Below are 51,252 nucleotides of genomic sequence, written 5' to 3' on the forward strand. Positions count from 1 at the left end.
TCTATGTTGTACCACGCTCCCTGGGAGCAACCCAGAGGAACAATCTGCCCATGATGCAATCCTTCAAGATGGGCACCTAAGGTACTTGCTAATGACACTGGAACATGGGTTGGGGCTCTTGTCTTCTGTCCCAGACCCTGCTCCAAGTGAGTCCTGCTATAGATGGGTCACCCTCTACTCTTGCTTCCCCCCCAACGTGGTTCAGATGTTTTGAACTGCAACGTCCAACAGGCCCAGCCATTATGGTCAGTAGGCAGGGGTGATGGGAATTGTAGTCCAAATTATATGGAGGTTGGGAAAAGCTGCCCTGCCCAGTCTAATGATGGACTTCTTGCTACTTATCACTGTAAATGCTTTACAAAATGTAACATTTTATCAGCCATCAATATTTTAATATTACTGATCCATGTTTAAGGGATTCTTCTTGTCTTAATATTAACCTAATGCGTAATTTCTTAAGAAACATCTGTCGATTGATTTACATAGGTATCCATGCCTCCCATTTCAAGGCAAAAAAAGTGTTCACAGAGTGGCTATAAAGTAAGCAGGGGTAAAAATTCTGTGACCCAACCATCTACAAGTCACCTACAGTAGCTGTGAAACTTCAATGTAACGCTGTTGTTTTAAGTGTGAACAGACTGTTTTAAATGCTTTTCGGATTGCGCTTCTGGTACTAGCTGATAAACCTGTGTGTAGGAATCTCATGTCAAAATGCTTTATGCAACACCTCGGAATTTTGTTGAGTGCTGGTTAAGATGTGTTAGCCCACACATTTAAAGTGCACACCCTTATTCTGTGTGTGAACTGGCTCTCAGATGAATGTATGGAGTCCTCAGCACCACTTAAGCATCCATTAAAGGTCTCCAAGGTATCTTCTGACCTTGCTTGACACGACCGGTGTGATACTTTGTGATTACATTTTAGATTTCATCTTCCTATGGAGAGAGAAAAACAGAACCTAATGGGACTTACATGCTTCTTAAGGTCATTTTTATAAAAGTTAACTTCTAAAGGAGAGTGTGTTGTTACGTGCATTAATCCCATAATACTTTTCTACACACAGAAGAATCTTGGCTGTGTTTTGTAACCTTGAAAATGCCAACTTTTGTTCCTTCCTCATGTCTTGTTTTTATGATACTGTTCCACTGTTTTTATGTTTGTGTTTTTTGTAGACTGCTTAAGAGATTTTAGAGGTTTAGAAGTTCATTTATTTCATAAAATTTGTAAAGCACTTGATTGCTTTTTTTAAAAAAACTTGAAGCGGTTTTCAAAAAGAAAAAACAAGAAAACCAAGAAAAATTCACACTAGTACTTTCAAACATGCAAAAGTTACAATACTGAAAACAGATTATAATTACCTGAACTTTCAAAGCATCTGGGCATGCTTGTCTAAACAAAGTTTTTAGCAAATAGCAGGTGTGGAAAGAGTACAGTGAAGGTGCCTGCTTGATCTCAAACAGCAGGGACTTCCAAAGTGTAGGTGCTGCCACACTAAGCAATCAGATTCTTACAATGACTAATACTGGAGCAGGTATTATGTGGCACCTGTGGTAGTGCCGATTCTGTCAATTGAAGCGGTCAAGTGAGCGCATGTGCGGTAAGGCAATCTCGCAGGTCTCATAGAAATGCTTTAAAATAAATAAATAATACTGACTTAGGCTGTGTGTACACACTTCTGAATACTTTGGATGCAGTGCACTCCCACGCCTGGTTTGGGAAGCAGTGTACAGTGGTACCTCGGGATGCGAACGGGATCCGTTCCAGAGCCCCGTTCGCATCCTGAAGCGAACGTAACCCATGTCTGCGCGTCTGCATGTGCGCGGGTTACGTTTCGGCGCTTCTGCGCATGCGTGTGACGTCATTTTGACGGTCTGCGCATGCACGCGCAGTGAAACCCGAATTTGCCTAACTTGAAGCATATTCATCCTGAGGTATGACTGTACACTGCACATTAGTCACAATCTGTATCTATTCTGTATCTATCCTGACATTTCTTATGAAATACAGTGGTACCTCGGGTTACAGACGTTTCAGGTTACAGACGCTTCAGGTTACAGACTCCACTAACCCAGAAATAGTACCTCAGGTTAAGAACTTTGCTTCAGGATGAGAACAGAAATTGCATGGCTGCAGAGTGGTGGCAGCGGGAGGCCCCATTAGCTAAAGTGATACCTCAGGTTAAGAACAGTTTCAGGTTAAGAACGGACCTCCAGAACAAATTAAGTTCTTAACCTGAGGTACCACTGTATTGCATTTTGATGCATTTCCCCCCAATCCAGTTTTGGTTTGAATCAGGAAGAAGAATGACCTACCCACCCACCCAGACAGACAGAGGACAGACATACACACCCCCTAGTAAAACAAGACAAACAGTTGCAATAAAAACCGCACCAGCCCTTTCATTCAAAGCAGTCAGTTCCCCAAAGCTTGTTGGAACAAGAAATTCTTCACCTGCTGGAGGAAGGACAAAAATGAGGGGGGAGTTCCAAAATCTAGCATTTGTTGTTTTAAGTAATTTGGGGTTGAACTGGCAAAAAAAGACTAATAAGCGTAAAAAATAATAATAATCTGTTTTCTTTGGTAATAGGTACAGTCCTGCAAAACAGCTGACCTCCTAGGTTCAGACTTTTATCCCTGTCGTCATAGCTGGATAAAACTTCCTAATTAAGTAACTGCCTCTCATTCTTTGTGTTCCATAATTTCAGCTGCTGCCGCTTTCTATTAATCCTGTCAAAGGCAGCAAGAAGGTCACCAAAAGCCACATACAGAGGTTGTCGATTTTGGAACACTGCATTTTAACGAGGCCAGATGACTCCACGCCACCCTCAACACACAAAGAGAAATTGCATTCCGGTAAAAGAAACTCGGTCACCCCCACTGACCAGGCTTGCTTTGCCTTTCTGAAATTTATTATCTGGCACAGCCATTAGAAGCTTTCCATGTTCTTCTCCCTATGTCAGAAATTGTTTCTGCATCTCTCCCTTTTGCTCCTGTTCTCAGCAGGGAAATTGTACGGCAAATTGTGTCCAATTGATCAAAATGCCAAGTATGAGGTAGGGCTTCAGCAGTGCTTGGGTTTAAAAACAGAATGAAAAAAAGAGGGTGTAAGAGAACTTAAGCTGCACTTATGTCAGAGGTGGGGAAGCTTTTTCAGCTGCGGACCACATATACTCTTGGCATTCACCCCGAGGTGTGGCAAAAAAAGTGTGTGTGTGTGTGTGTGTGTGTGTGTGGCCATGCCATACTCTCACATACCACACACTACACTCCCTCTTCAGCTGGGAGAAATCACCAGGAGTAGATTTTGCTGCTGGTGGTTGTCAAGCACTCAGGAAAGGTCAGAGTCCTCAACTGCATATTATGGTATGGTAATTATAATGATCTTTGCAGGCCAGTGTCAGCAACCTCTAAGCTTCTTTGCAACCAATAAAAGCCCATACATTTTGTCAATTTGTGTACTTTTCCCCTGACACATCCCTGTTTCACAATCTTTCAAGCATTACAGCAACACATTGATTTTAAACTGTGTAGGCAGCATTTGACTAAGAGCTGCAGTTTTCAATTGATGCCCTAAGACTGCAAAAGCTGCAGGTGAGGTGCGAAAAACAGTATCTATATTTGAACCACCATATTTGCATATTTGCTGTGGGACATCTTGCACACTCTACATCACTGATAAAGAAGTGACAAATGTGAATATATTTTTGTACTTCGAGTGGGTTTGTTAATTTACACCTACTAGAAAAAGAAAACATTTTGCATATGAGTGATAGTAATATGAAGAAGCCCACAGATGAAGAGTGGGGAAAAACAGTGAGTTTTCTGTTTTCTCACAAATCTGTGAGTTGTATAAAATCTCACTACAAGTTAAGCACCCAAAACATTAAAGTGGCTGAAGAATGATTTGTTAAATGACCGACCCCAGCTGTAAAGTTTAACAAAAATAATGACCAGACTAGCCAAGTTAGAATGATGAGGTCTGACCAATCTATGACAAGTTACAGTGGTGCCTCACAAGACGAAATTAATTCGTTCCGCGAGTCTTTTCGTCTTGCGCAGTTTATCGTCTTGCGAAGCTTGGTCCGTCGCAACTGCACCTCTTCAAGCGGCTTTAAGAAAAAAGGAAACAAACTCGCAAGACGTTTTCGTCTTGCGAAGCAAGCCCATAGGGAAAATCGTCTTGCGAAGCAACTCAAAAAACGAAAAACTCTTTCGTCTTGCGAGTTTTTCGTCTTCCGAGGCATTCGTCTTGCGAGGTACCACTGTATTGCAAAGCTGCGTACGTATTCAGTGGCTTGCAGGCCTATGCTCAGTGGAGCTTGCTTGCAAGTAAACATTCATTGTATCAGACCATATTTGAACCAAGAAGCAAATTAAGCAAATTAGCTTTGTAATGAATATATGCCAGCTATTTATTATATTGATGAAACTGTAATGTGTAAGAGTCCATGCTTAAAAGAATGAGTATAATGTGGTTCAGAGTTGATGTTATTTTTTGTATCTTTATTTATTTTAGACCTTATTATGATTTATGTGGCAATAGTTAAATTTGGTTGTGTACTTTTTGATGGTTTGCTTGTTCTTTATGACTACTTGAACTTTGGAAAAGCCAGACCTCCCAAATGTCCCTATTTTCCAGGGGCAGTTTCGGATTTATAGAGGCCATCCTGGTTCCCGATTTGATCCCGGAATGTCCCGATTTCTATAGAACATCCCTATTTTCATAAGAGAAATACTGGAGGGTATGAAGTCATCCAACCCCTGAGCCATCTGAAGGCAATCCTGTGTAGGAAGTTGTTTTTAATGTTAAACGTTTTGCATCATGTTGTAATCTACCCAGAATAGCGGGGGGGAACCCAGTCAGATAGATGGGGTATTACCATATTATTATTATTATAATATATATAATAATATATATATAATATATAATATATATAATATATATATAATATATAATATATATAATAATAATAATAAATACGGCGTCCCTATTTTCTTTGGAGAAATGTCGAAGGGTATGAAAGGCGGCATGCAAATAAAACGATTGACAAATAAATAAAAAATAAATAACGGAGGGGTAATAGAACGAAACAGCCCCGTCCACCAGGAATTTGCCCTCCTCACTAACTACATTGCCCAGCATGCGCGAGGTTATATTTGGGAAAACTGGGCCACGCTCCTGGCGGCCGCGTTGCATGCCGGGCGATGTAGTCGAGAGGAGGCGCCTTCGCTTCCTCGGAGGGAGGGAGGGAAGAGAGAGCGGGAGTGCGCATGCGAGGAGGAGGAGGCGGGGCCTGGAGGCTGGGAAGGCGCGCGGGGCTTGAAAATCGTCTTTACTGTTTCCCGCGCTGCGCAGCCGGCGCTCTTCTTGCTTAGTGGACGGAGCCGGTCCGGTCCGGTCCGCCGTCGCTGTCAACGGGCGCTTCCTCCTCGGTGCTGAAGGTACCGGGGCCGGAATAGGTAGGAGCTTAGCGGCGGCCGCAGAGGGGGTCGGCTGTACGTTTCTGAACTCCCACGAGGGTCGAGTGGGCGAGCCTAATTTGTACCGTTTTCAGAAGGATACCCTGCCAATGGGTCGTGGAGTGGGTGCGTGGGCGGAATCCAATATACTTTCCTTTTCTGAGAAAAGCAAATGCACGATCTTGGCTCTCCCACTCCGCACACAAGGGTAGTGTGTTTGTTGTTTGTTTAGGCCCCGAACAAGGATGCACAGACTTCAAACTTGCCGAATCTACTTCGATGATGATGATGATTATTACTATTATTATTAGAACCCGGAGAGCTGCCAACCGAAGCCTGGTGCAAAACACAAACACATATATACATGCAACTCTGAATCCATTGTTTTGTTCTGAGCACCGGAACTGAACGGAGCTCACAGTCCTTCAGTATAAAAATCCACTCATGATTACCCCAAGCATAATTCATTTCAGCAGTATATTTTTGGGGCGATGTAATCACTTCGTGTCTGCGTGGGAAATCCTTGCTGCTCAGTTGCAAATCACCCAAATCAGTCAATAGTTCCCACCAGCTCACTCCTGGATTACAATGTATAAATAAGATTATAATCTCCTCTGCCCTTGCAGCTAGAAGGGATTGCTGCCTGATTCAGCTTGTTTACTTGGAAGCAAGCCCCACTGAACTTAATAGTGTGATTTGGACTGTGGGGGGAAAATCCCACTATCCTGATCCGGTTAAATGGGTTTCTTTATATTCATTGATTTCAATTAGCACATGACTTGCAGTATTGTACTTAAAAGGTGCAATATTTTATGTGAAATTACATGGGGGGAGGGGGGAGTGGAAGAGCTCTGCCATCCAACCTTTATGTAAGTCCTTCCCGCCAAAACAATTGTGTTGTGAAAATGAACATGAGTTACTAGTCCTCTGCATTTTTGTGGATCAAGTTCGACATTGGATATTAACATCCTAGGATTTAGGGGCAAGGGGTTTGAACTGCCAGATTTTCAGTTACTAAGTCTTTGGTAGAAGGGGTTCTGGGTATGCCAACTCAGCAGCTACTAGAATCTCTTGATCCTTTCCCTGAGTTTGTTTTAATAAAAATTTCCCCATTCAGGTCAGATGGGATCTTACACATTGTGTAGAACAGGGAGAGATGGAAAGATGTGGATTGGTGAACATCAGATTTTGTTTCACTTGTGGCTCATAACATTCATTCCGAAGACTGTTTCAAACATCACAAAATCATTAAATGAACAGGTGTTCTATACGGCACTGAGTATAGAAAATCACATGTATTTTGCAGTGTGTATGCATGTTAGGAAGCCACTGTAGATAGCAGCTTCCAATGTGTGTTTATGTTGCCCATATATACACATTGGAGGGGGGAGCAGTCATCATAAGCTCAACCTAACCTCTCTGTACCAATGATGAAGCTTGCACACAAATTTATTTATGCAGGTATTTTGTATCATTTGAACTGTCCCTTGAATGAAAAACATAGGGTAACTATACAAAATTCCTGGCAGGTACCTGTAACTCTAGGATCTCTTACATTGGGGTCAGAATTGAGTATTTTAGCCATGCTCAACCATTTCATCTCTTGGTGGTTTCATGCTGATGTTTGGTTTAGTTGCAAAGTGTTGTTTTGCTTTTGTTTCTCAAGGATTGAGGTTGTATTGACTTTGTTTCCTTCCTAGTTTCCTAGATTTGACTTCGGAACAATGGGGATCCAAGGTTTGCTCCAATTTATCAAAGAAGCTGCCGAATCTGCTCATGTAAAGAAGTACAAAGGACAAGTAGTTGCTGTGGATACTTACTGCTGGCTCCACAAAGGAGCCTATGCATGTGCTGAAAAGCTAGCCAAAGGAGAACCCACAGATCAGTAAGTTTAAAGCAATTTGACGGACAGAATGGGTGTTAATGGGTTGTTGTTGTTGTTGTTGTTGTTATTGTTAATATATATACGTATTGTGGTTATTATATTATATATACGTATTATGTTGATCTTTCCTGACACCTCCGGGTATAGGGCAGTATATACTGTATTGGCCTGAATATAAGCCTCACTTTCCCCCATATTCTGGCTGAGAAAAGTTAACGTGTGGCTTAATTTCGCAACCTTACAAAAAATGGCTTTTTTACGATATCGCTGCTGAAACAGACATACGGTAAAATGGAACGGGTGTGAGTGCCTGCGGAATTTTAAGGGAGTGGCTTATATTTGGGCCAATGCGGTAATTCAATAAATAATAATAAATAATAAAATAGGGGAAGTATTTCCTGTAAAAGAGTGGTGCCAAACTTTTTTGGGGTTGAGAACTATATTCACCCTTGACCGATCCTTTCGTGGTTACATGTGGGTGAGGCCCCCACGCCCAGGAATGTATGGGACACATAGCACCCCACTCCAACTGAACCATGCAAATGTTATTGCTCCTTCCCCCACTTGATATGATGAGATCACTATGACCTTAGGGAGCAATTGGTACCCCCATGCGGGTTGCTGGGCTAGGCAGAGTGACTTGTTATTTATTTAAAGCAATTGTTATTCCACTGCTTAGCACAAAAAAAGGCTCCCACAGTGCAGCTCATAAATGTCAGTGATAAGACAGACCAATCTACAGGACACTACAGAAAAGGGAAAGGGAAGGCTAGGGTTTTCTTGTGGCAAGCACAAAAATTGCATTGGGAACTGGATCAGGCCCCCAGGCCAGGGGCTAACCTCCTGCCCTCTTTGTTATTTTATTTTTTAAAATATCTCTTAACCACACTTTCGTATAAAATGGCACAAGGCAGTATACAGCCTATAAACACAGTACTACAATAAAAACAACTTTAAATGTCAAACAGATGAGTTAAAGCTGTTTGGCAAAGAATCTCTAATTGAAGAGTTATGTCTGAATATAGTAATAGAGTTTTTAGAAGACAGTTTTGACTTGCAGTCTTTTATTTGATGTGTAATGCTCAGTGGAAAAATATATGTGGAAAATACTGTCACTAACAGATCTCGTAATCAATTAGCAACAGTCGACAAGAAAAATAGGAAAAGTACATAATGTGCTATCCAATGCATAAATTAAATTAAAAGGAATAATATTAATTTGTGGTTGTGTTTTAAGTTGCTTATGACTGCTGCAGGCTACTTAAACCCCATTTAATCAATAGAATGTAAACAGCTGGCACTCAGGATTGCAGCTAAAATGAAAGCAGCCTGAAAAATGGAAATCTCTATGATCATCTTTGGCCACTGATACCCATAAGTTTATACGTAAGATGAAATGATGACTGTTCCTGTTCTATATATGTTTAATATAATTACCATTACTGTTTTTGCAACTAAGTTCACATCATTAATTTCTGTTGGCTAAGTACTGGATTAGGCATGGAATTGTTACCTTTTTATCCCAGCTTTCCTCTAAAGAGCTCAAGGCAGTGAACTTGGTTCTTCCTCACCCCATCGTATCCTCACAACAACGCTGAAAGAGGCTCTGTGTCACTCAATGAGCTTCATGGCTGACTGGGGATTTGAACCTTGGTCTTGCAGTTCCTAGTCCACCGCTCTAGCCATTATGCCACGTTAACTCTCCTTGGATGCTGTGGTATCAAGGTATCTTAATCTTGTGGACATTTTGGTATTGCAAAGCTAAGTGTGCCTTGACTCTTTATAATTAAATCTCCCCTAGCAGTTTACATTTTAGGATTAAGGTGAACATTTCCTGATATATGGCAACTGTGTTTCTTTCTACAGATACGTAGCTTATTGCATGAAGCTTGCTGATATGCTTCTGTCATTTGGGGTCAAACCCATTCTAGTATTTGATGGCTGTACCCTGCCTTCCAAAAAGCAAGTTGAAAAGTCACGACGAGAGTAAGTCTTATGCCACCACCCCCCATTAGAAATTCAAATTGGTGATTTGCAGGATATGTGTGCTTTAAAGACAGTAGCTTCCACATGAAAACAATTCAGATGTTATCATAATGAGAGCAGAATTTATAAAGCAATGCAGTGTTGAAATCTAAACAGACTTCCGTAATGCTGCAATGTGGCATATGATCCTGTCAACAATAACATTAGCTAAATTTGCAAAACCTCTCAGTACTGAACACATCCTACAACCATCTCAATAGCGAACACATTCAGCTTTAACAGAAGTCAACAAATAGAACTTCTACTCCTGTATCACAGACTTTCCTTCTCCCTGAAAAGCTGCTCCAGAAAGTTCCTGAACCTGCTGGAACAGGTAAATAGCATGAGGCACTGCTTTTGGAAGTGGAAATTGAACTTAACAAAGTACAGCCATACCTTGGTTTTCAAATTTAATCCATTCCGGGAGTCCGTTCAACTCCTGGAACAGTTCGAAAACCAAGGCGTGGATTCCAATTGGAAAATCATTTGAAAACCGGAACAATCACGTTTGGTTTTCAATTGTTTGGGAGCCAAAACGTTCGAGTTCAAAGGCTTCCGAGGTTCCACTGTACTTAGGCACAGTCATAGAAATCTTGCACCCTAGTTAAAACCGTGGGATTGTATTCTAGTAACAGTTTCAGTGCAGTGAAATGCTTATGTTCAATAGGGACTTCCTTCCTAAGGTTTACACAATATATTTTACATATTTATGCTTCTTCTTTTTACATCTGGCTTTCAAGCTCTGACATAGTAGACTCAGACACCATAGTTCAGGCATTAACAACCCTGAGGGCATAAAGTGTAAAGGGAAATGCTCCCACGGTCCCCACTCAGTCCATCCTGACCTTCCCATGCCTGGGGGGTGGGGGAGACTTCTAAGCAAGCCTTAGATCAGGAACCCTAAGAACACAGGGTGCCTGATCATCTAATCGCCCCACATAGGAAGTTGAAACACACAGCGACATCGAGTATCTAGGTTGTGTGTGCTTCCTCCAAGGCACTGCCCTCATGCTTTCTTTGAAATGCTCAAATAGGGTTTTTGCACATGTCTCCTATGTGTATTGCAATGCTGGTGCTGTAACTACCTGTTCAGTTATGGTTGTGTGACACTGAGACGACGGGTTTGTTTTTGTTATCTTGAAGAAAACGGCAAGCAAACCTCCTGAAAGGGAAACAGCTGCTTCGTGAAGGGAAATTATCAGAAGCCAGAGAATGTTTTGCACGTAGCATTAATGTTACGCATGCTATGGCCTGCGAAGTGATTAAAGTAAGTCGCCTTTTAGCTGGTAGGTTGTTGCTGCTTTCCCATTTTATATTTATTGGCAGAATAACTGCATTTCTTATAACCCTGATGTTTGCATAATACAGGCTTTGCAGAAGGGATAGTGACTCAAAGTTTGCAGTGTTTGTTTATTCAACCATTTGCTGTAGTTAGTATTTGAGTAATGGAAGATATGTAATTATATATTTTATATATAAAATAGGAGAGAGAGAGATTTCTCCTATTTCTCACTGAAGGAGAAAACCCATGTCAGGGCTGCACCATTTCAGACTGCAGATGAGGGCTCATAATAACTGCATTGTTCCCTGTACTCTTTCCTCGCCAACACCACCAAAAAATAAATTGTTTCGATTAAAGTAGCCTGGAGTCCTTCACTGTGATGCATCTCTTTTCCTTTAAAGCAGGAATTATATTTGTATTGAGAAGCATTCATATTATATAACCCCACAGCTGCAATCTAAAGTGTTACTGTCTGGAAACTGTTTACCAACTCAGCGATCAATGAGCCTAAATGCAGTTCTTTGTATGGAAACTTATTCCATGCAAAAATCCTAAATTATGCACCTAGGAGAACTTCAGGTAGTCAGGAGAGGCAAGTAGGACCATGCGGGCAAGAACTAGGGGCTAGACCAATTGGGGAGGGAGTGTCACTTATAAAGCACTATAATGGTTTTTTGCTTTTGCAGGCTGCCCGAGCCCGGGGAATAGATTGCATTGTTGCTCCATATGAAGCGGATGCTCAGCTCGCCCATCTTAACAAGACTGGCTTAGTTGAAGCTATAATTACAGAGGATTCTGATCTTCTTGCTTTTGGATGTAAAAAGGTAGGAAAGATCTAGTAATTCGTTTCTAAAAAGGACAGCACTAGGGCTCAGCTATACATGGAAACCCAGCCCTCTAATCCTATATTTGATTTATTTATTTTTCTTATTATAAAGTCTTTTATTGCAGCCCTTGAGAAACGGGGGCCAGACTCTGGTGCTTAAGACCTCCCCATTAAAGGCGGCAAAAGGGGGCCTTATCAGAGAGGCTTCACTTGACAAGGTCCTTCATGTACTTCCATCCAATCTGCGTATATTCACAGGCCCTGGTGGGGGTTACGGAGAGAGCGCCGATTGTCATCCGAACCCCTGAGTTCCAGTAGCTGCAGAGAGAGAATTCAGTCTTTCAGTCTTTGGAACAGCCAGAAGCTTCCAGCCAAAATATTTCGCCCGTTCTTCTACAGCTGGGGGGAGCGCTTCTTGGGCTTTTCGGAGGGCTCGGGCCCCCTTGTCGCCCCCACTCAGCAAACCTTGGCTGTAAACCATGTAGATGGCCCTCCCTGCCAGGCCACCTTTGACCAGGAACTTGACAATGGGGAAGATGCAGGGAGCCATGACTGAGCGACGTCTCCGCGCATGGTGCAAGGCCCCCCTCTAATGCTATATGACCTAGGGCAGCTATTGTTCTGTGAGTGTGCAGTGAGGCATGAAGCTCCTGCTTAAAAACCCTCCCCCGCCATGAATTTGCATGGGGACCTTAGGCAGCATCTCTCAGTGTTGACCTCTCCTTCCTCCGTCTGGAATATATGGAGAATAATATTGGTCTCCTGAGAGGCCCTGATTGCTGAGAATAACGTAAGTGAAGGTCTTTGTACATTCAAAAAAATGCCATATAAATGCTAAGTATTACTGACGTTAGGCAGACTGTGACCGCTGGACAGAATTTGACAATGTCTGTATGGGGGAATGGGATTGCTGGGTTTGCAAACGTCACAGAGACTCAACAGGTATGCATAGCTGTCAACTTTTCCCTTTTCTTGCAAGGAATCCTATTCAGAATAAGGGAATTTCCCTTTTAAAAAGGGAAACGTTGACAGCTATGCAGGTATGTAATAGAAAATGCAAGTTGTATTGCTTATTGATGAAAAATTGTAATGTAAAATATACAAGAAGTTTATATGCTGATGATTGGGAAAGAATTCCGTGTTTGGCCACCATTTGTAGAAATAGTACAATAATACAAGGACTTGTCCGTTATTCTGTTTTAAGGTATTTCTGAAAATTGACAAGTGTGGAAACGGCTTAGAAATTGACCAGAGTCGGCTTGGAATGTGCAAACAACTTGGTGATGTGTTTACAGAAGAGAAATTCCGTTACATGTGTATTCTGTCTGGTTGTGACTACCTTCCGTCTCTTCACGGTATTGGATTAGGCAAGGCTTGCAGGCTGATAAAAATAGCCAATAACCCTGATATTATAAAGGTAAAGTTTATTGGCTCTTGAGTTAACTTTATGCTTTCCAAAACTCCACAGGTAGTGAGGCCAACTCTGGAGAGGAGGAATTCTGGGGAAAATACTCGATTGAGTTATTATGTAGATACCTGTCAAAAGAAATTTGTTCTGCTGTTCACGTAAATTGGGAAAAAATATGTTTTGTGGACTCTTGTATGTTGCGTGTAAAGCTTAACTCTTCCTTGTTACATTTACGTATAGGATATTTCCAAATGAGTCCATTTGGCTGAGATACAAATACATTTTTTGGTTTTAATAATTGTAAATGAGCCAAGATTCGAAGCAGCCCTAGATTTTAACTATATACAAGCTTTATCATTATTAAATGATTTATCATTATTTTCATACTGGCAAATATAAAAGGCCACAGTCCAAACTCTTGTTTCAGAAATCATGCCTACTCCTCAGCTTTCCGGGATGATTTTGTTTGTTTTGCTTTGTTTGCGGTACTATTTGAAGAGAGGGAGAATAAAGGCAGAAAATAACATTTGGTCCAAATTTCCAGTGTACGTCACTCACTCTGAAAAGATAACATCACACATACCATCTCGGGACTATTTAATTGCTCATCGTCTAACACTGTATATGCCATCAAATGCCAACAGTGTCCTTCAGCTCTCTATATTGGACAAACAGGCCAAACCTTACGCCAAAGAATAAACGGACATAAATCGGACATCAAGAATCACAAGACAGAGAAACCAGTAGGAGAACACTTCAATCTCCCAGGACATTCTATACAAGATCTCAAAGTAGCTGTTTTACTACAAAGGAATTTCAGAAATAGACTGGAAAGAGAAGCTGCTGAATTGCAACTCATTACCAAACTTAAAACCATGGAGAGACCTGGTCTGAACAAAGACATTGGATTCTTATCTCATTATACATGACAAAGCCATTTTTCACCTTCTCACCCCTTGCTTTTTCCTGTAAGACCTATTGCAGTCGTTAAGAGTCGTCAACAGGCTCATCACAGCTATCTGCCAATCACCCATTCCCACCACCCTTCTAAGTAATACCCCTCCCCACCTTCTCACTATATAGAAGGATCTGGCAACTTCTGTTTCAGTGTATCTGAAGAAGTGTGCATGCACACGAAAGCTCATACCAAGAACTAACTTAGTTGGTCTTTAAGGTGCTACTGGAAAGAAAAAAATTTTTTTGTTCTGAAAAGATACTTGGGACTTTGGGGAAATATCAGATCTGGGTTGTGTTTTTAAAAAGGAAGTTTGTCAAAGGTCTTAAAACATTACTCGTCTGCCCCATGCCTCTTTTCAAGAACCATTTCAGCTTTGGAGTACATACTAGACAATGCTTTTAGAGTGACAAAACAATGAGCATAGATCCTAATTCCGTGAATGGAACAGGGTTTTTGATCCTTCCTTTTCCTGGTGCAACCGCTGAAAATCTGCTCTCGGAGTTTGAGGGAACCTTGGGAAGTGTGTGAGGGTTGGCATAGGGAAGGAAGTGTTGGCGGACATTGTCCTCTCTGTTACATGAATGGGTCCAAGCAATAAATGGTCCAAGCCGTTGTGCCTGCTGTCTCGCAAGTATGCTGTGCATTGCATAACATGCCATTTTCTCTTCCAGGTCATTCGGAAAATGGGGCAGTATTTGAAGATGAATATTTTGGTACCAGAAGAATACATACAAGGATTTACTCGTGCTAATAATACTTTCCTCTATCAGTTGGTTTTTGACCCAGTCAGGAGAGAGCTTGTTCCTTTGAATGCTTACGAAGATGGTGTTAATCCAGAAACACTGCTTTATGCAGGAAAGTATCCTTTATCAAATAAAAATAATAATGTCTTTATAGTCTCTTCCTTTTCATGGGGTCTCTGGGATGCCAGGCAAAGTTAAGCACTTCTGAGGCTGTGGTCCTGTGCATACTTACTTGGAAGTAAGCCCTACAAAGCTTGAGACCTTTCGCTGCAGGGTTAAACATGCCTAAGATATGGGTATAAGTACAAACAATATCAGAGTTAAGATCATGCGTAGAAATCTTTGGAACTTATAAACTCCTTAAATTTGACTTACTGGTGCTAGCCATTGCTCCATTTGAAAAAAATGGGTGCCTTTAAGTATGTTTAAAATATTGAGGAATGTAATGTAGACCTTCCTTCGCATTGTTCAAGTCAATTTTGCAAGGAAAACTAGCTGTTTAATGGCTTTCTAACATTGAATAAAGTTTGATATAAGTGAGCTATTGAGTGGGCCATCTGATGTCTTGCCTAAATGTAGAAATTCTTACAAGTGGTTTTTCATTCATCCAATAGTTCTTAAAATCTCAGTTAAAAGGTCCTAAACTACCATAATTTTAAGAAGGCTTTCTAAGCTGTTTAGCGCCTCCACCATCCATTATATAAATGGTGGCTATCTTGAAATCTTCAATTATCATGGACTCTTTTACTATAAAACAGAACATAACTGTTGTTTCTAAACCAGTTCATTTCATAGATTCCGTTTAGCACCTCTTCTTTCCTTTGGGAGAATGCTAAACTTGTATAAACAGTAATGCTGCTTCAAATACCTCGGGCAACTACAAAACTATTGCCTACAAGAATGACGGCTCCTACTCTTAGCACAGAGTCTTCCAGGGATAAAGTTAAGAAGAGCTAATTCTGATGTAAAGCTTTAATATCTTGGCTAAGCTGTTGTGCAAAGTGGTTAGGAGGCATTCATCCATTCAAAGAAGAAGATGTAGAATTTAGTTTTGATTATATAGAGGCTAAATCTCTTTATAAAACGCCGCTTTCAAGAAAAAAACATCAATAGAAGAACTGCATTTCCCCCTTAATTTGATTAACTTAGGCACATCAGTGATAGCGCTGCTTTTCAAATAGCACTTGGAAATAAAGACATCAATACCATGGAGCAAATTGATGACTACGACCCTGATGCTCAACAGGTAGTGTTTTACTTCTAAATGCCACATCACCTTTAGAGACTTTGTGAGGAATGTGAAGTTGCACATTGGCCTGTGGTTGCACGCTCAAAGGCAGGCATCCCCAAACTCTGCCCTCCAGCTGTTTTGGGACTACAATTCCCATCATCCCTGACCACTGGTCCTGTTAGCTAGGGATGATGGGAGCTGCAGTCCTCAAAACAGCTGGAGGGCCGAGTTGGGGGGTGCCTGCTCAAAGGACTGCTGCCTGGATGACCCAAAGCAGACCTAATACATCAACACTTCCTCCTCTTCCCATGGGGATAAGAGGTGTATGAGGTAACAGGAAGAGCAGTGTTGCTTTCTAACCACTTGTTGGCTTGATTATGTCCCTGGATTGTTCCTCCCACACTGGCCAATGGCCAGCAGTAGATCGATGGAACAGAATTGAAGAACGATCAGATTATTTGCATCGTTTTTTTACAGTCTCAAGAGAAACAGGCTCCAGTCATTCTTTCCTCTATTGTACATCTTCTTGTTTCCCTTTCCTATAGTCTATACAGCCCAGAAGTCGTTGCTGGGACGACAAATATGCCAAAGAGCAGCCACCCAATTTAAAGAGCATTTGGAGCAGAGACTACAAACCTGGTTCCACTGCCAAGATTACAACAAATTCAGCCTCAATGTTGGAGAAACCCACAACCAGAGGCCTGGAGCGACTAGTTAACATGAAAGGGCTGAAGCTTCCCAGCAAAGCGCTATTGGCAAAAAGACCAAGGCATGGTATGATAGCTAAATCTCTAAAGAGATTGTATGTGAAAAAGAAAATGTTCCTCTTATTCTAAAATGTTCTCGAAGGCTTAAGATTTGAAAGTTTTCCCCTCATAACATATTTATTTTGTTTATCCCTTTCTGTAAACACTTTGAAGGAATAGGATTCTTTAGCATAGAGAAACCAATCAGTTTAACAATACTTGGTATATATTTATAATATCCCATTTTTGCATAGCAATCCAATTTTCTGCTGCTGCAAACTCATGTATTAATGTAATATTTGGTGACTTAACGTTTGTTTCTTCTACACTGAAAGGGAATCAAATTAAGGTCTACATTTCTTAATGGTTTTCTTCAGTTCTGAAAACTTTTTTTAAAAAAATATTCCTTAGTCTTTTTCTGTTGTGACCTAATTACAATGTGTATTTTTCATATATATATATATTTAGAAGAGCTGTCAGAAGGTGACCTGCTAAGCCAGTATTTTTCAAACACCAAAAAACCTAAGATGGAAAGCAGTGAAGATGGTGAGCATCCTGCGTTTGTTGGTGCAGTGTCTGTGATTGCTGCTTCAGAGGACTCTTGCAGAGACAAAGAAAGTTCAAGCTCCCATCCTAGGCTTAGAAATAAATTTGCCTTCATCTTACGGAAGAAGAATGAAGAGAGTGATGCAGTTGTTGTTGTTCCGGGGACCAGAAGCAGGTATGCTTCCTTCAAGTTCAGTATGTAAAAAGTTACATTCTTGGGGAATTTGACTCTGCAGTTTCCCTTCATTACAAAAAGTAGAATTGGCATACTCAAAAGCAAAATATAATATATCATATCATATAATATATTCAGCACACTAGGCTACCTTCCAAAAGACCCTAGGGGACACGTCAGAGAAAGTGACACAATAAATCTATTTGGCAAAGTCTTTGGTTCCTTTGAAAAACTATTCACATGTAAATAAGCAGTTACCTTTACATGCTCATAAATTAGAACGTGTACAGTACTAGAATTTGGATTGATTTGCTTCTTCATATATTTCTCCCCCCCCCCAAAAGGGAAGCTGAACAAGGGCAGGATGAATCATAATCTGGTCAGAGCAACCTCCGGACCAGCTTTACATATAAAATCCTCTTTTTAAAAATTGACTTAGGAGTTAACAACACACAAACAAATGTGACGTAAATTGCCTGAGGAGCAATAGTAAACTGGCATCTGAAAGTAAAAGTCAAAATTAACAGTGTGCAGAAGCTTTAATCTGATGGCCTCTTGAGACCCTTCCCAACTCAAATTAGTCAAAACGCACTGTAATATCAACTGGGGAGGAGGGTGTGTCAGTAAGAGGTTGGCAGGTCAGGTGAAGGGTGGATTTCTACATCTTTGCATCACCAAAGTCCCCAGTGATTTTATATTCTCGTTCTGTGAGTCCCACTCCCCCCATACAAAGCAAAATTGAACATGAAAGTTTGCTCTTGGGAAGTACTGTACATGGAAAATAATTCCTTGGTATGCATGCCTACATACAAAAATTAAAATAAAAAATTCAGCACATTATAGATAAGTGCAAATCATCTGGAGAAGACATGGGAACCTCCTAGTGTTTTCAGCAAAAAAACCCTTTTCTTTAAGGTTGAGAGAGTGATTGGAGATTACTCAGCTTGCCTTTTCCCACAGCAGAGTGTTACTGCTCTCCTCAAATAGTTCTCCATATTTTATCCTCTCCTAACATTTCAAGAACTAGAGTACAGTTCTGGAAGCCTATGAAGATTTCACATAACCCAGAAACAACAAACATGCCCCAAAGTCTGCCACTTGATTATGAAAATGTGTTTTTCTCTTCCAACAATGCCAGCAGCAACAGCAAAATTACCCAGGGCTTCCATAGTGCAAGTTGTGCGCATCAGGTTCTTGGTTTGGTTATTCATTAAAATATTTGTATGCCACTATATATTACATTCCATTCCATCATTAGTGTGATTTACAGCAATAAAACCTTAAAAACACACTTCCCATTTGCATTTCCTCCTTTTGCACAGTCCATTGGTTACACGTAGAATAGTGTATCCTTAGCACATAGTCTGACAGTTGTATATGAACAAAAAGAAAGAACAACGAGAGGAAATGAACCTGGCATCACAAAATGCCTGCTTGTTTTCAAGTTGCTACTGAATGGATGATGAGCCTTCTAGCACACTCATCTGCAGGAAAACATGTCACGCCAGTGCTTTGTGGTATATAAAATACTGCCATGTTCCGTTTCTGAAGCAGGGTATTAGTCACTGCTCTAGGATTATGCTGGTGGACTGTGCAATGAGGCTAGAAAGCAATCTGTGGCTTTCTGACTACGACATCTGTGATCTCCTATACTGTGTTCAGTGATGCCTCTAATACCTCTACTAAAAGCCCATTCTCTAAGTATGCTCGTACAAAGGAGGTTTTAGTTATGCTGGCACTATTAGGTGGAGAGTCTTATTGGTCCATCAGTGTTGGTCTTCTGCCAGCTCCTGAAGAAACACCTGTTTAGGCAAGCATTCCCCACCCCCCAACCGAACATGTGATTTTACCGTTTTCACTGTTTTAATTATATTTTTAATTAAGGATGCTTTAATGTTTTGTGTACTTGAATTATCTGTTGACTTTATAGCTGTAAACTGCTTAGAAGCCATTTTGGCATATGAGTGGTATATAAATTAGTAAATAATAATTACTGCTGCTACATTTTGCAACACAATCAGTTGAGTACCTAGGCTCTTAAGAGCTGTGAGAAGCGTAGGCCTATCTGTTTGGTATAATTTATTAACGTCCAAGTTCCTCCTTGTTTTACTTAGCAAGTGTCCATAATAACAAACGAATAGTATCAGTGACACCTTAACAAATATTCCTAGTCTCTTCCTTTTGGTGAATTTGTGCTGTTTTAAATTGCAAAGAGTCCTTCATGCTTGCAGCCATTTTGCTTTATCCCTCCTTCCCATTTATCACCTATATTCTTCCAATGTATGTTAGGTTCTTCTGCAAAGCGATGGATCAGCCTGACAATACATCAAAGGATGAAATCCATGAATCACAGCAGGGCAGTGAAGTGGATTCTCAGATTGTGGAAGCAGGAAATGCAGTATCAGAGGATCTTGGTCCTTCCTCTCCAGAGAGTGGAAAAACTAGAACTGCCTTGCTGTCACCCAGGACAACACAGACAAGCTGTTTCAACTGGACTAGAAGCTTTGCAGATAGGCCTGGGACACCCAGACCATTGCAAAGTATAGCACTGTTACAGCAGTTTCGCCGACGTACACCCAGCAAAGTCACACCCCAGAGTTGTGAGGTGTCCGGATCACAAACGCTAAACCCCACAGCAAGTAAAGAGTCGGATGAAGAGTCTTCCCCTTTAAAAGAACTGCAGCGCTCATCACAACAGGAACTTGACAGAGTGTTGCAAAATAGCCTGGGCACTTCAGAATATTCACGGATGACCAAGAAAAATGCTCCTTCTGGCAGAGTAAGATCATTACCCTGTGCTTCAGTTAAGCAGTTAATTAAATTGCCACTTGCATCTCAAGGGAATAGTCTACAGTTCTTATTTATTCCAATACATCTGGCTCTCCACTGTACAATGACTTCTGACAAAACTCTTGGTCCCCCTGCCAGTCCGTCTGGCTGTTGTTATCAACCAGTGTGTCTAGCCCTATGCACCCCACCCCCATGTGGTTGGATTTCTACTTTCATCAACCTCAGCCAACAGGGCCACTAATAAGGATAATGGGAGTTGTAGCCCTGCAGGATTTGGTGGGCCAAAGGTTAGCTGTGCTGTAAACCAAAATACTGATTTTACTTTACTAAGGAAGATAAGAGCAACTTACATTTATTATTTTATCTTTGCCATTGGGAGATATCTTCAGTCACTTAACTTTTAAAAACAAGCATGAAATTCTCTGTTTAGATTATTATATACAAGCCAACGTTAAATTATATATAAAATAACACTTGCCTTTCTCTCTCTTTTTTGTACCATAGGAACCTGACTGCAGTCCAGAACCAATTATTATATACAAGCAAACGTTAAATTATATATAAAATAACACTTGCCTTTTTCTCTCTTTTTTGTACCATAGGAACCTGACTGCAGTCCAGAACCAAAATGTAATTTGAATTCCCAAATCTTTCAGTTCTGTGACTCATTGTGTACTGAAAATAAGGATATGGAGTTCAATAGCAAGGTATGTCTTCTTTTCCTCTTTAGTTTTTTATGTTCAATTTTTCTGTTCTTTTCTTTTTTGGTATGTAAATACATACCTGTACATTGAAATGCAGCGGGAGCACAGAGGAAGAGATGGAACATCACCCCCTGCCCCCCCCCCGATCTCTGTTGGCTCCTTTAAGAATAGCACATGTTGGAGATCATCTCATCCAAGCTCTAAGAAATCTGATTGTCATATCTGTCGCTTGGCACTTTGAGGAACTGTCTGCTGGCTATATTATTTATTAATGCCTTGGAAAGTTTTATCCTATCTGACTCTGGTTTATATATTTTAAAATAAACAGTATCAGTTTGTAGGTGTGTAAATTATTGCTGTTGCCTATTTTCATAATACATTTTTAATTGTTAGATTTTATTATACTAATTGTTTGGATTGCCAGGTTATGTCTTGAAATGAATAGTTATTAGGCTATTTGTTGTAAAGATGCAATGATAGGTATTTTGCTGTTGTGTTGTGAACCACTTTGGGCATATTTTTTGTGGGAAAGTGACATTCAAATAGAAATAATGAGTCTTACGGGTAAGACTTGGATTGTAAATTTTTAGAACTAGGGACCTCTTCTGACATTTATTTTATTTGCACATACTTCCTATTGCGACTGTTACAGATCAGAGACTATCCCTGATCTTATTTATTTTCACACCCTGTGATGGACTGTAAATCAGGCTAAGAGTTTACTCAAGGATGCTGTTTGGATTGTCAGATTATGCCTTGAAACGAATAGTTATTAGATTATTTGTTGTAATGATGCATTGATGTGTATTTTTGCCCACACGTTCGAATAAGCCAGTCACACATAATGTATAAAACTGTGGAACTGTGGTTTGCTCTAACCAAAATTAAGATGAACGAGAATGAAAAGGTGGTTTTCAGATCCTTGGTTATTCACTAACCTGAGAGTTGCTGCAGTGTAGTAGCTAAGAGACTGAGCTGGGAATTGGGAAGTCCCTGATTCAAATCTAGCCTCTGTCATGATTTCACTGGGGGGCCTTAGACAAGCCACTCTCACTCAGCCTTGTAAGGTAAGTCACTGACATCGTCTCTCCCCACTGACAAATCTGCAATATTGCGGGGGGTGGGGGATAATAATATCAACTTACCTTACAAGGTTGTTAAAATTATTCTCTTGTGCATGAAGGAGGAAGGGATGGGGAATACAGTGGTACCTCAGGTTACAGACGCTTCAGGTTACAGCCTCCGCTAACCCATAAATAGTACCTTGGGTTAAGAACTCTGCTTCAGGATTAGAACAGAAATCTCGCGGGGGCGGCAGCAGGAGGCCCCATTAGCTAAAGTGGTACCTCAGGTTAAGAACAGGTTCAGGTTAAGAATGGACCTCCAGAATGAGTTAAGTTCTTAGCCCGAGGTACCACTGTACTATTCTGAGCCTGGCCGCAGCTCATTTCTAAACCCTGGCTGAGCTGTTGGATTCTCCAGTTTTTCTAGTATGTCTCCCTCATTGCATCAGTCATCTTTCCCTTTCTTTTGGGAAGACAATATAGGCTGTGGATTCCTTGGTTAATGATAGGCTTGAGCTGAGAACAAATTCTGCGGTTGTTCTTTGTGGTGCAGATGGAATTTCATCACTGGCAATGATGCCAAAAAGCTCTGAGAAACACCCTTCATAATAAAGAAGGCATGGGAAAGATTGTGCTGGTTGATGTAAACATCTCTGGATTTTTTGTGTAATTGATTGCTTAAAGGAGAAGCTTCTGTACAGGTCTAATGAGCATCCTCATGACTAGTGTTTACTAGCAGGTTTTTTTATATACATAAAAAGAACTTCTTTATAAAACATGTTACTAAGACTCTAAATAGCATTCTGTATTCTTCAGAATTATAGTGACCTCTTGTGGTTAGTGACTTCACTGTGTGGGGACGGATTCCTTTTCCTAAAAGTGTGTGTACAGACATGCTTGCACAAAATGCTTTCTTAGAATCGTGGGATACTGTCTCTTTTAATTAGTTTTTTTTAACGTTGCTTAGCACTGCTTGTAAGCAGCCCTGATACCCTGAGACTTTAGTACAAATACTGCTCTAGCAGATTAGAAATAGTAGAAGCTTTAAGGGACAACTGTGTTTGCAGTCTATACATTTCCTAAGCCTGTTTACCTGAGTATCTTCCTCCAGGATGAACCGACTCTTGCCCAGGCCTTAAGATCAATGCCACAAGCCGTGTTCTCTGTTCCCTTGTTATGGGAGATGTGGTACAGGAAGCTGAACCTTTTGTTTTGTTTTTTAAATGATATTTATTCAGAATTTCATCAATACATAAAAGATCCCCGACCCTAGCCCCCCAAAAAAGAAAAAATAGAAAAAAGAATAAAAAGAAAAAATACAAATCTCCAATTACAGTTTTTCATTTGCTTAGTTCTTGAACCTCCTCACACCTCCCTTTTTGTATTCTAGTTTAGTTCGTTATTTCAGCAAATTCTTCCCATATTTCTCAATCTTAATTTATATAGTTAATCTCCACATTCTATCTTATATTATTAAGCAATATTCCCTTTCCCTCTTTTAAAATAATCTATTATTCAATTTACCTTACCCCATTCAACCTTATCTTATGTTAAAAATCTTAAAATTTCAAAAACATGACATATCCATACATTTTTCTTTAAAAACATTTCTACTAAAGCCAATTTAGTTCCTTTCCGGCAAATCCCTCAAATTTCAATAATATTGCATTAATTCCAAAATTAACATAAACAATTTCTATTTTTCATCCCAACGTCCCTTCATCCTGGTTTCGGGTCATATCAGTCCTTTCTGTCCATTACTTAGTCCATCAATCCGGTGTTCTGATGTCCGAGGCTCTTAAATCTCTTCTAGGCCCCTCCTGCAGATTTTTTTGTTCTTGTTTGTACTTACGCAGTTCTTTGACTGTTGTTAGTTTCTGGGGGAGTGGGTCTCTGGAGGGTTCCATCCTGTAATAATTTCCATTTTTCTTCATCTGGTTGTCTCCTTCCCCCCAGTTCCACTCCCCATCCTCATCTTTATAGTCCAAAAAGTATTTGTCCAAGTACAGTGGTACCTCGCAAGACGAATGCCTCGCAAGACAAAAAACTCGCAAGAAGAAAGTTTTCCGTTTTTCGAGGTGCTTCGCCAGACGAATTTCCCTATGGGCTTGCTTCACAAGAAGAAAGCCCATAGGGAAATCTCCGGGGACCTCTTTTAAAATGCTGGCGGTCGGGAGCAAAGACTTTTGCCCCCCGCCGGCCTTCAGAAGAGGTCCTGGACCTCTTCTGAAGGCTGGCGGGGGGCAAAAGTCTTTGCTCCCCTCCACCTGCCTTCCCGGGACAGCGGAGACTTCTCCGCTGTCCCGGGGCGATCTTAAAATGCTGGCGGGCGGCAGCAAAGCCTTCGCTGCCCACCCCCAGCATTTTAAAAGCCCCCGGGACAGCGGAGAAGTCTCCGCTGTCCCGGGGGCTTTTAAAATGCTGGCGGTGGGCAGCAAAGCCCTCCTGTCCCCGGAGCTTGCGGGGCGGGAGGTGGGGAGAAGGGCTTTTCTTCCCACCGCCAGGCTTCAGAACAGCCTTCTGAAGGCTGGCGGTGGGAAGAAAAGCCCTTGCCCCCCCCCAGCCTTCAGAAGAGGTCGGGGGACAGACTGTCTCCGGACCTGGTCTGAAGGCGGTTTCCATAGGAACGCATTGATTGATTTTCAGTGCATTCCTATGGGAAACCGTGCTTCAACTCGCAAGAAGAAAAAACTCGCGGAACGAATTAATTTCGTCTTGCGAGGTACCACTGTAGTTGATCACCTGTTTCAGAGTCCCACTAGAGTAGAAAACTTCCTTAACTTCAAATGCTTCCCAGCACTCTCCAAATTCCATCATCCAAGGCAAAAGCTTTTGTTCCTGTAGAACTTTGGGTCTTACCATTTGTGTAGTATAGGAAATAACTGCTGCCTCTTCCTTCTCCGTCTGCCCTTGAACTTGCTTTGTCAAGCCGGATTCCTGAGTTGATCGCTGTGTAACTTCTTTATCCTTGGTCCCTGTTAAATCATATTCACTGGCCACAGCACTCATAAGGTCTAATTTTTCGTTCATCAGGCTCATTTTCCCAGACAGCTGCTCAAGGAGAGCATTAGTCCTGTCAAGGGCAGACACCAAACCTTCCTGCCAAAACATTCCTGTTCAAAAACAAAAGTCAGACGGGTTCCCACGGTGCAAAGGCTCACGTATGTTAGCTGAGACCACAAACTAACAAGCTCCCTCTAGGGGACACAGTTTCTATTTGTATCCATTTTTCCGGAAAGTATCAAACAAAGAAGTTACTTTCGATTTCAAAGTTTCTAATACTTGGTTTCTTTAAAGCAAAAAAGCAGAAGGTGGCGTTGAAGTTAATTTGTTTCTCTTTTCTTTTATTTTTCCCTATCTGTCAAAGTTCTCCACTTTCAATCGATGGACGTCTCAAGCAAATTCTGTCCCGATACCCCGTCCCCAGGTTTGGGAGGGTAGAAACTTATATTCCTTCTCTCACTTCCTGCAGGATTAAACAGTCAAATTTCTCCCCCCCCCCTTTCCTGCTTCCAAGGGGGGTTTTGTTGATTATGGGTACAGGAAAATTCCAACTTTAAAAAGACTTTTTAAGCTATTAGATTACAAGGTCTTGCTTCAATCCGTATACAAAAACGGGAGGTGGACTTCCTGTTTACACCTTCCCGCTTCATGCCTAATTCATAAAATTTGTAAGTTCTTAATCCAATTCTCCGTTTTTACTCACGGGTACTTGATTTAGAGTCCAGATGTCATCAGGAAAAAGTCAGCGCTCTCCGGCGATGGCTGCGCGGCTTCCCTCCATGGAAATAGCAATCTGTTCGATGCACCACGCTGCTCACTCCACTTCACTCCGGAGCCCCAAAAATGGGTTTCCTCGTGAGTAGGGGAGGCGCTCTTGGTGCTCTGCCGAACCCCACAGTCCCAGGCTTCCTCCGCCTGGGATTTCTAATGGGCCCCCGCCTTCGCCGCGGCGGGAAGCCCCAATTTCCAAGGAGCCCGTTGGTGATGCAATGTGATCATTTTACTGACAAATCATAAGGACTTTAATGGAACAGCAGCTGATATTTCTCTCCATCTCCAGGTTCCTGGATTACTTCAAGGCAATTCTGCGAAATCCCACGCTGTGACAGAACACAAGAGATTGCTGCCTGCCAAAGTTAGTGGTCTGAGCAAGAAAACAGCCAGTGCAAAGAAGAAAAAACATCATAATTCTGAAAATAAGGCAGGGTTGCAGGTGACAATTAATGAACTTTGGAGGACCTTCCAGTTTAAAAGGTGAATGTTTTTCCTATACCTCGGGATGAATACGCTTCAGGTTAAGTGTTTTCGGGTTGTGCTCTGCGGCGACCTGGAAGTAATGGAACACGTTACTTCTGGGTTTCGCTGCATGCGCAGACGCTCAAAATGACGTCATGCGCGGAAGTGGCAAAACGCAACCTGCACACGCACAGACGTGCAGTCGCGTATTACGTTCGCTTCAAGATGTGAACGGGGCTCTGGAACGGATCCCGTTCGCATCCAGAGGTACCACTGTATCTCAATACAACAGTTTCCTTCTACTAGATCTTCATCAATTTTATTTAAATATTGCATACTGATGAAGATGATATATGACCACTAAGCACTTTGTTAGCCTTTGTAAACTGCTTTGTAATAGGATCTCAATCAAGTGTTTATTAAAGTTGTGAAATAAATAATGTAAAAGTGTATTTCTGGCAAAATATTAGCTGTTGCAGCTCTTGAAGTAAGCATGTTGGCATCATCAGACTGCTGAGATTCAAAAAGGCTACCTAGGCTAGTTCAGACTGCCCAGAGTGGCTGGGTGGTATATAAATAATAAAACTAGTCTTAGTATTAGCTGAAGGAGGAAGATTGAACAAGAATGTTATCAAATATCAACTAGACCTCATTCTCATTCCTCTTCACCTAAGACAAGGAGTAGATCTTTGGGATTTTCCTCCTACTTAGCATATTATTCTAGTTGGGTAGAAATAAACATTTCCTAGGAAGCAGACTTTGATCTTCTCTGGCTATAGAATGTGTCTCATTTAAACCAAGTATAAAAAAAATTAATGGACATTTGGCAGATTTTAAATCACTTGTAGCTCCTGTCAGAATGTCCTATCAGAGGCTCACAATGCTATAAATACACTTTGAACTAGATAAATAGGTACTGTCTGTAAGCACTGTTAGTTAGTACTTCTGGGCACTAAGAGTTTGCTTTCATTTTGCAGGGATTCTGAAAGGCTACCGTCCTGTAGAAAACCAGAGCCACTGTCTCCAATCAAAGATAACCAAGATAACATGCAGCTCACTCCAGAGACAGACGATGACACTTTAAATAAACTTGAATTCAGTCATGTACAGCGGAAAATCTTTAAATGAACTGATCTTGCAGATATGAGCAAAACTATAGCCATTGACCAACGTAATGTCCAGGCCAATTTGCTTCTGGACACACAAATCAAAATGAACATTTGTATATATTTGGATGTGAGCTGTATATTTTAGTCTTATCAGAGATCTTGTCCGCTTCTGTTTTGAAAGAAGTAAAATGAACTACAGTGTTTATATTTGCTTTAATAAAATAAATTTGGCTACAAATCTATTGCAGTATAATATATCTATCCAGTATAAAAATAAAAGCCAAATGCTATTAGAGAACAAGCTCAAAAGGAAAGTGAGCTTGGGGGGGGGGGTTAAAAAGTTGTGGCTATTGGTTCTTTGGTAAATATACCACTTTGAGATGGCCCAGGAAAGGGGGGGAAAGCTTCAGGAAAAGTAAGTGTAAAAGATTTGTTGTGTCCTAAGGTTAACAGAAATTGTAGATCACAGTAATATATCTGAAAGCCCATTTTGATCCAAAGGGCCACGTATGTATAGCAGTAGGGCTTTTGAACGTCGACCCCCTGTCATTTTTGTTGAGAAGCACACCCCCAGGTTGCAGAAGAAGCCGCTGCTATAAAACATGCTTGCTTGCAGAAGCAGCTTCTTGAGCTTATGGAGAGAAGCAACTCATGGTAGAGGCTGGTCCATCAACCTCAGTCTTCTGCCCTTAACTGGTTCCTTCACCCGCCTGCCAGGGGGGTGGCATTGCCCGTCTGCTGCCTCCTCAGTCTCCTTTTGTACCCAGGGGTATGCTTCAGTACAACTAATGTTGGAAACACTTGTTTTTTTATAATATACTGTATTTTATGAAGGGGGGAGCCTCTAGCTGGTGGGCCAAAAACAGCCCTCCAGGCCATTCTTTTTGGCGATCAGGACCCTCCCCAGGCAAAGCAACTCGCCAGCCATGCCCCACACCCTTCTCAAGTGCCTGGTTAGGCTATTTCCTTGAACCCTGATTATACTTCTTGCTTAACTTGTTTAGGGAAGTTTTTAATATTTAATGCTGTATTGTTTTTAACACTCGATTGGGAGCCACCCAGAGTGGCTGGGGAAACTCAGCCAGATGGGCGGGGTATAAATAATAAATTATTATTTTTTATTATTTATTATTATTATTAACTTGGTGCAAAGAAGGCTGGATGAGAGTCACATTTGTCACTCCAATACTTTTTTGCCTCTTGCCTCCCCTCTACCCTCTGAGATCTTGGGGTGAAGGGTGGTATACAAGGTTAATAAATAATGTAGTCCCTGGGATGCTGGGCACAATCTCTGAATTGGCATCTTAAGAACAACTTGCAGAATCCATGAATAGGCCATATTAGAGCTGGTGCACTTGTTATCTTTTTTTAATGAGAGAATGGATGAACTAAAACTCACTGCTTTTGGCTTCTGGAAACTGGAGAAGGTTCTCTTCCTCCAGAATAAAAAAGAGCAGGCAGGGAAGTTCACTCCAGGTTTATCCATGTGAGTAAGAACAGTCTTGGACGATCCCTGGCTGTTGGTGCAAAGGAGTCGCTGCATTTTCACCCTGGCCAGTTCTCCCATTTAAGGCTCTTCTTAATACCACAAGTCAGACCTACACTGAATGCCACAGTTTGATGTATCACCACTTTCTAAAAGGAGTGCTCTTGTTCGTAGAGCCAGCCAGTCATGCCTGCCTCCAGGACACTCCATTCCATCTCCCTTTCCTTTTCTGTTTTTATTTTCTAACTAACTCGCAACATTCTGTATCTTCGGAGTACAGTGGTACCTCTGGTTACGTACTTAATTCGTTCCGGAGGTCCGTTCTTAACCTGAAACTGTTCTTAACCTGAAGCACCACTTTAGCTAATAGGGCCTCCTGCTGCCGCCGCCCGCCGGAGCACAATTTCTGTTCTCATCCTGAAGCAAAGTTCTTAACCCAAGGTAATATTTCTGGGTTAGCGGAGTCGGTAACCTGAAGCGTATGTAACCTGAGGTACCACTGTACTCATTCAAGCTTGGGGTGGGGTTGCAGCCTGACCTGGTGTGTTTTAAAAGCTTTTTGTACTTCTGCTCTCCAAGCCTTTTGATACCTCCCTCTTGTTTAAGAGGTTCTGATCCTATCGGCATTCACCACCTGAGTTTGCTTTTAGAGAAAGTGAAGTTTTGCATAGAAATAATTTTGTTTAAAGTATGTTTCCTGTTTTTCATTTGTGAGAGTTTCTGCTTCTATTCAGAAGAGCTTGGTGGTTCTGTTCTGGCTGCACACAAAAGTTGTCAGAAGTCCTGTAATGGTTAACCATTTGGACTGAAGCCCAGACTGCTTTGGTCCAAACCACTCAGGCGCCAAAAACCTCTTCTCATCCTCCCTGTCTTGGACTGCATGATGGCAGATGCAAATGGTGGAACTACAGTTTCCTGTTTTTTGTGGGTAACATGTACATTTCCCATATTTACAGAGCTGGAGACAGTAAATCCTATGCAAGTCTCTCTCTCTCTTTTACCAACTACTTGCCAAATGTTATTTACAAGAAATATTTATGGCAATAAGCAAAAATGAAGTGTGGATATGAATTTCCTATTTCTTCCCTTTATCATACATTTAGATGAACTAAAATAGCCATTACTGATGGAAGCTCCAACACACACCCCACTTTTACTTAAAAAATAATAATCACACATTTCTCACATAGTCTAGTTTGGCCAATAAAGAATATGTAACTTTACTTGGAGTATTATTGATCTTTTGTCCAAGGAGTAAGATGTTGGCGGAAGTATTTAATGTGTGCTCTGGTATACTACTAGATCTGAAAAGGGCAGCTGCCTTGGAGGACATTCAGTCAAGCAAACCTCTTAATTTGAATTGTTATCATTCTTTCCTTACAGTCCTTCCATCCCTCATTTGTACGCATGCATTGGTTTTCTAAATTACCACAATAAGTTTGCTTTATTCACAGAATCTGATGGAGAAGATCTTAAGAGATCGTGCAGTTCGTCCATTTGTGATCAGTGCAGGATCCGCAGTACAGAAAACAGATAGTTGGCCTGGATGGGTCATCGGCCTGATTCAGCGGCCTATTCCCATGTTCTTATGAGTTATCATTTCAAATATTTCAGTGGTTTTGAGGCAGTGGGGTGGGAGGAGAGAACCAAGTAATCTGGCTTGAGTTTCTTGGAGGAAGAGTAGACTAAAGTTGGCATCTGTCTGTCTCGGGAGACAATGGAGGAGTGTGCCTTTGTGGATGAAGTCAAACTGCTGGAAGGCTGCAGTGCCTGCTGTGGCTGTAGAGACCGATACAGGAGAGACATGTTTTATTGCAGCGGGGGCAGATGCTTCTCTCTGCACTCCTCCCAGCGGTCATTGCTCCTCTGGTCACTGCTACGGATGCACAACCAGACTCTGTTTCCAGGCACTGTGGTCGTCTGCAAGGGATTCCCACACGGTGCGGTTGATATTGCCAGCCTTCGTGTCATGTTTGCAGACATATTTGTAAAACACAGTTGGTTTGCCACCGGGCCTAGTACTATGGGTCTGCCCATAGTACTAATACTACTAATAATTGTATTCCATGTTGTCTTTGAAAAGAATTTAACTGGTTTTACATAGTATGCTTCTACTGAAGAATTATTAAGTTCTTCAAAACGTCAGCTTTGCACCAAGCAAAAATCCAGTTCCCTCATTGTGGGTATGTGGCTTAGAATTTTTTAGTCCAAGGCTGAGGTAATGTTACTGCAGGCCTGGCACTTCTAAAGAATGACCACTTTCCAAAGATTGTTGCGGTTGCTAAGCAACCAGCAGATTGCCTAATGGCTCCCAAACTTAATCACAGCTCAGCTGGAGTGTGTTGTGTCTAATATCATGTGGGATGTTCAAGACTTCAAAACACAAATTAATATTTGTGTTGGATTAGAAAGCAAGTTCACAGAGGTCAGCTGCAATGAACACATCCATCTTTTCACTCAGCTATAAACATGATTTAATTTCAGGGGGTGCTGTGGTTTGTTGCTGAATTGCTTTTGGTTTCCTGTGTCTGACATACAGTCTCCCAAGATCAGAATGACACAGAACCACATTAATGTCTGTGGAGTGGGGAAAGGGGTATACAGAAAAGAAAAACTGGCCTAAATACCTTAATACAGAATCAGCCATGTCTTCTTCCTGGCTATTTTTATTTATCTTTTGATAAATATTCATTTGATACATATTTATATCCCACTGTTCCAATGCAAACACATTACATGGGAGTGTACAGCAATTAAATATTGTGGCAAAAGTTCAAAACATGATATGGAATAAAGGCTGTTTCGGCAAGCAAAACAAAATCCCACTCAAAACCTTTACTGCCTCCCATGGCAGGACTGCCAGAATACAAAAATCAAATGGGGAAAGAAACCAAGAAAGAGGTCCAAACAAACTTCATGAGGCAAGATGTTCCAACCATAGATGGGACACAAGCCATATTTACATGTTATAAATACATGTGGGATGGGTTTGGAGGCTTAGCAGAAAGAAACACATTCTCATTAGCTTCCAACTTGTGAAAAGTAACTGCCTGAAGAAGGGAGGCCTTTGTACTCAGCAATCCCACCCACCATTGAACCCAACGGCTTTTGACTATACGCGATTTTGGCTTTAGGCGAAATCCCCAGAATGCAACACAACACACAAACCACGTAAGTTACAAGCTTGCTGTCATCACCAAAGCGTGGAATTCTGCCTGGAAACAAACTGGCAAACAGTGCAGATATCACACGATAGGTGTGATATCGCCACAGAGATGTGAGTAGCCATAACACTGTGCTACTCTGTCTCACTTTAACAACTCGTCAGCTCCCTCAGTTGGGAAGGTGCGTAGAAAGGCCAAAGAGTCTTGCCTTCCCCTCCCGCAGTCAATTCCAGCTGTGTCTCCCAGGCCAGGGCTTTAAGACAAGCAGAGCAACTGGGAAGAGAGAAGAGTTTAGGGGGCGGGAAAACTTTAAATAATTTTATAGGTTTGTGACCTTATTCCTCAGTTTTATATTTTTACATGGTTTTAATGTATTGTAATTTTGCTGTTATTTTTACTTATAATGTAGTAATGATTTAGCAATGAATTGTCGATAGTGCATTTCTGTCTATTATTTGTTGATAATTTGAGAGTTGATTTTATTGTATAATGGATTATTGAGTATTACTTTATTTGATATAAATTGGTTATTTTAAGCCATAATTTTTATTATGATTTGTATCGGTTTGGATTATCAGGCGCGCAATCTTGTGTATTTTGTTGTTTTTTGATGTTGTAAGCCACCTTGTGTATAGCAATGTAGAATATATGGTATACAAATTAAAAATGAAGCAAAATTGAAAAACTCCCATGCAACAGGGAGTTACTAACATTGTTGCTGCTGTGGTCTAGACCAACTGATGCTTCTGAAATCTCTTAAACAGAAGCCCCATATAGACTATCTTGCAATAATCCAATTTGTACATAACTAATGCATGTGCCACCATTGTTTAGAAGCATTATTACCATGTAGACAAGCTTTTCCAAGTTCCAAGTTTTATTACGGCAAAAGCCACTGACACTAAACACCACAAGATCAAACAAAAAGAAATCAACAACAACATCAGAAAAGAAAAAGAAAAATGGATTACACAAGAGAACTTCGCCGTGTGCCATTCAACAGAAGAGATTTACGCTTCCTGATTACTAAAGTGCAAAATTTGGCCACCTCATATGATATTGAGCTTGAGGAATCTTCCAGAAGGTATTTTCGTAGAATTTCGGGGGAGGATTCCAAATAATGTTGTAGGGGTATAAATTTTGATAAAAGCGGCAAAATAAGTTGAACTCGCTCTTCACTATAAAATTCGCAAAATAGAAGGATGTGTGTGGCAGATTCTACCTTATTAGACATACAGGGGCAGAGACGCGCATGCATTGGTACCCGCGTGAATTTGCCGTACAGCACTGCTAAGGGCATTGCCTCAAAGCGGGCTCTAGAGAAAGCCCATCTATAAGCTTCGTTAGTGATGTTAGTTAAGTAAGGGGCAGCTGCAAAATTAGGCCAAGCTTTTAAACATCTATACGTCTCCGGGAGTAGGGCGTCTTCTTGTTGTAATTCGACATCGTAAAGTCTCTGAGTGATAATTGCTTTTGCCTTGTTCAAAGTTCCAATAAAAAGGTTTTCAGGGTTTAGGCCAATTTGTTTGATCTTATTAGTTATTTGCATAAGCCAAGGAGGATAGGGAACTGCGGCCAGGAAGCAAGGTAACAGTCCCTTAGGATTGTAATGGATTTTCAGCCAGAGGGATATTGCTTGCTCCCAGACTTTTAATTCCACTCTGGGCAGTCCTGCCTCTTGCCTTAAGACTGCATTAGGTGTACACTTTGGGGTAGCAAATAATAATCTTAAGAATTTTGATTGTACTGTTTCAAGGGTCTTAAGGTTGGCAGAGGGGCTAATTTGAGTGCCATACAGGAGTTGGGCTAAAGATTTTGCCTGAAAAACTTTTAGGGCCATCGGGAGGAAGCCAGCTCCTTTCCTTCTGAATAATCTAAGGATGGCATTTGTACTTCTTCCTGCTGATATAGCTGATGTGGTCAGGTGTGTTGACAATTTGGCATTATAAGAGAAAGTAATGCCTAAGTATTGGAAGGTCTTAGTCTGTTCAATGGCGTTTCCCTTTACGCTCCAATTATCTTTCCTGAAGGAGCGGTTAAAATGTACAATTTTGGTTTTGGCAAAATTAATTGTTAACAGTTCAGTGTTACATTGGTCACTAAACTTTCCTAAGACACGTTTCAGACCCACTTTGGTTTGAGAGAGAAGAACAGCATCATCTGCATACATTAAAACTGGTACTTTTCTGCCGTTAGAGAACACGGGGGGGTGGGTTTCGATTTCACGGCAACATGTGACCAGGGAGTTAACATAGATGTTAAATAAAAATGGGGCTAATAGGCATCCTTGTCTAACTCCTCTTTGGACTGGGATTTCTCTAGAGAGTCTGCTGTCCTGTGCGAGTCTTATCTGAAGGGTATTGTTCTCATGAAGCTTAATCATCAGAAGTAATAACCTTCTGTTAATACCCATATTGGCCAATTTGGCCCAGAGCCTACCCCTGGATACAGAATCAAATGCTGCCTTTAGGTCCACAAAGGCCGCATACAGTGACTTTTTCCAATGTTTCACATACTTATAGACAAAATAATCTAACACTAAGCAGTGATCTATGGTGGAACGTCCAGATGTAAACCCTGCTTGTTCAATTTCTAGCAAGTCATTATGATCTAACCATTCACATAATTTTAGGCATAGATGTTTTGTATAAAGTTTGCAGATCACATTCAGAAGACTGATTGGTCTATAATTAGACCAGAGGGGTTGCCCTTTTTAAATATAGGAACAATTATAGCCAGTCCCCAATCTTTAGGGATTTCAGTAGACAAGCTTTTGAAGATCATGCCACACAAGTATTAATAGACTTGCAGTCGTGCTTTAGTTTCCACTGCCAGGTTGTTCAGGTGGTATCACAAATAACAAACCCATCAGCTGTAAACAATGGAATAGTACTAGACAAGTTTTTGAGAACTGGAGAGAGATTAGATATCTATCTGCGTGTGTCGCTCATAAACCTGCTATATAAGCAGTTACCATGTAAAATATTAACAGCTTCATATACCTCAGCAAAGATAATCTTATTCCTTGCTTTAGATTTAAAAAAAAACATTCCTTGACCAATTCTCCTGGGTTTACGGCATCGTTAAGGGGCAACGAGGTGTAATCTATGTTGCACTCTTAAATGTATTTTTGCTTTGCCTCTAAAACACCTTCCATTCTCATTAGGGAGCAAAGCCTTTCATAAAAGTCAACATGGAATCTACGTGCCTAAGGGCAAATTTATGCAGTGACAGAAACATTTGCTTAGGAGTAAGTCTTGCTAAAATCCATGAGACTGCTTCTGAGCAAATGTGTTCAGAACAGATGTGTTTCATTTAGGCAGGAAAAAAACTGTCCTTAAAAAAGATATCAAAGATGTTTAAAATAAAGCAACCTTAAAAGTATATTTCAAAATCGGGGTGCCAAAATTGTGCCTCTCTACTCTGCCTCAAGAGTGGCTAGGAGGGAAAGCAGCAAGGAGAGGGAAGCAGGAAGTCACTGGTGGAGCGCAAAAGGTGACAGAAAGCAAACTTTTTGAGTTTCTGGTCCATGATCTCTCATATACCTCCTTGCCAAGGGCACAAGGGAGCCTAGGTGCGCCTCTGCCCATAGCCAGGATATCTTGAACATTATACTCCCTCATTTGATGGACCGACTGCAGGATTGTTGATTGAAAACCACCACTTGCGAATCGGGGAGGAAAAATGCTCCTTCGAGAAGCAAGGAAAATGTAAGTCCGCTCTTCAGTTATTAGCTGATAAGCACAGCACTGGACAGATGTAAAACTGCAAGGAAATGACGGCTGGAGGGGTGGGCAGGCTTGGAGTGCCTGCTTAAGGTTATCAGTGGGGCCAAGGCTTCTGCTGAAGAACTATTAAGAGTTGAGATTCATGAATTATTCTGTGTGTCTTCCTTTCATTATTGACTTACGCACTTCTCGATTGACGTGCCTTTATTTTTTGCAGGGAAACGTTAAAATACGTGGCACACAGTCATGTCTGCTTTTCCTGAACCACAGTCATTTTCAGGATTGCATTATCAGCATTACAGATTCTGGCCCACACTTTCTATTTATTTGTGCAGTGACTGTGCAATTGGCCCTAGCTACTAAAAAGTAGAAGCAGGACTCCGGCATACACACAGACACACATGCCTACTACATTCTCTTACCATTTTGCAGTTGTTGTGATGGAATTTCCTGCAAATTGTGCTGGACAGGCAGGTAAGGCATATTCACTTAGCAATGCTCTGCCTCAGGTTTTACAGACCAACAAATACAAAATACCCTATGCCCACACACGTCATCATCATCATCATTCAGCCCAGCTGATTTGGCAAGATGTGTTGTAAACTTTTTCTGTGACCTGCTTATTGGAGGGGCCCAAAGCAGGGATGATTACCCACTTATTGCAGCTGAACACCTCCCTCCCTGCCTAGGGAAGGCCAAACAACCTGGGCTCTTTTTCTGCTGTTGAAAAACATTAACAGCTGTGCCAAATTAAGTGTAAAATGCTGGCTGTAATCATGGGAGCATTTTACACCTATTTCAGGATGCCTTAGGGGCCCGAGGCAACAAAAAGCAGGCCTCCCTTAGAGAGATCAGTTGCAAGACAGATTTTTTTTTTATTAAGTCATATACATGGGGGGGAGATGCTTTCAGGTTGCCTCGCAAACTTGCTCTCAATCTATTTGTAGAATCATAGAATTGTAGAGTTGGAAGGGACTCTGAGGGTCATCCAGTCCAACCCCCTGCAACGCCAGAATCTCAGCTAAAGCATCCATGACAGAGGGCCATCCAACCTCTGTTTAAAAACCTCCAAGGAAGGAGAGTCCACAACTGCTATTATTATTATTATTATTTATTGAATGAATGTACATACCGCCCTATACCTGGAGGTCTCAGGGCAGTTCCACTGTCGAACAGCTCTTACTGTCAGAAAATTCTTCCTGATGTTTAATCAGATCAGAATCTTCTTCCTTGTAACATGAAGCCATTGCTTTGGGTCCTCCCTTCCAGAACAGGTGGCTGCATCTTCCACGTGAAAGCCCTTTATATATTTGAAGATGGTTATCATATTTCCTCTCTGTCTCCTCTTTTCCAGACTAAACATACCCAGCTCCTTCAACCGTTCCTCATAAAGCTTGGTTTCCAAACCCTTGATCATCTTGGTTGCTCTCCTCTGCACACATTCCAGCTTGACAACATCAAATTGTGTGCCCAGAACTGGACATATTAATCTCTAATCTCTATTACATGGGATGTATGTCTTTTTGGACCATTTTTATTAGCACACTGGATGTACATTTACAGGGAAGACGGGAGAGGGATGCATCTGGAGGTCCAGACCAAGCCAGTGTTCAGTCATTCATTCCTGCGTATAATCAGCAGAGGATGCTTAACCTCCCCAAAGCTCCACCACATTGGTTTTATTTATATTTCTTGAAAGTGCAGTAACTCTTTATTCCCTTTCTGCAATTTTTGATCATTTTAAGATAGAGAACCACTCTTGCTCATTAATAAATCCAGCGGCCAATCTATACTAAAATATTATTTGACTGCTCTCAATTGTTTGGGAGAAAGTGACCCATGCCTTTCCCTTTCAGCATTAGCAATTCACCTCAATTAACAGTTTGCTATTAGTACATACAACCCTTAACTACTTGGGACCAGTTTACCTATAGGATCACCTTACTCCAGGCTACCTCAGCCCTCCAGACGTTTTTGGCCTACAACTCCCATGATCCCTAGCTAGCAGGACCAGTGGTCAGGGATGCTGGGAATGGTAGTCTCAAAACATCTGGAGGGCCGAGGTTGAGGAAGCCTGCCTTACTCCATATATACTGGGTGAGGGGGGCATTGTTACTATGGTATGTATTTTTGTGTTTTTATATTGCAAACTGCCCTGTGATCGTCCGATGAAGGGAAGTACAGAAGACAAACAAACAAAACATATACCCACTTGACCATTTCAATCAGTGGGACTGGCACCATTACAGGGGCCACAGAATACCCGTTCCACATTTGTACAAAATTAATATTTTAGTGTGGCACTTTGGAACTCTCTGCCTATTGATATCAGGTGGCGCCCCTCCTCACGGTACTGTTTATCCCTGTGTAAGTTGTGAGGCTTACTGTACTTCAAATTGCATTCACTCACAGGAAACCAGAAACACAATTAGAGACGAGAGATGTTTAGGCATGTTGCTTTAATTCTCCTTCAGTCCATCCTTCCCATAGTGACATCACCATTGTTTCAACCCTTTACAGTGGTACCTTGGGTTACTGACGCTTCAGGTTACAGATTCCGCTAACCCAGAAATAGTACCTCAGGTTAAGAACTTTGCTTCAGGATGAGAACAGAAATCGTGCGGTGGCAGCGGGAGACCCCATTAGCTAAAGTGTTACCTCAGGTTAAGAACAGTTTCAGGTTAAGAACGGACCTCCAGAATAAATTAAGTTCTTAACCCGAGGTACCACTGTACTTTAGAGGAGTAAGGTAACTACTCCAGAGTTTAAAATGCTTAGCATGTCCATTTAAGTCTCTCATACAGGATATCAAGAAGCAGATGGCTGGAAAGTGAGAAGCCTCCTGCAGGAGGTATTTGAAAACCACCATCCATTCCAGCTACTCTGACTCTCCATCTTTTTACATGCCGGCAGAAGCGGTGGAGCAAGCCAATCGGGCGCCTGGGGCGGAGCATGTGACCTGCGCTTTGGGGTGGGGCCAGCCGCCCACAGGGTCAACCGGGGCAGGACACTCCGCAGGGTCTCCGAGGAGTCTGCCTGCCTCCTCCTGCTCAGCCGCCCTACAGCTGGGGGGAAGGCAGTGGGCGGACCGTTTGGGGTAGCACAGAGCCTGCGGGCGCCCAAGCCACTGCATCGCTCCCAGGAGAGACACATGGCTCGGGCGTGCTGCAGGCCTCGCGGTGAGTGCCACCTGGCATTTTGTCAGTCCCCTCAGTGGTGACACCCAGGTCACCCCGCCCCCCGCCCCCCTTCTTCTGCCGCTGGCCAGCAGTGACATCGGAAAAGACACAAGAATGCTGCTGTTGCTAAACAGGTGGTGTTGCCTTAAGCTTTGCAATGGCAAAAACTCCGTTGGTTTGTTTGTTTTTAAGTCCCACCCCCCTTAAAAAATGGCTTTCAACAAAGTACATACAGTACAAGTACACACACCAGCTGCAGGCAGAATCATAAAATGTAGACTAGACAGCACATACTCTTAACATTTGCCAAGGTTCTCTTTTCAAACAGGAACGCTGGTAGGCCAGCACAGCAGCTTCTTAAAACAAACAAATAAAGGATGACTCATACATCAAGGATGCCAACAGAGAACCGCTTTTGAGATATGTAACTGGTAGATGAAAACTGATCTTAAGATGGGGCTGCAATTCCACTTCAACAAGTCTAAATCCATATTTATTTTGAAAAAAGCTAACAGATATACTGCAATATATATATTTCTTTATTTACATAACTAGTGATAATTCAGTGCCACTTAACGTAGTGACACTGTATACAGAATCCAGGCCCTTTCCTGGTTCTTAGAGCTAGCGGTCCATTAAACCAAGTTGTGTGCCATATATAGGAGGAATTTGTGTCCACATTGCAGTGAATACCTATTTAAAATACTGTTTGAGCCATGAAGGTGTTTTCCAAGGGTGTGGTGGGGGCCTGTGGACCAACTGATGCGATTTGACTCCCATTGATCAATAATCAGAAATTATGGGAGTCCAACGTCATATGGGAGGGGCTGCACGTTCCCCATCCCTGGTCTCTTTACTCTGATAGTCTGTGATGCACCCCTTCTAAAGACATCTGGCTTATGCGAGACTAGGACCTGTCAACTCAAGAGAGTCCCCAAGTCAGCTAAATTCCCTTGAAATACAGGCGGCCATCTTAAACATGACATTGACACAAGAGGCTCAGGCAGTTAAGTTTAGCAACAAGGTTTAAGGACCAAGGAGCTTCTAATTGCCTTGCACTTTGTGAGCTACGGACGGGAGTCATGTTTTTAACAGGGTGCCCTTTTTATGCAGCAATCTTATCTTAAACCCAAATATAGAAAGCTCAGCAGAGTTCAAAAGGCAAGAACACAGCCTCATGATAAAACTACTGTTGGAGCTTCAAGGATTGCTGCCTCAGCTCCAATGTTAGTTAAAACGCCTGTTCCCCACCCCTCAATTTAAATAGCCACAAGATGGCACAGTAAATATTCACATACTGATCATATCTCCATTTGGAGAACTGTGCTCTGGAACTCCCTACCTAGCCAGAGCTCTATTTCACCCTACCAACTCCTGATTTTTTTTATAAGTACTGCGCAGTGGGATCCATGTGCAGCAGTGCTGCCTGAAAGAGGCCCATTACATGCCATTGTCTCAGCCCTTTTAATAAAACTCACTTCCACATGGATTTGTGTGTGTAGTATCATGTAAATCCATCCTTAGGGGTATTCCTCCTGGAGGTATATGTAGACAAGAGCAGGGGCATAGAAAAGCCAGCTATGGCTCTCTGTTTTGCAGTGCTCAACACCACTGATTAGAATCAAAAGAGTGCTACAGTAACTCTGAAACAGTTAGTAAAATCTTTAGTGCATACATTATTCTTAGCTGCTAAGCAGATCATTCCTGCCCAGACCATGTGACCTGGTTTTAAAAATCCCTTTAGTTTTCACTGGTCTTACCCAGTGGGGGCATTCTCTGCACTTGTGTGCTTCTTCCTTTGGTGTGTATGCCCCCTTGAAGATGATGATGATGACATAGCCATAGATTTGTACGGATTCCAAAACTGACCACAGTTACTCATTTAGAGGAGCTGTTTGCTGACCATCCAGAAATAGCTGTTTTTGGACCAGAGATGCAACCACATTTGGAAGCAAGCAAGTATTCCAGTAGTGGTTTTAACACCACCTTTAAAAGCAGTTACATCATTTATTATTATTATTATTTTAAACACTGAAGTGCATCCCCTGCTACCTTTTTTTGGGCAGGAAAGGAGCGAAATACAAAGTACTTGTCCGTGTCACTCATTTAGGATGGTTTGTTCCATCACGTGGTTCTTTGGTCGGGTCCTGCCAACTCCTGGACCATCAATCCTTCGAGAGGAGCCCACATTTAGAGAGAGCACCTTTCATTTTCAGGTAGCTCGCATGATTCACAGCTGAGCTGTCTAGCCACATAGCTGTCACCCGAGAGAACACTTATGTTTTCTGGAGACATTCCTTACATTTCCCCTTGCCAGCAGCTAAGAGGCCTCCAAACATCTCTTGGGAAGCATAAGTCATGTACACAAACCCATCTTCATCTTTGTAATCCTGGTAGACTTCTGCCAGCGTTAGAGACATGCTTGCTAAACTCTTGTTGTTTACCAGCATATAGAAAGCTTGCGTGGAACTCAGCGCCATTCTGCTTCTGGGTTAACAAAGAAATGAGAGGGAAAGTCTTTAAAATGTGCAAGTTGTTTCATGCTATGCCAATACAATCCTAATCCAGGACAATGTACTCAGTGATTTTGTACCCTTGAGAATACAGTGGTACCTCGGGTTACATACGCTTCAGGTTACAGACTCCGCTAACCCAGAAATATTACCTCAGGTTAAGAACTTTGCTTCAGGATGAGAACAGAAATCGTGCTCCGGCGGCGCGGGGGCAGCAAGAGGCCCCATTAGCTAAAGTGGTGCTTCAGGTTAAGAACAGTTTCAGGTTAAGAACAGATCTCCAGAACGAATTAAGTACTTAACCCGAGTTACCACTGTACTTTATAACTGGGCTCATTTATTATTGGCAGGCTTGACTCAAGGGCAGTTTACACTGTTTTCACACCTACAGAAGAAAAGTGGGCTGTACGACATCACAGTGACACTGGGTGATTGACAGGTGGGTAAATTCCTCCAGTCCATCAAGATGGCCCAGCAAGGGTGAGGGAACCCAGAGTCTGGCTTTTTGGAGAATTTTTTATAGCTTGTGTAAGTTTTGCCACTGAAAACTGGGGTACTACTTTTACTCCACGTATAGGAAGGCTGGTGGTAAGCAAACTTTAAACAAATTCCCCTTAAATAGATATTTAAGACAATCCATTAGGAATTGGGAAGGGGGAATCGACCATCATGCACCCAGTTGTGCACATCAGTGACCATTCAGACAAGTTTTGGGACATTTAGATATTCAGAAAGGTCAAGTGAAATAGTAAACAGGTTGATTATAGAGGCCTACATTGTTGTGAAGCATATATAGTTCAAATTATTCCAAGAGACATGTTTACGTCACAGTTTCCCTAGGGTCCATCAAGTTATGGATTGAGTGGGAAAGTCATCTGCAGCACTGACCTCAGCTACAGAAAATGGTAGCTAGATGTCCTTTAATACATAGCCACAAACGATACATGATGGAACAAAGAAAATCCATTAAAGAAAATCCTCTCCCTAATTTAAGCTCATCACTTTTGGGAAAGTTCTTGCTTACTGTAACTCCTGATTTTTACATTTTGTTAGCAGTTTAGCTTGAATGTTCAGTGCACATAACATTGGTGCAGAGCCAAACATGAAGTTTAATAAATTTGTATCCCATCCCCCAAGAAGCAAAGAATTATATTTGTCTAATAAACCATGGTTTACTGGAATGTGCAGGCACTTCATCTTAATCTAATAAACCATGGTTTACTGGAATGTGCAGGCACTTCTTCCCCTTTATATATCCATTCTCTCTTGCACTGCTGTTAGACAGATTTCAGTGTTTGTTAAAGCACAGTTTCTAGTTACATCCAAGCTATGTCAGATTATAAACCGTAGTTTGGAACCAGAACTAATTCTGGTTTATAGAATTAAAGCCACAGTTTCTCAGTTTGAATACAACAGGAAACTTTGGTTTAAAACCCCCTAAAAGCTTTTTAATTATGGTTTAATTATGGTACATGAGGGAAAGAGAAGGGGATAGCAGGCAGGTACAATGATTATTTATTAGACTGAGATAGTAGCACCTGAACAGGGCTGATTTGTGAAATGGTTCCAAGATTAATAGTTTAAGCAAATATTTGAACCTAGGCTTATTGGTGGTAGGACAGTTAGCTGGTTTCCAGAGGTTTATAGAAGTGTCAGACCCAAATACTTATACAGATTATCTATATCCTACAGCTAGATCAGCAGAAGAAAGGTTTAGGTGGTAAAGGAAATACCTAAAGTTATGACAATTCCTAGCTTTCCAAGAGGAACACACCAGAAAAAAGAAGACATTTCTAGGTGGTAGCAGAGTAGTGCAAAGTTACTCCTTCCCCACTGTCTAACTGAAACAAACAAATATCTTTTGTTACAAACACACACATTTAGTCTTTTTTTAAAAAATGTAGTTTTAAGGGGAACCAGCAGACGCTGCTCTGCTTATCCCCCCCCCCCCGCCGCCAAAAAAAAGCATTGCAGAAAAGTTTAACATGTTTCTAATAAGGTACTAATTTTCACACAAAGAAGCCAGTGAGTGGAATGTTTATTGGGGGGCAGAACACTGGATACGTGCCAACTTCATCAGCTACTATTGAGAATGTACAGTAACAAACTATATGAAAACAGGCTACTACTGACATATTGTAGGATAGGAATTGTAGGATAGGAAAGCTATCCTACAAGATAAATCCTAGAAAAATCCTTGTACTTTGCTCTGTATTTCACTCCACCTTGGAAAGGTTGTGAACTGAGAAGGCAAACAACTGTATCAGTCAGAGAGGTCAGACCACTTGCTTAGGACCAAGGGCAGATTGCTGAAACGTAGCACATTTCCTAAGCTGACTTCAGAGAGGCTGTAGCTCAGGGCCACTTCTGACATTACTTTTCTCCACTTGGATTCTGAAACAAGCTGGAAAGGTGCCGCTCTAGAATGCAATCTTTGTAATGCGCAAGTAGTTAGAAAGCATGAGTCACATCTGCGCTGGGTCTCTCTCACAAAATTTACAGACTGCTGCCTCCTGTCTGAAGCTCTCCAAGGACCTCTAAAAGCTCCAAAACAGCAGAGTAAAAAGGGCTGAATGTGACGCAGTCTGGGTTTGAGCCAAAGCATCTCAGGAAAAATGATATTGTGCAACGAGGGATGGAGAGGGCAGTCTGTGGCCTTGGGCAACTGCTGCTAACCTTAATTAGCTAGACTTCATAATGCAGGCTCCAAGGGTGCCAACTTGAATAAAATACTGTGGGGGGCCAGGTAAGCCCCGCCCTGCATAATTGATCACATGATACAGTGCCCACACACACACTCACCATTTGAATAAAAATGGCCATCAACTTGGGGCCCCCCAACCCCTTTCAAATATTTTATTGTGAGGGCCGAAACCCCCACAGCCCTAGGAGTTGTCTCCTATGGCAGGCTCCTTATATCCCCAAGACAGAAGGGTTACAGACAGAGAAGGCTTGGAATACTATGACTCAAATGAAACACACAAACATGCACTACACAAATAGTTCTGGGTGCCGTAACGATGGTTCTTGAACAGTCCTCCTCACCCCCCCCCCCTTATAACAAACAGTTCTCAAAACTGGGGAGGATTTAAAAGCAGCTTGCAATATATCTAAGGGAACGCGGGTGGCGCTGTGGGTTAAACCTCAGAGCCTAGGACTGTCCGATCAGAAGGTCGGCAGTTCGAATCCCCGTGACGGGGTGAGCTCCTGTTGCTCGGTCCCTGCTCCTGCCAACCTAGCAGTTCGAAAGCACATCAAAGTGCACGTAGATAAATAGGTACTGCTCTGGTGGGAAGGTAAACAGGATTTCTGTGTGCTGCTCTGATTTGCCAGAAGCAGCTTAGTCATGCTGACCACATGACCCGGAAGCTGTACGGCAGCTCCCTCAGGCAATAAAGCAAGATGAGTGCTGCAACCTCAGAGTCGGCCACGGCTGGACCTAATGGTCAGGGGTCCCTTTACCTTTACCTTGCAATATGTCACAAGTAATCAGTTTTTTCCCCAAATACTAGCAGAACACTTTGGAACCTGGTCTCCAAGAGGTTTCATCAGCAGATCTGGGTTTAGAATAAATAATCCGAAGCCTTGCTAAAAGATTTTCTTATTTTTAAAATCTGGGAACTACAAGCTTCTTCTTCTTCTTGTGTGTGTGTTTTAATCACCATTGATACAAACACTGAGAATATATCTCAAAATTGTGTGTGTGTGTGCGCGCGCAAGGGGGAGCGGGCAGTAGGAAAGGCGACATTAATCTAACAGATTTCTTACCACAGCCTTGTGCAAACAAGAAGGAATCATTTGCAAGAGAACTCAAATGATCTGAGTCCCATCAAACATGGAGGGGAAAAATCACAGAAATGTGCTGAGTAATATAGTACATATTATCACATAGTTTCCAAGTTCTTTCAGAAGTCTTGCTGCAAAAATAGATTAGCAAAAGAAGCAGGCAGAGGAGCAGGGAGAGTCAACAAAATTAGAAGCCTATCAAGACCTTGCTACATACCTGATGATAGTTATAAACTGAGTCATGGTCAGCTCCTGAGGCACAAGAAACTTGGTTTTGTCTAGCAGGGGAAGGTACTTTTCTTTCTGGTACCTTTCAACAATAACCTGTTTTTAAGAAAGAAGGAAACAGATTTTAAAGGGAAGTAGCAATAGAGCATGCTGCACAATAGTACTCAAGAACTAGGACGGCAATTCTAAGCACACTTCCTGGGCAGAAAGATCCATTGATGCCAATGTGACTTGCTAGTGACTAAATAAGCACAGAATCCTTGATAATTTGAAAATGTGCAATTATCAGTAATTGGCAAAGGAAAAGGAAACAGAATAGATACTTACTGGGACTTTTGTTGGGAACTTTCCTCGTATGCCTGCAACTTCTTCAACTCGGGTTGCTATGCAGAATAAAAGCAAGGATCAATTGTCTGTATTTCTGCATGCCCAACCTTGAACACACTCGGAAGCATATGTCATTGCTTTTGAGTGCAATCTGTAGCCTAGTCCAAATCAGTAGCTGGAATCCCATAGGCTTGATACACCTAGACTTCACCCTGCTCCTAGAGCCCACCGTGCCATCCCCAACATTATTCCAGTTGATCTCATTTCCAAATAAATGTGCAGCCGGATTGGAGTCTGGTCGGTTAGTAAAAGGCTCCGTCTGCAACAACTTACCAAAACTCTTTCTTTGTTTAAACGGTCTGACATGCTGGCAGCTATGTAAAGGCTGCATTTCCCCTTCGGAACGCAGGCTGCCTTTTCTTTTCCTTTTTAACCAGCGACTCCTGCACCGGATCAGCTGCCGTCAAAATGCACCGTTCTTAAAAAGAGCCCCCTTATAAAGACCTGCTGGTGACATCAGCCTCGTTCCTTGCCCTACCTCCCCCCTCCCCTCCATAAGCGGTGAGGGGTGGGGTCAGGCTGGCCTCCGCAGGGTTAGGGAAGGCAGCAGCAGCAGGGTGCCTCGCGGCCAGAAGAAGGCACCGTTCTAACCTACAGGGTGGGGAGGGGTCTCTGCCCCGCGCGCAGCGCATGGCTTCTTTGACGCGCTGTGGCCTGTGCTGCTGCCGGGCGCTCTTTGGTTTAGATCTTCTTGGGAATAGTTTGCTGTGTGACACAAAGCTCGTGTCTTTTACAAAATAAACCCGTTGATCCACGCTGCAACCTAGAGGGAGGGGAGTGCTATTGAACCCAAAGGGGGGAGTTACATCTTAGTAAACATAAAGGGGATCGGGCTGCAAGTCCAGCAGCGCGTTGCTATTTGCTGCGCTTTGCAACGGTGCAAGGAGATCTTCTCCTTTAGCTTGCTTTCGTGTGGGGAAGGGGGGTTACACAGCTGCATGCATCGCCTGCTTCCTCCTCCCGTGCCGCTACCGTGGCTGCTGTGCATGTTTTGTTGTTGTTGTTGTTTAGTCGTGTCCGACTCTTCGTGACCCCATGGACCAGAGTACGCCAGGCACTTCTGTCTTCCACTGCCTCCCGCAGTTTGGTCAGACTCATGTTTGTAGCTTTGAAGACACTATCCAACCATCTAGTCCTCTGTCGTCCCCTTCTTCTTGTGCCCTCCATCTTTCCCAACATCAGGGTCTTTTCCAGGGAGTCTTCTCTTCTCATGAAGTGGCCAGAGTACTGGAGCCTCAGCTTCATGATCTGTCCTTCCAGTGAGCACTCAGGGCTGATTTCCTTAAGAATGGATAGGTTTGATCTTCTTGCAGTCCATGGGACTCTCAAGAGTCTCCTCCAGCACCATAATTCAAAAGCATCAATTCTTCAGCGATCAGCCTTCTTTATGGTCCAGCTCTCACTTCCATACATCACTACTGGGAAAACCATAGCTTTTACTATACGGACCTTTGTTGGCAAGGTGATGTCTCTACTTTTTAAGATGCTGTCTAGGTTTGTCATTGCTTTCCTCCCAAGAAGCAGACGTCTCTTAATTTCATGGCTGCTGTCACCATCTGCAGTGATCATGGAGCCTAAGAAAGTAAAATCTCTCACTGCCTCCATTTCTTCCCCTTCTATTTGCCAGGAGGTGATGGGACCAGTGGCCATGATCTTTGTTTTTTTGATGTTGAGCTTCAGACCATATTTTGCGCTCTCCTCTTTCACCCTCAATAAAAGGTTCTTTAATTCCTCCTCACTTTCTGCCATCAAGGTTGTGTCATTTGCATATCTGAGGTTGTTGATATTTCTTCCGGCAATCTTAATTCCGGCTAGGGATTCATCCAGCCCAGCCTTTCGCATGATGAATTCTGCATATAAGTTAAATAAACAGGGAGACAAAATACAGCCTTGTCGTACTCCTTTCCCAATTTTGAACCAATCCGTTGTTCCATATCCAGTTCTAACTGTAGCTTCTTGTCCCACATAGAGATTTCTCAGGAGGCAGATGAGGTGATCAGGCACTCCCATTTCTTTAAGAACTTGCCATAGTTTGCTGTGGTCGACACAGTCAAAGGCTTTTGCATAGTCAATGAAGCAGAAGTAGATGTCTTTCTGGAACTCTCTAGCTTTCTCCATAATCCAGCGCATGTTTGCACTTTGGTCTCTGGTTCCTCTGCCTCTTCGAAATCCAGCTTGCACTTCTGGGAGTTCTCGGTCCACATACTGCTTGAGCCTTCCTTGTAGAATTTTAAGCATAACCTTGCTAGCATGTGAAATGAGTGCAATTGTGCGGTAGTTGGAGCATTCTTTAGCACTGCCCTTCTTTGGGATTGGGATGTAGACTGATCTTCTCCAGTCCTCTGGCCACTGCTGAGTTTTCCAAACTTGCTGGCATATTGAGTGTAGCACCTTAACAGCATCATCTTTTAAAATTTTAAATAGTTCAGCTGGAATACCATCACTTCCACTGGCCTTGTTATTTGCAGTGCTTTCTAAGGCCCATTTGACTTCACTCTCCAGGATGTCTGGCTCAAGGTCAGCAACCACACTACCTGGGGTGTACGAGACATCCATATCTTTCTGATATAATTCCTCTGTGTATTCTTGCCACCTCTTCTTGATGTCTTCTGCTTCTGTTAGGTCCTTACCACTTTTGTCCTTTATTATAGTAATCTTTGAACGAAATGTTCCTTTCATATCTCCAGTTTTCTTGAACAGATCTCTGGTTCTTCCCATTCTGTTGTTTTCCTCTATTTCTTTGCATTGCTCGTTTAAGAAGGCCTTCTTGTCTCTCCTTGCTATTTTTTGGAAATCTGCATTCAATTTCCTGTATCTTTCTCTATCTCCCTCGCATTTTGCTTGCCTTCTTTCCCCTGCTATTTGTAAGGCCTCATTGGACAGCCACTTTGCTTTCTTGCATTTCCTTTTCATTGGGATGGTTTTCGTTGCTGCCTCCTGTATAATGTTGCGAGCCTCCATCCATAGTTCTTCAGGCACTCTGTCCAGCAAATCTAAATCCTTAAACCTGTTCCTCACTTCCACTGTGTATTCATAAAGGATTTGATTTAGATTGTATCTTACCGGCCCAGTGGTTTTTCCTACTTTCTTCAGTTTAAGCTTGAATTTTGCTATAAGAAGCTGATGATCTGAGCCACAGTCAGCTCCAGGTCTTGTTTTTGCTGACTGTATAGAGCTTCTCCATCTTTGGCTGCAGAGAATATAATCAATCTGATTTCGATACTGCCCATCTGGTGATGTCCACGTGTAGAGTCGTCTCTTGTGTTGTTGGAAAAGCGTGTTTGTGATGACCAGCTTGTTCTCTTGACAGAACTCTATTAGCCTTTGCCCTGCTTCGTTTTGATCTCCAAGGCCAAACTTGCCAGTTGTTCCTTTTATCCCTTGATTCCCTACTTTAGCATTCCAATCCCCTATAATGAGAAGAACATACTTCTTTGGTGTCACTTCAATAAGGTGTTGTAAGTCTTCATAGAATTGGTCAATTTCAGTTTCTTCAGCACCAGTAGTTGGTGCATAAACTTGGATTACTGTTATGTTAAAAGGTCTGCCTTGGATTCGTATCGAGATCATTCTATCATTTTTGAGATTGCAACCCAGTACAGCTTTTGCCACTCTTTTGTTGACTATGATGGCCACTCCATTTCTTTTGCAGGTTTCTTGCCCACAGTAGTAGATATGATGGTCATCCGAACTGAATTTGCCCATTCCCGTCCATTTTAGTTCACTGATGCCCAGGATGTCAATATTTATTCTTGCCATCTCACTTTTGACCACATCCAACTTACCCAGGTTCATGGTTCTTACATTCCAGGTTCCTATGCAATATTTTTCTTTACAGCATTGGACTTTCCTTTCGCTTCCAGGCATATCCGCAACTGAGCGTCCTTTCGGCTTTGGCCCAGCCGCTTCATCAGCTCTGGATCTACTTGTACTTGTCCTCCGCTCTTCCCCAGTAGCATGTTGGACGCCTTCCGACCTGAGGGGCTCATCTTCCAGCGTCATAACTTTTATATGCCTGTTGTCTTTGTCCATGGAGTTTTCTTGGCAGGGATACTGGAATGGCTTGCCGGTTCCTCCTCCAGGTGGATCACGTTTGGTCAAAACTCTCCACTATGACCTGTTCATCTTGGGTGCCCTGCTCGGCATAGTTCATAGCTTCTCTGAGTTCTTCAAGCCCCTTCGCCACGGCAAGGCAGTGATCCATGAAGGGGCTGTGCATGTTTAGTCTGGAGGAAGTCCCCTTCCACTGCGTCGAGAGGGGTAAACTCCCATCTCCCTCTATGTAGGATCGCGCCCTTAGCAGTGACGTTGCTTCCTTTGGAAATGTTGCGCAGGCAAAGCAGGAAAGCTCTTTGTGCCATGAATGGTTTTGCTCCAAGTTACTGAGAACAGGTCAAGGTAGGACTCGCTCAAGAAAGCATGGTGTAAGCTTTACAGCTACAACACTGCCCTGGTTTATTTGAGGCTCGAATGAAGTGGGACTTCTACCTAAATGCGCAAAGGACTGAGCAGCAGGTTTCTTATTACCATCAGTTTGTTGTAGGTGCTGGAAGAGCCTGGAAAGCTCAGTTGGTTAGAGCTTAGTGCTGATAACACCGGTTGCAGGTTCGATCCCCTATGGGACAGCTGCACATTCCTGCATTGCAGGGGGTTGGACTGTGATCCTTAGGTTCCCTTCCAGCACTACAATTCTGTGATAGAAATGTGTAAAGCACTCCAGTCTGCACTTAGTCCTTAAAAAGGCGCTGGCAGTGTAAGTTGCTCCTGCCAACCTAGCAGTTCAAAAGCATGCCAGTTCAAGTAGATAAATAGGTACCACTGCTGCAGGAAGGTAAACGGCGTTTCCATGTGCTCTGGTTTCCATCACGGTGTTCTGTTGTGCCAGAAGCGGTTTAATCATGCTGGCCACATGACCTGGAAAGCTGACTGTGGAGAAACACCAGCTCCCTTGGCCTGAAGCGAGATGAGAGCTGCAACCCCAGAGTCGCCTTTGATTGGACTTAACCATCCAGGGGTTAAGTCCAGGCACAGCTTCCGATTGGCTGCAGGAAGCTCCTGTAGCCAATCGGAAGCCGTGGAAGCAGCAACGGACATTCGGGTTCCAAAGAACGTTTGCAAACTGGAACAATCACTTCCAGGTTTGTGGCGTTTGGGAGCCAAAACGTTCGTCTTGCAAGGTGTTCGACTTCTGAGGTATGACCATAATTGAAACCCATTGAAGAACACTCTGCCCCACCCTTCTAGTGACATTTCAGTGACATCTTTATGACATTTCTAGATCACTTCTGGGTTTGGCACAATGCACATATACATGGTCGCACACATATTGAACATGCATAAAGGGGGAGGGCCTGCCTGTACTCTATTCTTCTCAACCAACTCCTGGGATTGTCTATACAAACCTGCTTACTGTATTGTTTTGAATTTGACCACCTGATTAGTATTACTGTGGCTTCATATAAATACAGTGTCACTTAATGTGAGTCAGGGATATGGCACAAGACCCAAGAATATTATTCTAATGGCTGTGGATGTTTCCTTGAACTGGCAATTCATCTGCAGGGGTGGTGTCTTCAGACAGTGTGTGTGA

General features: G+C 42.2%; 2 protein-coding genes across 2 annotated transcripts; one reads left to right on the forward strand and one right to left on the reverse strand.

Annotated features, from left to right (window-relative positions):
- The first annotated feature begins 5,274 nt into the window (after positions 1-5,274).
- EXO1 (exonuclease 1) lies at positions 5,275-27,433 on the forward strand. Its single transcript, XM_053382637.1, has 14 exons — positions 5,275-5,460; positions 7,161-7,345; positions 9,212-9,331; positions 10,514-10,637; positions 11,339-11,476; positions 12,683-12,895; positions 14,516-14,703; positions 15,737-15,833; positions 16,364-16,592; positions 17,033-17,285; positions 19,575-20,064; positions 20,678-20,782; positions 25,907-26,100; positions 27,060-27,433. Exons 2-14 carry the CDS (start codon positions 7,185-7,187, stop codon positions 27,208-27,210), a joined length of 2,463 nt encoding a protein of 820 aa, XP_053238612.1. The 5' UTR covers positions 5,275-5,460; positions 7,161-7,184; the 3' UTR covers positions 27,211-27,433.
- Positions 27,434-39,223: 11,790 nt separating this feature from the next.
- MAP1LC3C (microtubule associated protein 1 light chain 3 gamma) lies at positions 39,224-46,332 on the reverse strand. Its single transcript, XM_053382638.1, has 4 exons — positions 45,936-46,332; positions 45,603-45,658; positions 45,265-45,371; positions 39,224-41,235 (listed from the first exon to the last, which is right to left on the reverse strand). The coding sequence occupies exons 1-4, from the start codon at positions 45,991-45,993 to the stop codon at positions 41,025-41,027; spliced, it is 432 nt and encodes a 143-aa protein (XP_053238613.1). The 5' UTR covers positions 45,994-46,332; the 3' UTR covers positions 39,224-41,024.
- Between the last annotated feature and the right edge of the window lie 4,920 nt (positions 46,333-51,252).

The sequence above is a fragment of the Podarcis raffonei genome, chromosome 3 (genome assembly GCF_027172205.1).
Source record: "Podarcis raffonei isolate rPodRaf1 chromosome 3, rPodRaf1.pri, whole genome shotgun sequence".
NCBI lineage: Eukaryota > Metazoa > Chordata > Lepidosauria > Squamata > Lacertidae > Podarcis > Podarcis raffonei.

Bases quoted from the DNA above. Each gene is read 5' to 3' on its own strand.
- EXO1 (XM_053382637.1), top strand. From the start codon at position 7,185: ATGGGGATCCAAGGTTTGCTCCAATTTATCAAAGAAGCTGCCGAATCT. The intron at 7,346-9,211 runs GTAAGTTTAAAG...TTCTTTCTACAG, and splicing joins AAAGGAGAACCCACAGATCA to ATACGTAGCTTATTGCATGA. The intron at 26,101-27,059 runs GTGAATGTTTTT...TTCATTTTGCAG, and splicing joins AGGACCTTCCAGTTTAAAAG to GGATTCTGAAAGGCTACCGT.
- MAP1LC3C (XM_053382638.1), bottom strand. From the start codon at position 45,993: ATGCAGCCTTTACATAGCTGCCAGCATGTCAGACCGTTTAAACAAAGA. The intron at 45,659-45,935 runs GTAAGTTGTTGC...TATTCTGCATAG, and splicing joins TAAACAAAGAAAGAGTTTTG to CAACCCGAGTTGAAGAAGTT. The intron at 41,236-45,264 runs GTATGTAGCAAG...TTGTTAACCCAG, and splicing joins CAGTTTATAACTATCATCAG to AAGCAGAATGGCGCTGAGTT.